The following is a 72,089-nucleotide window of genomic DNA, read 5'->3' on the forward strand; positions in this document are numbered from 1 at the left end:
TAGGTTTTTATAAACCTAAAATATATATACTTTTATTTTTTATCACGGGTTAATAAACATGAACTTACACTTTACTCATATATATATATATATAGGGGATGGTTCAAATGAAAACCACTTTTATTGTGAAAACTCGAAAACTAATTAAAAAAAGCCTAAAAAACACACAAATTTTTTTTTCAATTTTTTTTTATAAAAATCGCTGGTTTTTATATATAAAAAAACTGTTTTTCAAAAAAAAAAAAAAATTGTGTAGTGCACATGTGTAATAATACACATGTGTAGTATTACACATGTGCACTACACAAAAAAAAAAAATTTTATATAAAAAAACCTGCGAATTTTGGTTTGCAAAAAAAAAATAATAGTTTTCGAGTTTTCACAATAAAAAGTGGTTTTCATTTGAACCTTCCCCCATATATATATATATATATATATATATATATATATATATATATATATATATATATATATATATATATATATATATATATATATATATATATATATATATATATATATATATATATATATATATATATATATATATATATATATATATATAGGGTAATGCTCCATAGGAAACCTTAGATTTTTAGAAAACTTTGCAAACCCTATTGTGTGGTCTAGATTGCTCCACATCAACATATGATTTTAGAGCTTTGGAGGGTAGGATTGTCTTTTTACACATGTTGTATCATTTCATACACACACCCCAATACATGACTGTAAGTCATTTCATTCACCATCATAAGTTTTGTACTTCACCCCACCCTCTTACCAACTCCTTCATCTTTCTTTCCCTAAAAAACATCAAGAACACTTTTTTTTTTCAATTTTCTCAGATTTGAACAAACCATTTCTCAAAAACCTAGATGTAGATCTTATACTCATTCCTTTCTATTGAAGCCACCAAATCTGAGGATCGAAGCAACTATCGAAGCTCTTCAAGAAAAGAAAGTAAGGTGTTGCTCTCATCACATCTTTAATTCTGTTTTTAGAGAGAGAAAACTGATGTTTTGGGGAGAGAAACAACAATATTCATCTTGTTCATCTGGACACCAAGAACACACGCACAAATGTGTGTGAGAGAAACATGTTTAAAGATCTTACTTTTGTTATTTATGTAATTTGTTTAGATTTATACTTTTTATGATATTTGATAGATTTAAATTCAGAGCTTCGTTTGTTTATTTCAAAATTTTAAATCAAGACCAAGAAGAAATTTTTGTGTGCCCAATTTCTTTCTTCAAAAATCCGGTCTTCTTAGTTGTTTCAGATCTATATGTGTTTCAAACATATGGGTTTGAAGCAGATTTGATGTTAGATTCATTACTTTTGAGTTTTTTTTATGAGTTCTTTGATTTTCGGTGTTGTTATTTTCAATAAAATGTTTGTCTTTTTTTTCATCCTTACCAGGTGGTGATTCTACTAGATGGCATATCCTATTACTACAACCCGTAGCTACACATGTTACATTTTTTTACAACTACATATGTAACGACCCTTTGTTATATATGTTAATGACCAGCTTGTTGGAATAGGTTAATGGAGTTTATGTAAGAGATGAGTCAGCAAAGGTAGCATATAAACAGCAAAGACAGACCGTCAATGGAAGCTCCACCGCTTCTTAGTGATCTGTGTTTTCGTTTACTAGTAATATGTAATATGAGACTCTTATTATTTTGTCTAGGACATGTTGTTAAAAATGTCCTGGCCTTCCGAACTTCTGCCCTGAAGTCGACCTTAGCATATTTGTGTTGCTTTTGGGTCTATGCATCCATTTTTGTGTAACTTGCTTGTAGGCAATGTAGCTTTTTACAAGTTTACCAGTACATTACACATGTTATGTGTAACTTGTTGAAAATCTTAACACACGTTATAATAGAGCCTTGACACACGTTATATCAGTTATACCGTTATGGGTATAGTAAACGGCCCACCATTTTTCTTAGTGCTATGTATTTTCGTTTACTAGTAATATGTAATGTGAGAGTCTTATTGTTTTGTCTAGTACATGATGTTAAAACGGATGGACTTAACACATTCTGGAAGTCTTAACACACGTTAAAAAGGAGGCTTAACACACGTTATATCAGGTATACTATGATGTTATTAAGTTACTATTGGAGTTTATGCATCCATTCTGAAAGTCTTAACACACGTTATAATAGAGGCTTAACACACGTTATGCATGTCAGGCGCGTAACACATGTTACAGTATGTATATACAAATCATGGTGTTTTGGAAACCCCTAGCTTATACATGACACCATGTTGGGTTAAACCAAGATTATAACAGAGGCTTAACACATGTTATCCCAAGTATACGGTGTTACAATATTAACTAGTATGTTCCATATTAAGTTATTAACTTGTACACGTGTTACGATCAGTACATGCACATCATGGTGTTTTGCAAACCACTTTCATATACATGAATACAAGTCGGGTTATAATGGATGCTTACATGTTATCATATGTATACAAGTGGGTTACAACAAGATTACGATATTAACATGTTAGATCAGTATATACACATCATGGTGTTTTGTAAACCACTAGCTTATACATGAATACATGTCAGGTTACAAAAAGATTATAAGAGTGGCTTCACACATGTTATACATTCCAAAATGTGCAAAACAAATGACCCGTTTCATATTATATATTCCAAAATTACTGGTACATGTGTTACCATAAATGGCTCGTTTCATATTACACGTTACATACTAACTTGTACATTTATTACTTGTACAAGTTTTACGCTCAGTATCCACATTATCGGATATTTTAAACATCAACAAAAATAAAATAGATATTACTTGTTTTTTTTTAATTAACAAAAGGTTAACACACGTTATATATCAGTCTAACAGGGGCTTAACACATGTTATACATGAATACATGTCAGGTTACATCATGGTGTTCTGTTACAGCATGAACCACCAACACATGTTATAAATGAACGAAAACTTCTTTCCCAAAGGCTGTGACTTATTCAATGTCCCTGCATTAACGTCGCCTTCATCCATCTAGCTTGTCAATTCAATATCTTTTATGGATCTGTTTCTGTAAATCAACACACGTTATATATCATTCTAACATGTGCTTAACACATGTTATGGGTCTGTCTCTGTAAATCAAGTAACCCAACAAAAAAACAATTATTGTTAAGATCAAAAAGCCCCAAACAAGCAACCAAACCAACAAAAAAACCCGTTCAAAATCTCATCCTAAAGTTTTGGATTTATTTAAAATACATGAACATTAACCATTACTAGAACACGCATTAACTTCGCGTACATCCATCCAGCTTGTCAATTGAATATCTTTATGGGTTTGTTTCTGTAAATCAACACATGTTATATAACATTCTAACAGGGGGCTTAACACATGTTATGGGCCTGAGTCTGTGAATCAAGCAACCAAACAAAAAACACTTACTGTTCAGATCAAAAACCCAAACAAGCAACCCAAACCAACAAAAAAACAGCTACTGTTAAGATCAAAAGCCCCTAACAAGCAACCAAACCAACAAAAAAACACGTTCAAAATCTCATCCTAAAGTTTTTGATTTATTTAAAATACATGAACATTAACAATGGATACCCCATTAACCATTACTAAAACACTTTCAGCACACAAAAAGATATTAACAACCATTTCAACAAAAAATCAAGTGTGAAATGGTATTTCAAGAACACTTACCGGATCTATACCCATCCAATGAACACGAAGAAGAACTTCAAACCTTCTTCTCACACACACACTCGTGCGTGTGTCTTTGTGATAAAGATTGTTGTTTCTCTATCTAAAACATCAACTTTCTCTCTCTAAAAACATTCATCTTGTCATCGTTCTTCTCACACACGCACTCGTGCGTGTGTCTTTGTGATTTTTTCAGACCACATGATGCTGAAATTATCTTCAAATGAAGATCACCATTGAAGGATCACCATTGAAGACCATGAAGCTTTTCTCTTTCACATGATGAAGAAAGAGGAGAGAGATAATAGTGTATTGAAAAGATTTGACTAGAAGAAAGAGGAGAGAGATGATGATACTAGTACTACACAAGTGGGTTTTGTCATTTCCAATGCCAAAAAGTGTTTTTCTTCTACCGAAAATGCCCTTCCAGTTGTACTAATGTGTATTATAACATTTCTTTTAAATATAATTCTTACCAAAATTAAGAGAGCCCTTGATCAAGTGTGATGAAAGATAATCAATGGATGACATTGGGTTTCCATAGTTTTCTTAAAAAGATAGAGTTTTCTATAGAGCCCAGCCCTATATATATATATATATATATATATATATATATATATATAGGGGAAGGTTCATTGGGGAACACTAAAAAAGTGGGGAACAGCGGGGAACCGGCTCAAATGAACTCCGATTGGACTCATTCCAGCGGCAATGGAACCGGCTCGTCGAACCCTAACTAAGATCTCTTAACCCTAAACCCTAAATCTTAACTCCTAAACTCTAAACCCTAAAGCTAAAAAATAAGGCTATAACCTAAGCTAAACCGTAAAATCTAAATTATAAACCCTAAAAGCTAAACCCTAAAGGCTAAACCCTAAAGGCTAAACCTAAAGCTAAACCCTATAGCTAAACCCTAAAGCTAAACCCTAAACCCTAAAGCTAAACTCTAAACCCTAAAGCTATACCCTAAAGCTAAACCCTAAGGCTAAACCCTAAAGCTAAACCCTAAAAGCCAAACCCTAATATATTTAGGGTTTAGGGGTTATGATTTAGGGTTTAGGGTTAAGAGATCCTAGTTAGGTTTCGACGAGACGGTTCCAACACCGCTGGAATGAGTCCAATCGGAGTTCGTTTGAGTCGGTTCCCCACTGTTCCCCACTTTTTTAGTGTTTCCCAATGAACCTCACACACACACTATATATATATATATATATATATATATATATATATATATATATGGGAGCGCTAAAATGAAAACCATCTCCAGTTGTAAGAACCGCGAGAACCACTCTCCACCAATCAGATTATTCCAACAAAAAGGGTATTTAAGTAATTTACTTTATAAATCACTTTCAAATGTCAGTTGTCATCTGTCTCTTTATTATCTCACTATCTCTCTTCATTTATTCTTTGAAACTGTCTGATGAAGATGAATCTTCATCTTCAACATCTTCATCTTATGAAATCGTTTTCTTTTAGTTCAAGTCAAGTGGTCAACTAAGTTTGAAGAGTAGATAACCATTTTTCAACAGTAGATTACTACATGGCTTAATTAATATATGTGTGGGTGTGTTTTACAAGATAACAAGAATTCAAAATTGTGGTGTTATTGTATTTTTGGTTCAGTTAGTCCTGATCATATTAATGTTCATGTTTTTGTTTCAGGAGCGAGAAGTGAGAGAATGAGAGAGAGAGAGGAGTCAGAGAAGACGGTGGACGGCGGTAGCGCCGCCGCTCACTGTAACAATTCTAAATAAAACCAACACTCTCATAAATTTTCCGACACCCTAATATATTTTAAAAATATCCCGATATGTCCCAAAATACACCCCATATGCGAAAACGGGCCTCAAATATATTAAATAGTATTAAAAATAATTAAAAATTGAATTTTTGGGCTGAGGCGGGCAGCGTAAGCCCCACCCCAAGCCTGCCGCGAGCCGCGTCAACTTAAGGCCTGGCACGGCCCTGGGCCGCCACGTGGCCCAACACATGTCGAGCCTACTAGCTGATCCGGATGGGCTACGCTTTGACCTGGGGTCAACGCGGGCCACGTAGGCCCTGTGCTTGTGTTACGCGGGCCACGAGAGGACCAGAATCAGGCCCTATATAAGAAGGGCATCGGCTTTCAGTTTCCGTCGCCCAAATCTTTCAATTCACTCTCTAATTTCTGATAGTATTGTAACACCCCGAAAATATAAATCCTTATATTAAAGATTTTAAATGAATAAATAAACAAGAGTCAACTAACTAAGAGTTTTAACCTAGTTAATTACAAGTCCTTAAATAAGTCAAATAGGGCTAAAACACTAAAACTTAAGGTTTTACCAAAATTGAGGGTTTAAACTTGTCAAAAACTCAAATTATGTTACTAATAGTAACAAAACAAACCAAACATCCCAAAATTGGGAGTCTGGTCGATCAAAGAACAAGCAGGGGCGACATCCCCCATTCCTAAACCCTAACATCAAGCAAATCTCTAAATTGAAGCCTCAAATCAGCTCTAAATCAAGTCTTGAACACGAATTAGTGATCCCCTTGTAGTGAGGATCATAAAGGTATGTAAAATCTTGATATTTTGTTCATCTTGAATTCTAGGTTAAGTGTGAAAAACAAGAAATTCAACTTGATTGTTGATGCATGGCTGAAATTAGAAGGGTTATGAGGTTTAGGATCAAACCCTAGATGATTTTTGACATAACCTTGTATGATACTTGTAGGGTTACATAATCCCCATTGTAGGTGAGTAGTGAACTCCAAGAAACTTGATAAATGCAGAATTTAAAACTCTTGTTCTAGCACAATCTGAAATTTGGAAGTGATTTCTGAAATGTTAATGATAAGATATGTGCAAAGTCGTTTAATTAAAGTGAAATTCGATGAAAATTACAAGATATGAACTTGGTAATGATTGTAGGAAAATCTGACCCGTTAGGTGTTTGTTGAAATGCCTAAGTGAGGATTTAAATGTAAAATGTTGATAGAAACGCAGATTTGATAATGGTCCATAATGATATGATTGTGGTCATAAAAAGAGTTCTAAACATGTTGTAAACTGAAATTTCTAGGCAAAGAGTCCGGATCGTCAAGCGGACAAGTCGAAGGGAATCCACGGGGAAAGGGCGTGCTCTAAAGGTACGAAAATACCGTTTCGTTACGTAAAGGTTAATTATTGATTTTCTTTATGTCATAGTATAAAGCATGGTAAACAGGATAGACCCTTGTGTCACGAAAGAGACTTTGCGTCTTAAACAAGTGAACGGGTCAAAACAAGTGATAAGCATGAAATCTTGCATGTCCTGAATGGTGTGTAAATTCAGCACCCAAACGGGTCAAACAAGTTTTGGTAATAAGCACGAAGCAAGACATTATTACATAATGCATGATTTACATGACGTGTAAGCCGTGTAGCTAACACCATAAGCAAATTAAGAAACTTTGCTCTTATTATAGGAGTTAAAGTTTAGATATTTGATGCACGACAATAGCACAAACGACTAACTAAATGCCTTGTAATTTAGTTTGTAAGCTAATCCGTAGACATGCCCTCATGCGAATAGTTGAGTATTATCATAAGTAAAATACAAGTATGGAGAAATTAGCCCAGTCGCTTAACAATTTATGTGAGATTAAGCTGATTGACGCTCGGAAATAACCAGCAAAACTGCATTTGAAACAAGGGGGTTTTGTACAGGGCACACCGTAAATTACGGTGGTACCGTAATTTACGGGGGCCAGTATACTGTTACGGTGGGAACCTACTGATTTACGGTAGGTTCCAAATTGTCCAGAAGCCACCATAATTTACGGTGACACCGTAAATTACGGTGGAGCCCAGCTCGATGTGATTTCTATTTTAATCTCTCGAATAACGCGTTCGAATTTGATTGAATACGTGAAATTTTAGAATCATGATGCTAATGCTTGTTTAAAATATTTAGTTTTCAGGTACCAAGAAAAAGGATGATGATCAAGCAATCGAGTCGAACCGAACACATATATTATAACGCTTCCGCACTTGATCTTTTGTTTTGTACTATGTAAACACTCGTAGTTTTACCTTGAACATCGTTTGGTAGGTTAAACATGTGAATGTTGTAGCTAGTTGGTTTTTAAATCTTCAAAACATTTGGTAAACTCTGAAGTTTTGGCACGAAATGTATGGTTCTAACTTATAAACAATTAGTATTATAATCTGGGTGTTACAAGTTGGTAATCAGAGCCCAAGGTTGCCAATAAGTGTTCGGTTCAAGCTTGATCAAGCATCCGGTAAGAGTTAATCGTTTAAGTAGAAATTAGAGAATATAGAAATAAATCATGAACAAATATGCACGAAAAGGGTGTGTAAGCTCACTCAAATACAAGAAATGCATGAAACAAGAATGATTAAATCAAGTTATGAACTTGATGAAATCAAAACAAGTAAAGCATGTGTTACAAATGGAATGTTTAACAATATATGTAAACATTTCAGTACTAAAGATGGCGGGCGGAGGTGATGGTGAAGCGGTGCCAAGAGTCACCGAACAAATGAGAATAGTGATTGCCGAGGAGGTTGGAAAGGCGATCGAAAACAGTTTATCGAACTTCATTGATAAAATCCAAAATACGGTTTTATCAGTAGTAGAAGAGAGAATCAAGAAGCTAGAGGATAATTCGAATCTAACAAAGGAAAAATCTGGAGGACGAAAGCCTTGTTCGTACAAGGAATTCATGGCTTGTAAACCACCTATATATAATGGGGAGGTTGATCCAATTGTGTGTCAACGATGGATAGGTGATATCGAGGGAGTATTCGAGAGAACTCATTGCGATGAGAATGACTACGTAGCTTATGGCACGGGTCAATTAAGAGGTCAGGCAAAAGACTGGTGGGATAATAAAAAGAAGGAGATTGGAAGTGAAGCGGCTAAGACCATGACATGGGAGGAGTTTAAGACGCTGTTTCTTAAACACCATAGTCCCAAAGCGGTCATAAACAAGATCAAGGAAGAGTTCATGCAACTCAGACACAAAGGTGAATCCATAGACAAGATCACGGGGATGTTTATGGACAAGATGAAGTTCTGCGATGATCTGATAACGAATGAAGAGCAAAAGGTTTATTACTACCATAACATGTTAAGTGCAGAGTATAGGGAGTTCATCACCCCTTCAAAATACGAGACCCTTACCGAGATTGTCAATGCCGCTCGGGAAAGGGAAATCGAATTGAAAAAGAGTATAGAACGAGGTGAACGAAGGGCGCAAGACGTAAATCCAAGCCCTGCCAAGAAAGCAAGAACGAATGAAACAACGAAGAAATCAGATACAAAGGGTGGTACACCAAGTTGCAAGATTTGTGGCAAGAATCATAAGGGTGAATGTCGCTTCAAAGATAAGCCTTGTCCCATATGTCGAAAAACGGGACATATGGCTATATCATGCCCGGAGAAAGTGACTGTTTGTTACAACTGTTACCGAACGGGTCACAAGAGATCGGAATGCCCGGAACTGGTTGGAAAGAAAGAAGGGCAAGACTCGAAAGGTGAAGCCTCGAAAGCAAAAGCAAGATCTTTCCAATTGACCGCTGCTGAAGCAAAGGTCGAACCTGACGTGGTCTCAGGTATATTCACTGTAAATTCAATTCCCGCACGTGTGTTATTTGATACTGGTGCGAATAAATCCTTTGTTTCATATGGGTTTATTCAGCACCCTTCATTTGTTCTAACAAAATTACCTATGCCTTTAGAAGTAGAGATAGGTAATAACAAAAGCTTTATTGTTTGCGATGTATGTGAAAACTGCACAATGAACATTGATGACGAGGAATACGCAATAGACTTGATTCCGATGTCGATGGGAGAATTCCAAGTGATAGTCAGAATGGATTGGCTATCCCGTTACCACGCGAAAGTGGTTTGTTTCCGAAAGGAAATAAAACTGACGTCTCCTAGTGGAAAACAAGTTACAATATATGGTGAAAAAGGAGGTAACCCGGTGATATGCACAATGCTAGAAGCCCATAAACTCATGAAACATGGATGCAAGGCCTATATGGTATACGCGAGCGAAACGGAAAAAAAACCCCTCAAAATTGAGAATGTACCGGTGGTGCGAGATTATGAAGATGTGTTTCCGGAAGAACTACCGAGGGTACCACCAGAACGGGAGGTAGAGTTCGGAATCGAGTTGATTCCGGGCGCGAAACCCGTGGCCAAGGCACCATACCGACTTGCACCGTCGGAGTTACAAGAATTGATGTCTCAAATTCAGGAATTTCTTGACAAGGGGTTTATCCGACCGAGTGTGTCTCCGTGGGGCGCACCAGTCTTATTCGTGAAGAAGAAGGATGGCAGTATGCGCATGTGTATTGATTACCGAGAGTTAAACAAACTCACGGTGAAGAATCGACACCCACTTCCAAGAATTGATGATTTGTTTGACCAACTACAAGGAGCAAGTTGGTTCTCCAAAATTGATCTCCGACCTGGTTATCACCAATTGAAGGTCAAGGAGGAAGACGTCCCGAAAACGGCCTTTTGTACACGGTACGGGCATTATGAGTTCCTTGTAATGCCCTTTGGATTGACAAATGCACCCGCGGCTTTCATGGACCTCATGAACCGGGTTTGCAAACCCATGCTAGATAAGTCGGTAATCGTATTTATCGATGACATTTTGGTATATTCGAAGAATGAAGCTGAGCATGTGTGCCATTTGCGGGAAGTATTAGACACCCTCAGACGAGAAAAGCTATATGCAAAATTTTCTAAGTGCGCTTTCTGGCTAAGAGAGGTGCAATTTCATGGACATATCATTAGTACCGATGGAGTACTAGTGGATCCGTCCAAGGTGGAAGCGGTGTCAAAATGGAACCCTCCAAGAAACCCCTCAGAAATCCGAAGCTTTTTAGGGCTTGCGGGGTATTATCGGAAATTCATACAGGATTTCTCCAAAATTGCCTTGCCTTTGACCAAATTGACTCGCAAGGAGGAAAAGTTTGAATGGGGCGTTAAGCAAGAGGAAGCTTTCCAAACGCTCAAAGAAAGGTTGACCCACGCTCCGGTGTTGACATTACCGGAATGGACTGACGACATGGAAGTTTACTCGGATGCTTCCCATTTAGGGCTCGGGTGTGTTTTGATGCAACGAGGTAAGGTCATCGCCTACGCCTCGAGGCAACTGAAGGTTCACGAAAAGAAATACCCGGTTCACGACTTGGAATTGGCGGCGGTGGTGTTTGCCTTAAAGATATGGAGGCATTATTTCTACGGGGTAAAATTTACAATTTTTACCGACCATAAAAGCTTGAAATATTTCTTCGATCAGAAGGAATTAAACATGAGACAAAGGCGATGGTTGGAAACAGTCAAAGATTTCGATTGTGAAATACATTACCACCCTGGGAAGGCCAATGTAGTGGCCGATGCGCTGAGTCGCAGAGCAGATTATACCCCGATACGGGTACGATCAATGCAACTTGTTGTGACTTCAAGCTTACTAGAACGAATTCGAGAAGCACAGGATGAAGCTGTAAAGGCGGAAAACTGGAAAAAGGAAAGAACTATCGGCCAAGTTAAAGACCTTGAGATAGGCAGTCACGGCCTAAAGACTCTTTTTAATAGAATCTGGGTCCCTAACACATGTGGGGTTAAGAAGCTTCTACTTGATGAAGCTCATAAATCCCGTTATTCCATTCACCCGGGAGCGACCAAGATGTATAATGACTTGAAGCAAAACTATTGGTGGCCCGGAATGAAGCGGGACACCGTGAAATACGTGGAAAAGTGTTTGACTTGCCTACAAGTTAAGGCGGAACACCAAAAGCCATATGGTAAACTTCAACCGTTAGAAATCCCGGTTTGGAAATGGGAACAAATTACGATGGACCTATTGACCAAACTGCCTAAAACAAGCCGTGGTTTTGATGCCATATGGGTAGTCGTGGATAGGTTAACTAAAAGTGCTCACTTCATTACAATTCGTGAGACTTATACGTCTGAGAAAATGTCGGAAGTATACACCAATGAAATCATAGCAAGGCATGGGGTACCGATATCCATTGTGTCAGACAGAGATACTCGGTTTACTTCGAAATTCTGGCGTGAATTCCAAGAACAAATGGGAACTAAATTGTTCCTTAGCACTGCTTACCATCCACAAACGGATGGGCAGAGCGAAAGAACAATACAAACGTTGGGAGATATGCTGCGGGCTTGCATTATTGACTTTGGAGGTAGTTGGGATGTCCATTTACCCTTGGTCGAATTTTCATATAACAATAGCTATCACACGAGTATTAAAATGGCCCCGTATGAGCTATTATATGGTAGAAAATGTCGGACTCCGGTATGTTGGGTAGAAGTGGGTCCGCGGGGGCTAGCACCTGCCGATATCATCCGAACTACAAATGCGAAAATCGACATAGTTCGGGCACACTTAAAAGCGGCTCAAGACCGGCAAAAGGCATATGCAGATAAAAGAAATAGGCCAATTGAATTTCAGGTTGGCGATATGGTTATGCTGAAAGTTTCCCCATGGAAGGGTATTATTAGATTCAGAAAAAGGGAAAAACTAAGCCCAAGATTTATTGGGCCATTTAGAGTCACTGAACGGGTTGGTAAAGTAGCATATCGTCTTGAATTACCCGAAGAGTTGAGTGGGATACATAACACATTCCACGTGTCACATCTTCGAAAATGTTTGGCTGATGAGACCGCTCATATCCACTACGATGATATCGAGGTGGATAACAGCCTCAACTATGTGGTAAGACCTTTTGCGATTTTAGATCGTAAGGTGAAAACCCTAAGGAACAAAGAGATTAACCAAGTGAGGGTCAAATGGGAACACAAGAAAGGGGCGGATACCACATGGGAATCTGAAGAGGAGATGCAACGACTTTACCCTACTTTATTCGGTACGTGATTCGGTTTCGGGGACGAAACCCCTTTTAAGGGGGGTGGACTTGTAACACCCCGAAAATATAAATCCTTATATTAAAGATTTTAAATGAATAAATAAACAAGAGTCAACTAACTAAGAGTTTTAACCTAGTTAATTACAAGTCCTTAAATAAGTCAAATAGGGCTAAAACACTAAAACTTAAGGTTTTACCAAAATTGAGGGTTTAAACTTGTCAAAAACTCAAATTATGTTACTAATAGTAACAAAACAAACCAAACATCCCAAAATTGGGAGTCTGGTCGATCAAAGAACAAGCAGGGGCGACATCCCCCATTCCTAAACCCTAACATCAAGCAAATCTCTAAATTGAAGCCTCAAATCAGCTCTAAATCAAGTCTTGAACACGAATTAGTGATCCCCTTGTAGTGAGGATCATAAAGGTATGTAAAATCTTGATATTTTGTTCATCTTGAATTCTAGGTTAAGTGTGAAAAACAAGAAATTCAACTTGATTGTTGATGCATGGCTGAAATTAGAAGGGTTATGAGGTTTAGGATCAAACCCTAGATGATTTCTTGACATAACCTTGTATGATACTTGTAGGGTTACATAATCCCCATTGTAGGTGAGTAGTGAACTCCAAGAAACTTGATAAATGCAGAATTTAAAACTCTTGTTCTAGCACAATCTGAAATTTGGAAGTGATTTCTGAAATGTTAATGATAAGATATGTGCAAAGTCGTTTAATTAAAGTGAAATTCGATGAAAATTACAAGATATGAACTTGGTAATGATTGTAGGAAAATCTGACCCGTTAGGTGTTTGTTGAAATGCCTAAGTGAGGATTTAAATGTAAAATGTTGATAGAAACGCAGATTTGATAATGGTCCATAATGATATGATTGTGGTCATAAAAAGAGTTCTAAACATGTTGTAAACTGAAATTTCTAGGCAAAGAGTCCGGATCGTCAAGCGGACAAGTCGAAGGGAATCCACGGGGAAAGGGCGTGCTCTAAAGGTACGAAAATACCGTTTCGTTACGTAAAGGTTAATTATTGATTTTGTTTATGTCATAGTATAAAGCATGGTAAACAGGATAGACCCTTGTGTCACGAAAGAGACTTTGCGTCTTAAACAAGTGAGCGGGTCAAAACAAGTGATAAGCATGAAATCTTGCATGTCCTGAATGGTGTGTAAATTCAGCACCCAAACGGGTCAAACAAGTTTTGGTAATAAGCACGAAGCAAGACATTATTACATAATGCATGATTTACATGACGTGTAAGCCGTGTAGCTAACACCATAAGCAAATTAAGAAACTTTGCTCTTATTATAGGAGTTAAAGTTTAGATATTTGATGCACGACAATAGCACAAACGACAAACTAAATGCCTTGTAATTTAGTTTGTAAGCTAATCCGTAGACATGCCCTCATGAGAATAGTTGAGTATTATCATAAGTAAAATACAAGTATGGAGAAATTAGCCCAGTCGCTTAACAATTTATATGAGATTAAGCTGATTGACGCTCGGAAATAACCAGCAAAACTGCATTTGAAACAAGGGGGTTTTGTACAGGGCACACCGTAAATTACGGTGGTACCGTAATTTACGGTGGCCAGTATACTGTTACGGTGGGAACCTACTGATTTATGGTAGGTTCCAAATTGTCCAGAAGCCACCATAATTTACGGTGACACCATAAATTACGGTGGAGCCCAGCTCGATGTGATTTCTATTTTAATCTCTCGAATAACGTGTTCGAATTTGACTGAATACGTGAAATTTTAGAATCATAATGCTAATGCTTGTTTAAAATATTTAGTTTTCAGGTACCAAGAAAAAGGATGATGATCAAGCAATCGAGTCGAACCGAACACATATATTATAACGCTTCCGCACTTGATCTTTTGTTTTGTACTATGTAAACACTCGTAGTTTTACCTTGAACATCGTTTGGTAGGTTAAACATGTGAATGTTGTAGCTAGTTGGTTTTTAAATCTTCAAAACATTTGGTAAACTCTGAAGTTTTGGCACGAAATGTATGGTTCTAACTTATAAACAATTAGTATTATAATCTGGGTGTTACAAGTATAAGCTATACTCGGGTATTATACCCCCTAAATTGCGAGGTTCTGCTACGATGTAAGTATCATAACCCCTGGAGACGTATTAGATACTCTGCCCGATTGATCTAGGGTTTCGTAACGGCTGTCGTGGTTCTGCCCGACGTTGGAATGCCGTCTCGGGGAGGGTATTACTAATGTTAAAATGGGTTACTATACTAACACACGTGCATTTGTGTAATTTATAGATTATTCCCAGGAAATCCTTACTGAAAACCCTAAGACAGCAATGTGAGTTAATCCTCTTTTTGTAAACATATTTTGTGAACTGTTTTTACAAAACCTTAAATATCTTTCCATGCGAATAGCGGTTATTGAGTATTTGTAAGAATACAATTACAGTCGGTAAATTTGGGGTTTTGTATTCAAAATTTGTTACCACATGGTAAAGGAGTAACATGACCATAAGTCGGAACGACAGTACCGTGTGGTGGTAATTGATATGACTTGGAAAGAAATGTAATTGCGGATGCGCCCTCAATACTGTACAATGATTTGAATTAAACTTGATTAAACTGGGATTCACTCACCAGTATTTTCCACTGACAAAATGTTTTTAAAACGCGTTTCAGGTAACAAAATGTGAAAGCCAAATAGAAGCCAGCTGGACAGCACTGGAGGCTTGGAAAAGTAGCAATAAAATTACCTAAAAAGAAATAGATGTTTTTCTTAAATAAAATAGGGTGTATCCCTATGAATATATGTGTACTGAAAACTTGGGTTTTACCCATGTGTTTAATATTATGAAAATGTGGTATTTTACTCTGATAAAATATTTCCTAACTACGGTCCTGATGTAATTTCCGTTGCCAAATTAGACAATAACAGGATACCACCGAAACTGGCCCACGGCTCCCGCTCCCAAGGTGGGATCAGGGGCTGTGACACTCACGGCGGCGGCAGTAGAGACACAGGCGGCGGCGGTCTAGGTTGTTTCGACGAGTGTCAAGGTAACCCCCCCCCCTCTTGCTTCCTTTTACCGTACTGAAGTCGGATGATGATGAATCAAGATGACGATGCTGTTTTTTTATATTTGATTGATGATGATGGAGTCGGTGGTGGCCGACGATGGCAGCCGACGAAGCAACGGCACAGCGGCGCCGACAGTAAAGGTGGAGTCGGTGGTGGCTGACGATGACGGTAATAGTGGGGGTACGTCGGAGCTCCGATCCGGTCGGCGACGACAATACCAACCGATGTAGGTTCCGGTGACCCATGTAAATACACCAATCACCTTTAGAAGTGCTTAAGATGTTTTTGGATTTTTTTTTTTTTTTTGGTTTTATTGGTTACATGATATGTTGCTTAAGATGTTTTTGGATTTTTTTTTGTTGGTTACATGATATAGTAGGTCTTTGTTGTTTACATTGGATTTTGTTGGTTACATGATATGGTAGGTCTTTGTTGTTTACATTGGGTTTTGTAAAACGTAAAAATTTTAACGTAAAACGTAAAAATTTTAATGTAAAACGTAAAAAGTTTAACGTAAAACGTAAAATGTAAAAAGTTTAACGTAAAACGTAAAACGTAAAAAGTTTTACGTAAAACGTAAAACGTAAAAATTTTAACGTAAAATTTAAAACGTAAAAAGTTTTACGTAAAACGTAAAAAGTTTTACGTAAAACGTAAAAAGTTTTACGTAAAACGTAAAACTTAAAACGTAAAAAGTTTAAAAAGTTCAACGTAAAAAGTGTAAAAAACGGCGCATCAAAAAAACGTGTAAAAAACGGCGCATTAAAGTTACGGCGCTTGAAAAAAACGGCGTGTAAAAAACGGCTCGTTAAAATAACGACGCATGAAAAAGCTCGGCGTAAAAATGGCGCGTTAAAAAAACGATGATTGAAAACGTAAAAACGTAAAAAGTAAAAAGTATAAAAAAATCTTTTAAAAAAATCTGAATTTAAAAATGCTTTCAATAAAAAAAAATTATGTTTAAAAAATAAAAACTAATATAATAATACAAAAAACTAATAAAAAACAATAAAAACAAAAGGACAAAATAGAGTAATTTTACTAAATTACCCTTTTGGATTAAAATATTAAAAACATAATAAGACAAAAAGTATTTAATATTATTTTTAGTTACTTTTAATCTCATCCATTGATCTTGAAGATCTAATGGCTAGGAACTGGTTCTCGCGGTTCTTACAACTGGATATATATATATATATATATATATATATATATATATATATATATATATATATATATATATATATATATATATATATATATATATATATATATATATATATATATATATATATATATATATATATATATATAGGGGAGCGCTAAAATGAAAACCACCCCCAGTTGTAAGAACCATGAGAACCACTCTCAACCGATCAGAAAAAGGGGTATTTTAGTCATTTACCCCAAATGTCAAATCTTCCCCCCTCTCTTCAATTAAATTCACTGACTTTTTATAACCTCTCTCCTCTATCATCTCTTTCATCTATTATCATCTTCATCTCTCATCTCTCAATTCAATCTCTCAAATCCATGGTTCATCTTCTCCAAATAAACACAGAGAATGATCTCACACTTCATTTCTCAATTCCTTGTCTCCTCTCCCTCGTCTTCTGTCTGACAGCCACACCGGCCGACTGCCGGTGCCGGTATTCCGGTCACACCCCTTCTTTCGATAGATGAACGGACCACCACCACCATCGTCGGGTGGTGGTGGTGAGCGACGGCTGGTCCAAGAAATCGACGAGAGAGAGAGATACGCAGCGGCAGAGGCGAAGAGAGAGAGATGAACGGTTCTCCCACCACCACCATCGTCGGTTTAGATGAACGGCTGTCCTACCACCACCATCGTCGGTTCATCTTTCGATAGAAGAACGGACCACCACCACCATCGTCGGTCTAGCGGCGGAGCCGCCGCTCACAGCGGCAGCGGTTGGGGGATTTGGACGGTTGTTCCGTAACCAATATGTTCTTACACTTCATTTTATTCTAAAACATTTAATTTGATGTTCGATAGGTGGGTAAATTTGGGTTAGCATCGACAGCAAACTTGATTTGGAAGTTACCAGTAAACTTGATTTGGAAGATGCAAATTTGATTGTTGTGATGGATGGTGGTCAGTGTGTTGAAATGGGTACACATGGTGAACTGATTAGCGCACAGGGGTTGCATTCAGATGTGAAGAAGTGGTCAAACTTCCTGAAAGGTACATTACTAATCTTTTTCCTTTTGTGTGTGTATGTATGTTTGTGATGGTTATAAGAATTGTGATATTTTTCAGGTTACCAAGTAAGAATGACAATGCCAATGACTCAAAGTTTTCTGTTCGGTCATCAGCTGCTCAACGGTCAGATCTGGTGCGATTCTCGGTTTGGGTTCGGGAAATCTGAGCCAAACTCCGGTCAATTTCGCGATTCTCGGTCAGTTTTGGGTTTTTGGTTTGGGACGAAAGCAGTCAACAGACTCGGTTCGGGTCAGCAGCAGTCAAACAAGTCAAAGATGGTCAACTGAGGACTGGTACAGTTTAAACGTAGCGAGTTATTATTACGTTAGTTTAGATTTTATTTAGTTAATGCGCACCGAGCTCGAACCGATACTTTAGTGGCTTGTTACGTTTGGCATTTTGATAGAAATTTTATATATTATGTTTATATTGTAAAAAATTGTTGAGTTTTGAAAAGATAACGACAACTTGAGTTGTCGGCTTATTCCAAAAACAGAGAAAACTCTGTCCGTTTTACGTAAAAACGTAAAACGTAAAAAGTTTAACGGAAAACGTAAAACGTAAAACGTAAAAAGTTTAATGTAAAACGTTAAATGTAAAAACTTTAACGTAAAACGTAAAAATTTTAACGTAAAACGTAAAAAATTTTACGTAAAACGTAAAACGTAAAAAGTTTAACGTAAAACGTAAATTTTTTAACGTACGTAAACTTTTTAACGTAAAATGTAAACTTTTTATTGTAAAAACGTAAAGTTTTTAACGTAAGACGTAACTTTTTATTAACGTAAAACGTAAAAAGTTTAACGTAAAACATAAAAACGTAAAACGTAAAAACGTAAAACGTAAACTTTTTAACGTAAAACGTAAAAAGTTTAAAAAGTTTAACATAAAACGTAATTTTTTTTAAAGTAGAACGTAAACTTTTTAACGTAAAACGTTAAATTTTTAGTGTAAAAACGTAAAGTTTTTAACGTAAAACGTAACTTTTTTAACGTAAAACGTAAAATTTTTAACGTAAAACGTAAAACGAAAATTTTTTAACGTAAAACGTAAACCTTTTGACGCGTGAAAATACCGGGCATAAAAACGGCGCATTAAAAAACGACGCGTGAAAAAGACGGGCGGAAAAACGGCGGGTAAAAAACGACGCGTGAGTCAAAACTTTGTTTTTTTTCGAGATACACTTTTGTTTTGTTGTTGTTTTTTTATATTCTTTTCCCCCGTCGATGACGATAAAAATCTATCCGAGACACCTACCGGCTTTGCGATTTATGGGTGCGTTCGTCTTGCGTAAACAAGTTTTCGTGTAAAAAAGTTTTTGTGGAAAAAAAGTTCAACCGTAAACTTTTACGTAAAACGTAAAAAGTTTAACGTAAAACTTAAAAAAGTAAAACGTAAAAAGTTTAACGTAAAACTTAAAACGTAAAAAGTTTTACATAAAACGTAAAATTTAAAAACATAAAAAGTTTAACGTAAAACGTAAAATGTTTTACGTAAAACGCAAAACGGAAAAAAACGTTAACGAAAAAAACCGGGGTGTAAAACGTAAAAAACCGACGCGTAAAACGTAAAAAACCGGGGCGTAAAACGTAAAAAAACCGACGTGTAAAACGTAAAAAACTGGGGCGTAAAACGTAAAAAACTAGGGCATAAAACGTAAAAAACCGACGTGTAAAACGTAAAATAACATTAACGTAAAAATTGGCGCGTAAAATGTAAAAAACAAACGTTAACGTAAAAAAACCGGGGCGTAAGACGTAAAAAACCGACGCGTAAAACGTAAAAAACCGACGCGTAAAACGTAAAAAACCGGGGCGTAAAACGTAAAAAACCGACGTATAAAACGTAAAATAACGTTAACGTAAAAATTGGTGCGTAAAATGTAAAAAAAAATCGTTAACGAAAAAAACCGAGGCGTAAAAAAAACGGCGCGTTAAAAAACGGCGTTAAAAAACCGAGGCGTAAAAAACGGCGTTAAAAAACGGCGCCTTAAAAAACGGCGTTAAAAAACGGCGCGTTAAAAAATCGGTGCGTTAAAAACGGCACGTTAAAAACGCCGATTGAGAACGGCGCGTTAAGAACACCGATTGAGAACGACGCGTTAAAAAACGGCGCGTTAAAAACGGCGCGTTAAAAAACGGCGCGTTAGAAACGGCGTGTTATAAAAACGCCGATTGAGAAAAACGACGCCTTAAAAAAAACGGCGCGTAAAAAACGGCGCGTAACAAAACGGCGTTAAAAACGGCGCGTTAAAAACGGCGCGTTAAAAAACGGCGTTAAAAAACAGCGTTAAAACGGCACGTTACGCTTGAAAAACGGCGCGTAAAAAAACGGCGCGTTAAAAAACGGCGTTAAAAACGGCGCGTCAAAAAAACGTAAAAAGTTTAACATAAAACTTAAATTGTAAAAAGTATAAAAATCTTTTTAAAAAATCTGAATTTAAAAATGTTTTTAATAAAGAAATTATGTTTAAAAAATAAAAATAATAAAAGTAATTAATGAATAGAACAAAAAAGGTAATTTAAAATTAATATATATAAAAAGACAAAATAAAGTTATTTTACTTAAATACCCTTTTGTATTATAATATTAAAGACATAATAAGACAAAAAACTTTTAATATCAATATTAACTACTTTTAATCACATCCATTCATCTAGTTGATCTAAGGGCCATAAAGTGGTTCTCATGGTTTTTACAACTTCAGGTGGTTTTCATTTTAGCGATCCCCTATATATATATACATACATATATATATATATATATATATATATATATATATATATATATATATATATATATATATATATATATATATATAGGGAATGGATCATGAGAAAACTAGTTTAAATGAGAAAACCAAAATCGCTACTTTTTATATATGGAAAAAAATATTCAAAAAAAAATAATAAAAATTTTTTCTGGATGTACTGCACATGTGCACTAATACGGAAAGTCTAAACCACTTAACCCACCCCCCACCGACACCTCTCAAAAACCTAAACCCCCCACCCCCACCCCCCAAAAACCTAAATTCACCCTCCCACCAAAAGCCTAACCCCCCCACCCCCCCCCACCCCCCAAAAACCTAAACCCCCCTCCCCCACCCTCCCGAAAACCTAAAACTAAACCCTAAACATAAACCCGAAAAAAACCTAAACCCCCCACCCCCACCCCAAAAAACCTAAACCCCCCCCCCCCCACACACACACACACAAAAACCTAATCCTAATCCTAAACCTCCAAAAAAACTAACACTAAAAGCTAAATTAGACTCAAAAAGCTAATTTTAAGCATGTAATGCACATTGTAGTACATGTTATATTGCACATGTGCACTACTGTAATAATAGTATTGAAAACAAGACGACACCGTAAATCTTTTTTTATGTCATAAAAAATATGCTCGAATATACTTGAATGAAAGATAAGAAAATTTGTGATCTTATGGTGCCATTTTTGTTTTAAAATGATAATGTATGGAGAAATGGGAAATGTTTGAAAAGTTATATTTTTTGTTCCAATTTTACCCCTCCTTCATTAAAAGTCCTCCCTCCTTCATTAAAGTCTCCCCACTCCTTTTTAGTGGCTTTTAGTTAGTTTTCTAGTTTTCTCATATATATGTAGTTTTCTCATGATCTTCTCCCTATATATATATATATATATATATATAAGGTGGGGTTCTAGAGTGAACACCAGTGTATTTGCGAACTGTGTGAACAAATCCTGGCCATTGATTTGCACACATGTATGGCTAGGATTTCATCATCAAATCATGAAATAAACTAGTGTATTTCATCATCAAATTCTGGCCATTGATTTACACACGTGTATGGCCAGGATTAGTTCACTCAGTTCGCAAGATACACTAGTGTTCACTCTTGAACCTAATCCTCTATATATATATATATATATATATATATATATATATATATATATATATATATATATATATATATATATATATATATATATATATATATATATACATATATACATATATGGTCAGGATTTAGAGAAAACGGTGAAAAGCGTGAGAACGGAGAGAACAATTATGAATCGTCAGATCAAAACAATCTATGGACTAGATGGCGCGGTGGCGTTTTCGTAAATAACATAAACTTTTTAAAGTGGGCGCGCTTCCATAAGGGCAAAAAGGTAATTGTTCATCTACAAAACACATCAAAGCGTGACCGAAACATATATACTTCCCGGAGAAACCTCTCCAAAACAAACGTAAAACGCGAAAACCCTAGAAAACACGAAACAATAAATACTATGACGTCGAAAGATCAAACTAGATCCAGAGGCAAAAAACATAGTGAGTTAACTTCGATTTACATTGTGCTAGTTTATTCTGCTTTTGGCGTTCTAATTTTAACAATAAATTTGCAGTTTCTATGAGTGTGGAAGGGGAAAGGTCATCTGCTCCAAAACGCCAAAAACCCAATGAGCAACGAAAGAAGATAACAAGAGAACATAGTACAGATTGTTACTTTTCATGATGTTGTAAATACACTTTGATATTTTAATACCAAAACGCCAAAATTTGTATCGTTTGTTTAACAATGTTAAAATGTATGAGAGCGAAATTTTACGTATATAATTTGTGTTATTAAACGCCATGAATCATATGTGATTGTCTTATTGAAAAAACATATATCATTCGTGTGTTACTAAATGCCTAAACATGTATCGTTTGATAGCTTTGTTACTAAACGCCAAAACATGTATGATTTGTGTTATAAACACCATGTATCATCTGTTATTGTCTTATTCAACATCTATCATCTGTGATTGATTTATGAAACGCCATACATGTATCATTTATGTTATTAAACGCCGTAAAATAAAACGCCATGAACTCATTTTTTTATAGGCGAAGAGAGGTTGAGATTGAGAATAAATGTCCACACTGGCAAGGCCCAGAACGCCAATAAGAGGAAGGCATTAAGTCAGAATGTTGAGGTTGACGAAGAACCATATCATGAGTTCAGTGGGGCTAGGGTTTTGTCAAGAGTAAAACCTACAAACTTGACTGGTTGGTTTATGAATCTAAACCAAAATCAAAGACAGATAGTACAACAAATGGGGTTTGGTGCTACACTAAAGTTGAAAATAGACACCGTACCGACAATGCTTGGTACTGGTTGGTTGAAAATTACAATGAAAAGACAAACACCATAAACGTTGGCAACCATACCGTACATATGAATGAAGAATTGATAAACTCTTTAACAGGTATACCGAATGGAAGGGTGCTCGTGAACATGAAAAAAAGACCAACAACTAAAGACCAGGTGGTGGCTGAGTGGAAAGCACAGTTCGAAGGGTTTGACTGGGTTAACAGACCAAGTGTGAAGCTCTACTTTGAGGACATTTTGCCTGTGATGCATGGCTTCGGGAGAGACTTCTGCCTAAATTTCCTTGTAGCATTCTTCACTATAATGGGGCATGCAAGTGATAATGCAGTCGTCAACAAACAGTTCTTGCACAACCTTAAACCAAACGTTCAAATAAACCAAACGAACTGGTGTAGTTATATCATCCAATGCTTGCAACACGCCAAAACCGCATGGTCTCCAACAAAGCATTACACAGGGCCATTGATCATACTTGTGTAAGAATAAAATTTCCCTATATAACATATATCATCTGTGTGTCATTAAAACGCCTAAAATATCTGGCATTTGAATAATCTATTTTGTTACAGCTTGCCTTGGTGAACGATGCTTGCAATAGAAAAAATGGGACCGAAAAGAAGGATACCCAATTGAGTGGGTTACAACAGATACTCTTGACTTGTTTGAGGGTGCAATGGCAAAACGCCTTGTTGGCAATGAAGTAAAAAGGAAAACAGTTAAAAAGGCTAAGAAAGGCAAACCCAAAAAACAAGAAAAATGTAGGTTGTTGTTGATGATGAAGCTGATGGTGATGATGTTGAGAATGAAGATGAAGATGATGTTGACAATGTTGATGACCATGCTGATAAGGATGATGATGAGTTTGATGATGATGATGGTTTTGATCATGATGATCATTGTGATTATGCTGGGCTCTACCCTGATGCGCAAAACGCCATGCACATCAATGATGAGAATGAGAATGAGAATGAAGATACTGAGGATGAAGAGGCTTCGCTTCAAAGGATGGTGAATGAGGATAGAGAAAGCCGGGAAATGATGTTTGAAGTTTCTGCATCAGGGAACCATGCTCTTGTCAGAGGAGTAACACAGTATGACAACATTTTTGCTGATGAAGAAGAACAAAACAATGAAACTGAAGAGGTGTGTGTTCAAATAATAAATTTAATAAAAACCACAAAACGCCATGATTAATAAAATCCTTTTTTTTTAATTTAACAGAAAATGGCTGATGAATTGGACGGGGCATACAAAGAATTAGAAGAGTGTTACAATAAAATGAGTACATTGTTAAAACAGTCAAAAACTGAATACCCAAACAGCCTCCTGGTACACATTAAATACTCACAATGTCTGACATTGTTGGAGAACATCTCAAAATTTGTTGATGAAAACGCCAAGGAAGTGCCAGCTGAAAGAGAACAAGGTAAAAATGAACGTGAGGTTGAAAATGAGGTTGTACTAGGAGGTGAAAATGAAGAAGAAGGGGAGAAGGAGATGGCTGGAATAGAAAACGCCATTGAAGTAGAAACAGTTGATGAAAACGCCAATGAAGTTGAAAATGAAGGAGAAGGAGAAGGATGAGGTGAAAATGAAGGAGAATGGGAGAAAGATATGGCTGGAATAGAAAACGCCATTGAAGTGGAAACAGTTGATGAAAACGCCAATGAAGTTGAAAATGAAGGAGAAGGAGAAGGAAAAGGGGAAGGAGAAGGAAAAGGAGAAGAGGAAACGGAAGGGGAAGGAGAATGGGATGGAGAAGGAGAAGGGGAAGGAGAAGGGGATACGTGAGTAGAAAAAGAAAGGGATATGGCCGAAGAACAAAACGCCGAACCCTCAACTGCTACAACAGCCCCCATATATGATGATGATGATGATGATGAGGATACTATATTATCAGATGAAGATATAAACGAAAACGATATTGAGAGATGGAATTGTGATTTCAAGACACTTGAATATCACATTTCCAGATACAATGGGGAAAAATAATTAAAAAGAATATTGCTAAGGTTTTGGAGCTGCCTGGACAAGATCTAAAACAAATGATTGATGTAAAAGAAGGTCTAGATAATTCAAAGATGGTGGATGAAGCAATTAAAGCAATAAAAAACATCTGCAACCTGCTAAAGAGACCCCAAAAATGCCTGTATTTGATAAGACACCAAACATCCCCCCAACAGAAACACAATACAGTCAGGCATTCATCACTAAACTAGAAAAAACTGAAGGGGAGATGGTAAACAAAAGTGTTGAACAACAAGGTGAAGTGTTTGATAAAACGCCATATAAGGAGCCACCATCTACAGCTGGGAAAAACCTCTTGGAAACTTTTAAAGAGGAAGAGACACCCAATAAACCTCAAGATGAAAACGCCAACAACACATCACCACCAAAAACGCCAAACAGGTCAGATGTGTAGGAGAAGGGTGATGGGGACAAAACTCCAGACATCATAAAGATGATGCAAGAAAATACAATTTTAAACCCTGAAGAGATGCCTGGTGATGAAAAAGCTGATAAAGATGATGAAAAAGATGAAAATATAAACAAAAAGACAGTGGGTGAAAAGGAGAAGAGAGATAAGAAATTGAGCAGGGCATGTTTGTCACCTTATGTAAGGAGGCAAGTGGTTATACATGGACAAAGGACGAACCATGAAAATAACGTTGCCACATACATCTTCACTAGATGCGGCGAATACGAGTATGTACCATTCTCTCAAAGTAGAACGCCAAACTTTCCATTTATCACGTTTACTTGAATATGCATGTAAAAACGCTCGAAACGCCATGTATTATAATAGAATGAGTTTGTATAACTAAAACACCAAATGATGTTTTTTTAGGACTGAGGTGTTCAAGATGGGAGAAAAGTTTCTCATGAGGGTGCTTTGTGAGAGCATGAAACCAGGATTTCATGCACACGTCACAATTATTCTATGTTGGGCACATATCCTGAACTATGAAGAGAGATACAAGGCTCCAGAATCACCCTCAAGGTTATTTTGCACAGAATTAATGCTGGTAACTCTTTTGCTATATTTAACTGATGAAATTATATTAGGACATTGTTTTGTTTTTTAAAATGTGGTACTCAATATTACAGAATACTCCGGCATACGACGAAAAAACGAAAGTAAATTTACGATACAAAGAATTCAATAGAAACATGGAAACTGTTATGAAAAATGCTCGTTTCAAAGGAGACCAGAAAGATAAAACCATCAAAGATTATGAACTGGTATTCGTGCCAATTATATGGGCAAGACATTTCTATGTTGTCTGCTTGAACATAAAACACGAAAGAGTTGATGTATTAGATAACAACGGTAACCGGGATGACCTCAGCATCGAAAAAAAGTATGCTGGATGGGTGGAAAAGTTGGTAAGTATCTTAAAAACTTTGTATATAGGAACTATGTTGACAAACACCAAACTAATATATGCAAAAAAATGTGAAACTGCAGCACGGTGCTTTTGCAAACTACTTGCGTCTTAAAAAACACCCAAAGCATAAGATCATGAAGTCGGCGGACATTGTCAGACAAAAGATGGGTTGGAGGACAACGTCTAGCATGGTCGACTGTGGGGTTTTCACAATGAGGCATATGGAAACATACATGGGGGATATAGCTGGTTGGAGAAGTGGTTTGGTAAAAGAAGATGCCCCAAATCAACTACAGCAGAGACAGCTAAATGAACTGAGGGCGAAATACATTGTAAAAATCCTGCTTCATAGCGAAAATGAAATCAGAACACGTTTGACAAAATCTGTAACAAAAGTCTTTGCTTTAGGGGGGGGGGATACGTGAAATGTATGAAACAACAGATAAGAGAATAGCACAAAGGATGGTAGATTATGTAGATTAGCTTAAACACCATGGATTGTATAATTTTAATGTTAACTAATGTGTTTTGCTTTTTAGATTATTGCATCTACATGTTTCGTTGTGTGATTTTCGATAATATTTATGCAAATCAATGAAAACGCCATGATTAGAATAATTAACAAATAGTAACCATTTAAACATAAACAACATTAAAAAAAGGGTTAAAAACTAAATTAAAACAAGTAAAAAACACAAAAACGCCATATCTGTTGAATATCAATAGAACGCCATTCAAACATAAACGCTATTCGTAAAAAAATACTTTTTAAAAAAATGCCATGTAAAACTAGCATAACGATGAAAACGCCATTTCTGTTTAATTTTTTTTTGCAACGGAATCATAACGCCATTATTTAGCGGGAAGTAAACAATGACAATCGTACCCCCACACGTAATTTAGAGTGCTATATCACATGGCCGACCAGGATCCGTTCTCACCGTTCTCACACTTTTCACCGTTTTCTCCTGATCCTGTACCTATATATATATATATATATATATGTATATATATATATATATAGGGGAAGGCTATAGAGAAAACTCACTTGTGTTTTGTAAATTCAAACGAAACATTTGTAAAAAAACCCATGTAAACTCAAGAAACCTTTCTAAAAAATAGGAAATGTAATATACATATATTTGAACATTTTTAAAAAAGAAACACAAGAAAACACCGAGTAGTTTTTTTTAAATGTTACAAATTTCATGTTACATAATATATATGTCCAAAAAAATGTAACGTTGAAAAAAATACTAAACAATGACAATCGTACCCCCACACGTAATTTAGAGTGCTATATCACATGGCCGACCAGGATCCGTTCTCACCGTTCTCACACTTTTCACCGTTTTCTCCTGATCCTGTACCTATATAGATATATATATATACATATATACATATATATATATATATATATATATAGGGGAAGGCTATAGAGAAAACTCACTTGTGTTTTGTAAATTCAAACGAAACATTTGTAAAAAAACCCATGTAAACTCAAGAAACCTTTCTAAAAAATAGGAAATGTAATATACATATATTTGAACATTTTTAAAAAAGAAACACAAGAAAACACCGAGTAGTTTTTTTTAAATGTTACAAATTTCATGTTACATAATATATATGTCCAAAAAAATGTAACATACAAATTTTCAACATTTTTTAAAAAAATACTAGTAAGCGTTTTTTTTTTTTCATAAATAGGTTCGTGTACATTTATATTACATTCCCTGTTTTTTTTTTAGAAAAAAAAAATAAAAATGTTACATAGGGTTTATTTGGGTTTTCTCAACTCACAAGGGTTTTCGATTTATCTTTCCCCTATATATATATATATATATATATATATATATATATATATATATATAGGATAAAGATCCGTTAGGAACCACCCTTTATTGCGAGAATCACGAGAACCAATGTGAACACATGGCAAAATTGTAATTAAGTGGCATCTAATAAAAAACACGCTCTCTTGTTCTGTATTTCCAGCCCTGTTCAAGATCGTCTCTTACAATCTAGGGTTTCATTCGAGAGATTGTATACATTGACGACGGCGATCTACGACGGCGACTTATCTCTCCAATTTCACGACGGAGATTGTATACATTGAGGATCGTCTCTTACATTCTAGGGTTTCATTCGAGAGATCGTCTCTTACACGCGATCCTGTTCTGTATTTCTAGCCACTGCTCACGTTCATACTGCAATAATATCGATTACAATACGAATTTTGGAGCAAAAATTTCAATTATACGACGAATTTTGGAATATCAGATGGTGAAATCGATATGACGAACGGTTTATGGTGTGTTGCTATCGATATGACGAAGACGAACTACAGATGTAATCGGGACGAATACGAACTGCTGAGAACTGTTGATGCCTGTGAACTGAGAATTGTTGATGCAATTCGAGTGTCAGACATGATTTTTGTATAAATACACCATCATGCACATGTGCAACGGAAGGCGAATATGTGAATGTTAAACAAAAAGGTTAGAAGCTATTGATTATTTAGTATTCTTTTTATTATTTTTTTAGTAATTAAATCTGAGTTTATGCACAAATGAATCATTGTATTAATTTTTTTTGTTATTAATGTAATTGGGATGAAGACGAACTACTGAGAACTGGTGATGCCTGAGAATTGAGAATTGTTGATGCAATTCGAGTGTCGGACGTGATTTTTTGTATAAATACATTATCTTGCACATGTGCAGCACTTTACCATTACCCTGTAAATGCACCATCCTACATGTGTGCAACACTTTACCATTACCATATACTTATACGAAGTGTTGTGTATTGAATATTCATACGGATCTACTCATGTTCATTCGTATTTACAATCTGATTGGTTATATACGAATATGCAAGTTACATATTCACACGAATCCAGGTTTTCATTTACAGATCTACATTTTGTTTGTTGCATTGAATCAGTTTGTGACAGATCTACATCGGTTCGCAAGTGAATGTGTTACTATGCTGTCTGTTTGCACAATCACTGACCAAGATCAAGTACATTGTTACATAAGCACGAACCCAAATCTGTTAGAATCAGTTCATTTGCATTTTAGTTCATTCGCAGAAACAAAACTTTCATCTGCTGGAATCAATTCAGTCCATTCGATGGAATCAGTTTATTCACAGAAATTGGTTTATTCACTGTTCAAGTACATCCGCCGCATAGATTACACCATCCGCAGTATATTTGTCCAGTCGCTGAATCTTCCATCTACATAAGTTAAATCAATCTGCAGATTTTAACTATATATGCAGAATTAACAGATCGAATTTAACGGGTCTGGATTAAATTGTTTATCCGTTGCATTAACGTTCATTCGCAGTATTGCTCGTCTGCTTATTAGGAATAAGTACATCCGTAGATTAGACTTCATCGGCTCAGATTTAAGTTCATTTGCTCAAAGTTAGGATTTTGTTTAAGCTGGTTCATTCACTGAAAAACAAGTATATTCGCTGCTGATTCATTCACTGACAATCTGTCCATTCACAAAACTGTCCATTTGCTTAAACCTGATGTCCATCCACTGAAATATTATGCATCCGCTGAAAATTTGCTCATGCACATGTGCACATGTGCAGCACTTTACCATTACCCTATAACTATACCATATTGCACGTGTGCATCACTTTACCATTACCCTATAAATACACCATCATGCACATGTGCAACACTTTACCATTACCATATAGCCATTACCAATAATCTACATCCTGCACATGTCAACACGTTACCATTACCCTATCATCATCAACAATAATTTGTTCACAATATCAGTACATAATCATGCACATGTGCATCACGTCACCATTACCCTATAATCATCACCAATAATATGTTTATCATTTATACAACATTCTTACACATAACATTTACCTTATTAAATATCATTTTTTTACCATTTCATTATTCACTTTTTGACATTCTTTTTATATTCAGGAACATTCAGGAACATTCATACACAATGAAGCTGCTACCATTGCTACTAGAATTCTGGACAGATGAAACAGATTCTTGTTCCGATGATGCTAATGATATTGATGAAGATGATGATGATAATGATACTGATGAAGATACTTACGATGACTATGAAGACCCTACATACATAAATGTACATGAACAACCCCTTATACGTTCATCCAGACGTCATAATGCAACCAAACATCCTAAATTTGATTAAGTTCGTCGTCAAATATCGATCATTTTGTTTTTATTGTTTGTTTTACATTTAGTCTGAACTGTTTACAATCAAGTTGAAACACTCGTCTACGTTGAACTTGTTTACATTTAATTTGAAACGACTGCGTTCAATTTGATTATGTTGAATTATTGTTTACATTTAATTTAACCTTTTTACATTCAATTTGACCTACATGTTTACGTTGAACTACTCGATTAAACATCATTTAAACTATGTATTCTGATATTATGATTACAAATTTCTGATGTTTATGATTGAATGGATGATGTTGTTTTCTCACTCAATTATTAAACAAAATCGTATGTACTTTAATTCCTGAACACCTAACATGTATTATTATTCTAAATAATGCAATTGTGCATATGACATACCACTTTAACATAACCTATACCAGTTCATTTCCATATACATTATCATCTGTGGATATATTACTAACATGCATACCAATTTCAAATTATGCACATGTGCATACAAAAACCTCTCTAACATACCAAATGTATAAACATATTACACATATGTATACATTTTCAAATTATGCACATGTGCATTTAATAACCTTCATAAAATACCAAACAACCTATTACATCGTCATCAACATTACCATCCATGGATATACTACCAATGTGTATACCAATTTCAAATTATGCACATGTGCATCCAAAAACCTTCATACCATACCAAACACGTAAATAAATTACCAATATGTATACATTTTCAAATTATGCACATGTGCATTCAATAACCCTCATACGATACCAAACAACACAGTACATCATCAACTGACCAATATAACTAAACCATCAACCACCATCTAAAATTAACCAAAACTATGCATATGTGCATACATCATCTTTCAAAATACAAACTTGTTTGTATCACAATACCACTCAATATCACCGTCAATGCCACTAAAACAAAAACAAGAAATATTGTTTCCACCAACCACCTACCTACAACACTCCTAGTGATTACTCAAATACTCCTTTTTTATCTTCTTCCCATTTGTTCAACCTCCTCCAATACTCCTCCTGCTTTGTTGATTCTTCCTCTAACCTTTTTCCTAGATTCTTCATCCGTCAGCCCGTGTATGGTATCCTTTGCCAAATTTATAACACGTGTCAACAAAAAAAAAACATAAACACATGTTATATAATTTTCATACATAATTTTGCACATGTGCAGATTCAACTTTATATTAACACAACTTTACAACACATACCATCAACGCTGTTGTCCACCATATCGTCATTATTCTCATGTCTCCTCTTTAATGTTGATTTTTCAACCTTCTTTTTCTTGACCACATACATTTCACTATCATCTTTGCCCAATGTTTCATTATTCTTCCGCTTACTTGTCCTCTTTTGTATATATTTTCCTGTATCTACATCTGCATATTTACTTGCCTTCCTTGTATGTCTTTTCCTATATCTACATTTGCATATGGTATAAAATATTTGTTTAAATGAATGGCAACATCATTTAACATAAAAACTAAAAAATAATGAACATGTGCATCTCCACCCAATCGCATCAAATACACATGTGCATAATCTATACATTACACCAAAATACAACTAAATACCTTATTCAATGTTACTGCATCAACAGTAACCGAACCAAACACTCAAACACATTGTATTAACATAACTTCTAATAAGACAATAAAACACACAAAGTAACCGAACCTGACCAGCCATTGCTCAGCTTCATACATACCTTTCCTATGAGCCAAATCATCCCAACCTGTACCTTCGTACCTAATAACAATAACACAAATAAAACTCCTAAACTTAACTTCCACAATGAATAACTTTCAACTTAGGCAGTGTTCGTTCTCACGCAATTGAATGTATTCTGAACGGAATGCTGGAATAAACTCCCAACTGCATCATCGAATATTAATCAACATTTTTACCTCTTTGTTTAACCGTTGCGTAATCATCTTCCATTGCATCCGTCCATTTTTTGACCCTTCATCCCTTGATTTCAAAATGTAAGTTACTTTCTTTGAATTTTTTCCGTTATCGATCTACGATAATAAACAAAACAAAAAAAAAACATAGGATTAACAAACATACAATCTGAATGAATATGTGCATTAACATTAACTTTATCATTACTATATACACTATGCACATGTACATCAACATAAATTACATTGTTAACATATTCTGGCAAGCTATGGACATGTGCATAACTATGCACATGTACAACAACATGAATGACCTTATTAACATATTCTGGCAAATTATGCACATGTGCCTAACTGCACGTTTGCATCCATATGATTGACCTAGTTGAAATAATCTGGCAAAATATGCATTTGTGTATAACTATGCACATGATTGAGCTTATCAACAGGTTTGCTTCGATAAAAATAATATACAAAACAAAAGTTATTTTTTTTATTTTTTACCTCTTTGTTTAACTGTCGCGTGATCATCTTCCATTGCATGTCGCATAAGCATCTTCCATTGCATCCGACATTTTTTTGACCCTTCATCCATTGACTTCAAAACAAAAGTTAATTTCTTCGATTTTTTCCTATTGCTGATATACAATAAATACAAAAAAAAATAATAAAATAATAAAAAATTAAGATCAATAAACATAAATTATCAACAAATATGTGCATTAACGTTAACTTTATCATCACCATATACACTATGTACATGTGCATACACATAAACGACCTTGTTAACAACATATACATCAACTTTATCATCACTACATTAACTATGCACATGTGCATCAACATAAACGACCTTGTTAACAATCTATGCATCAGCTTTATCATCACCATATTAATTATGCACATGTGCATAACTATGTGCACATGTGCATTAACATGACTGACAGTATCAACAGGTAATGTTTGATTCAATAGAATAACCTAACCATTATGAACTCAAATTCTGTATTACCACCAAATATAATTAAAATTATTCAGTAACAAAATCTACATACAAAAAAAAGCACACATACCTACCACATTACAAGTCGGTGTATCACAACAATTACCCCGAATCCCTAAAACATCATATACGTCAAACCATTTTCGCTAACGCATGTATGAAACTACGATTTAATCGTCATATTAACATATAAAGGATCTGAATCGACAATTAATCATCATGTTAACATATGAAAGTGCAAAAACAAATTGTATAAACTTACAAATTCACAGAACTGTGTAGCATCATGTTATGATGAATCCATTTGATGTTTGTTCTTCAGTTTCTCCTTATTTGTGCCAGTTTCTCCTTATTTGTGCCGAAATCTTCAATGATTCTGTTATTATTGCCTTAATTTCGGATATATCATGAATATATGATGGATGATTCTTTTCTTATAGCCCTAATTTGAATATACGATGGATACATGATGAATTATACGATCGATACGACGAATTTTGGGGGATTTGGAGTGTGAATTATAAGATCGATATGACGAATTTTGGGGGATTTGGAGTGTGACGTGAATTGAGATGATGAATTGTGTAGAAACTGATGGATCTGGACATGAAGTGAATAAAAAAGAGGATTTAATTGTTGTTTGAAGTCCATAAAAAGGAGGAGTGGCAGCTGTTTTGAATTTTATTATGTATTTACAAAATTACCCTCTGTTCACATTGGTTCACGCAGTTCTCGTAATAAGGGTGGTTCTCGCATGAACCCCACCCTATATATATATATATATATATATATATATATATATATATATATGATTGTATGGACTGATACACACAATATTCATAGGATGGTAATCCGAGTTTCAGATTTTTGTTTCAAAATAGATATACTTGTTTTGTTATATAAATTCATAGGCTTTGTTTTGTACAAACAAATTGTTTTACATCTTTTAAAACCTAGGCATTTATTAACTTGTATGTGTCTCAAATAACTTAAATAGTTACCTTCGATTTTCGATAGTTATCTTTAACTTGGTTGTTGGGTGTTTAGTATATTTATGTTGTTTATATTCTAGGGTAACATTTATCTTTCGGAGTTTTCCCCCAAATTCGTACGGTTAATCCAAGGATCAAATAAATGCAAAAACTGTGAGTGGATCTTTCATTTCCCTTTTTTAATACATGTTTTTTGGGGTGTATCATGTGTCACATTACAATTATTACATTTTCATGATTTAATACATGCAAATACCAACTTGTGAAGTTTATGTGTTATGTGTTAATTGTTTGTTCATCATTTGGTGCATTACATTCATGAGACAGTTACATGTGGATCCATTGGCTTGTCCGTTTCCCCATTACCATGAGCGGAATCCAACGTTGCGAACACACGAGATCAGCTCCGTTTGATTGAGCTCGAATCTTGAAATATAAACTAGCACACCATAATACCGTGCCCATTCACATACAGTTGAATTGATTATTGGTTGAGATTGCACATCGTAATCCAGTGCAACATACATACATTCATTTGAGTCAATACAATATTTGCTGATTGTTTGCTTGAGGTTTGATACATTTACATACAACACATTCAATTACATCTGGTTACATGCACATTTTCTATATACAAAAATAAACTGATTCTTTTTAACAAAAACAATACGATTCACTCACCAATCTTTGTTGACCCAAAAATTGCTTTTTACACATGATACAGGTGAACAAGAATGAAGAGGAGATCAATATAGGCTTGGGACTTAGTAACAAGAAATGGACGTATAGTCAATTATCTACTTTGTATAACGTCTTTATGTATTTGTTTCATTTGGGTTATTTGTTATGTGAAACTTTTAACATTGAATTAATGAATATTTAACCATTTAATAGAAAGTCACAAGCTTTAGATCAACCAATCATGCTTCGGTCACCTATTCCGCTGCGGGTTGGGGTGTGACAATTTAACCATTGGATCATGCTTGAGTATTTTACTATCCAAAAGCCATACCTAAGTCAATTATATGGGGTTGGGGTGGATGATGGTGAAGTAGATAGAATGGCTAGGGTTATATACTCTATTCACGGTACACAAGTAGACAGAAAGATGATTCCGTTTAAGCATTCGGTCCCCGGTATATGGAAGGATATAGGCAATATGGATGAATAATGGCCGCGGAGGGTTTTTGCATTCAAAAGAAGCTTCAAGTCGAAGTTAAGGATGGCAAATGCACTCTTTTTTGGAAGGATATCTGGGCTGCCCAGACTCCCTTAAAAGACGCTTTTCTGGATCTTTTTTGGATTGCAAAGAATAAAAACGGTATGGTGGCAGATCATACTATTTCGAGGGACCGGGTATTGTTTGGGGTTGGGTATGGTCCAAAAATCTTTCAACTGAGTTGAAATGGGCCAGTTTTTGAAGCTTGATGAGTCGCTTAATCAGACTAACCTCAGCCTTAGTAAAGATAAGTGGTACTAACCAAATAATGAAGGCCATGATTTCTAGGTTAAATGTATCAGAAAAGAAATTATGTCTGCGAATTTTGACACGAATGAGAATGTAAACTTTATTCCATTGGGCAACTCTTAAAGCAAACTTCCTTGCGTGGAGAGCTATTCAGAATAGGGTGGCATCGAAAGACAGGTTAGCGGCCAGAGGAGTGATTCTGCCCAACATGCACTGTGATTGCTATAGCATTGAAGATGAAGATGCTGCCCATATTTTGCAAATTGCCTTTTTCCTCGCTGCATTTGGTGGCAAGTGTTTAGGTGGATCAAAGTCCCAATGCCCTCGAATTTAAACTCGTTGGGGGATATTTTGGATGCTCTCCATAATAACCCAGGATCGAGAAGATAGAGGAAGATAGTTCATACCGTTACGCTCGCTACAGTTTGGAGAATCTGGATCGCTCGAAACAAAAAAGTGTTCGATGGCAAATTCAATCCGGTTCAGAATTTAGTGGACGGTGTCAAAGAGGATGCGTTTGTGTGGTTATGTCAAAGTGCTAAAATTACATCCCTTGCGTGGGATAAATGGCTTGAGTTTGATGTTGTCGATGTATTATAATTGCTCTTTGTTTTTCCTTGTATTCGAATTTTTTCTCCAGCTCCTTGCAAGGGCGTCGGTACTTGTAAACGGGTCGCCAACCCAAGAATTTGTATGTTATAGGGGGTTGAGGCAAGGTGACCCCTTGTCTGCCTTCCTATTTATTATTGCAATGGGATCACTAACGGGGGTAATGAAGAAAGCGTGTGCCCTTGGCCTTTATGAAGGGGTTCGTTTTGTTAATCATGGTTCGGCTTTATCCCACTTTTTGTATGCAGATGATGTTATTTTTGTAGGGAACTGGGTGACCTCTAGTGTGCATAACCTAAGAAGAATATTAAGATGTTTCTTCTTAGCCTCAGGGCTTCGGGTGAATCTTGCAAAGAGTAGTGTGTTTAGGGTCAATGTGAGTGAAAATCAAATACTAAACATGGCGAACATGTTGGGGTGTAGGGTGGGGTCATTCCCCTTCAAACACTTGGGGCTCCAGGTGGGAGCGAACATGAACCTAGTGAAGCATTGGAAGCCGGTAGTCGATGTATTTAAGAAAAGATTGGCTATTTGGAAGGCGAATACGTTGTCCTTTGGTGGTAGATTGACGTTAGTCAAATCGGTGCTTAATGCCCTTCCCACTTACTATTTTTCTTTAAATAGAGCTCCCAAACAAGTAATTGATCAACTTGAAAAATTACGGAGGGAGTTTTTACGGGGTGTGACACCCGAAAGGGGAAAAATGAACTGGGTTGCATGGCATAGTGTCATGACCCCAAAAGAGCTAGGTGGGGCAGGGATTGGTTCGCTAAAGGATGCGAATTTGGCTTGGCCAAATGGTGGTGGAGGTTTAAGACGGACCCCGAGAATTTGTGGCGAAAGGTTATTTGGAGCATTCATCATAGTGCAAGGGCGTGGAATCTGGTGCCTGGAAAGATGTCCATAGCTGGCCCTTGGAAGCAAGTTATCAAGGTGTCAAAGATATGGAAACTTATGGGATAAATCTGAGCAATTGTTTCCGGGCCATCCCGGGAGCTGGGGACTCGATTGCTTTCCGGAAGGAAAAGTGGTTGGGAGAGGAGACTTTAATCAATAGGTTCCCAGTTCTGTTCGTGCTAGAAAGGTCGAAAAATGTCATGATGGCGGATCGGGTAAAGGTTTTGAATGGAACGGTGGAGTTGAACTTTAGCTGGACGCGACAACCGTCCATGCTGGAAGAAGTTGCGGTCCTTCAGGAATTGACCCAGGAGTTGTTTGCTGCTACTGTGGGTCATGGTACTGACCGTTGGAGATCGGAACTCGACACCTCGGGTATGTTTTCAGCTAAAAGCCTCAAAAACATATTACAACTCACAAGATTCTCGGATTTGGGGAACGATTTTGTGTGTAATAACTAGATACCAGCCAAGGTAAACTTCTTAGCTTGGAGATTATCATTGAACGGTGTGTCGACGCTTGTTGCGTTAGCCCGTAGGAACGTTTATACGGGTCAAGTTTGCTGCAGATTATGCGATCAACATGATAAAGATGCGAACCACTTGTTTGTCAGCTGTGAAATGGCACAATTTGTATGGGATTTTGTATCTCATTGGTGCAAGATTTCTAGTATATATGCATTTGGTGTAAAGGACCTGTTAGGTTGGCACAAGCATATTCATGGCTGCACAAAATGGAGGAAACTTGTCTCATGTTGGTGGCTCTTTGGGTTATGTGAAGAAGTAGGAATGATTTGGTTTTCAATGGTAAATAGATAAACCTTGATCGGATATCGAGCGAAATAAAGCAAATGGGTTTTTATGGATCGGAAGACGCTCAGGATTGAAAGAAATAACTTGGGAGGAGTGGTGTAATTTTGATGTCTCAAGTAAATGTGTTTAGTTCAAGCGAATGTCTGTTTGGTCGTGTTGTAACTTTTGGCGTGGGCTAATGCGTTGTTAGTCCTTTGATTAATAAAAACATTTGTTGACCATTCAAAAAAAAGCCATACCTAAGTCAAATCTCAATAAAAAAAATATCATGTTTGCTTGTTGACCTTAGTAAAAGATCGGTTCCCAAGCCTTCCCCATATCCCACCATCCTTTATTATTTATTTCAATCACCATACTCTACCAAGTCTAATTTTCAACCTACACCATCTAAGACTTAACTATTTTCTTTCAAACTCTCAAAACATTATCTCCATCTCTCCGCTCTCTCTCTCTCTTTATTTCTCACCCAAGTCACCACCATTTTCTAGCTCTAGAGTTAAGTTCAAGTCTTGCAATCCCCTAGTCATACCACCTTTATTCTAGTTTGGTATGAACTTCTAAACTCTTACCATTTTATTTCTCTGTCAAAATAATATATAGTTTAATTGGATGAAATGTTTTCACCCAACAGATAATAAAACTAATTTTTCTTATATAATCTAAAACTGTTGGAAATTTAGTGAAAATGAGTTTTTTACTAAATATTTGGACATCAATAATATTTATATATGTGTTGTATAAATAATTATTTATGGGTTTGTGTTCAAACAATGTCCAAATAGAGCTAAGATGAAGAAGATATCGAAGTTTGAAGTTGTATGTTTGGAACAAACAAAGATGAGGAACATGGATTGAGATTTGTCACCTTGTCCCACATTGGTGGAATGACAAAACTTAAAGTGGTATATAAGGAGAAGCACTCCTTGAAGACAAACACTAGTGAGGACCCAAAAGGGTGCATCGCACCCGCACACATGCGCGCGTGACATGGGCTATAGGCCTAATGTGGTGCACTTTGAACTTCGCACACCACCTTTGTATTTTTGCCCATGAGCGCGTGGTCAGATACATGGCGGGTCCGCTTATGGCGCACCCTTGGGTGGCTTAGGCGGATGCCATGACATGTCGATGCGGCGCGAGCTCCTTAGGCGCATGGCGCACGTCATTGGCTAGGGCGAAGAGTGCAGGTTGTGCACGAGTATGGATGGCGCATGACCAGGTGGCGTCATGATAAGCGCAATGGCATCCGTGTGGCGCGCGACTCCATATGGCATGGCGTGAGATCCGTGAAGTGTGGCGCGCGCGCAGGTTTGCATCGGAAACAAAACAGCTGGTTGGACTTGGTCAAACTAGTTGTTTCAACTCGTTTAATTCTAGTCATTAAGAGAAATGACAGTTTTGATTGAACCACTAAAGTCCATTTATGTAGATATTTAAACCCCTTTATTACAAGGTTAATGATCTTGATTAATTGTCTAATTCATGACAATAATAATTGAGGTTTAATGACTTCTTTATGTGTGTGAGTATAAGAAGAGGATGATGCTTCATTCTAGAGACGATCGAAAAAGAAGGAAAACATACATAAAAGATATCTTTTTGTTCCATGAAAATTTAGAGAGGAGCACTCTCTAAATTGTTCTTTTCTCAACTTCATAATTTTCCTAATTGTATAAACACCATTATACCCGGTGCTATCTCGGGCATCAGAGTCATCTCCGGCAGTACACATACTGTTCCGGTTGTTGTACCCTGGGAGACAGAACCGTCTGAGAGGAGGCGCGGAATCTATTTTAAGGGAAGCGTGTTGAACACCTGCCTCAACCAAAAACTGTCAACAATTTTGCTTGTCTTGCAGCTGAGTTTCGATCTCGTAGATGCGGTTGAAGTTTTCAAAGACATTGGCTTTGAAACAAGATTGGTATAATTCAATTGTATTTTTACATTTGTTTATTTTCTTTATGTAACCGGTATTGTACTAGTATTTCCCACAAATAACGAGGTCTCGTTATTATTTATTTTATTAATATTTTTAATAAAAAGTGAACCTAATTCCTACAATCTTAAAACAGATTTTCGTGAAGATTGTTGCTACAATCTTAAATCCCTTCTCTACGAGGATTTAGGTTCACGAAAGTTAAAATATTTAATAGGATTTTGTTACAATCTTGTAAATATTTTTGGGGAAATATATATGTAGTACAATCGAGTCGGATTAATTTTATGATTGGAGTACAATCTTTTAATCCGAATACCGTGTTACAAAAACGAACGTTTTGATTCAAGTTTTGGAGTTTCATGGCTTGTGTTCGTGTTTAGATAAACCGAACCACATACAAAATAATATGTATTTCAATAGGTTTTTGAAATACTATAATTTTCTAACGAGCGTATTAGAAAAATTTATTTTGTAACCCCTTAGAAAAGTGTTTGTAACGTTTAATATATTTTTAATAAGCTTTTAGTAACCATAATTGATATTAATGTTGGTTTTAAAAGTCTTGAAATATATTTATTTTCTAATAAGCATATTAGAAAGTAATTATTTTTTAAACAAGTTTAATATTTTCTAACGAGCGTGTTAGAAACATTGTTGGTGGAAGTACAACAAGATTAAACTTTTTATATCTCTAACGAGCGTGTTAGAATTTTATAGAATAATAAGTTTAATATCATCTTTTATATCTAATGAGCGTGTTAGATACGATGATTGTATAGAACTAACTTATTATAAAACGATTAGATTTTCTAACGAGCGTGCTAGAAAATATACTTTTAGATTTTCTAACAAGCGTGTTAGAAAATATTATTATTTTAAATAATTACCGACGAGCGTGTTGGAGACAATTATTTTGGATAATAAACCTTGTAACGGTTTCGTCTAAACTATTAAATTTCTAACGAGCGAGTTAGAAACGGATTTTTCCACATACGTTTAAACGATTTTTATTTGTTTTTTTTCTAATGAGCGTATTAGAAATGGTTTATATTTTTTTATAAACTTCGAAATAAATTTTGTAATGGATTATTTCTAACGAGCGTGTTAGAAACGATTTAAAGAGTTTGATAGTTGTTTATTTTCTAACGAGCGAGTTAAAAACGATTTAACGACTTTGTCAATTGTTTATTTCTAACAAGCAGGTTAGAAAACGTTTATTTTATATAAACCAAAAACGGCTTATGGCAATAAATAATCGTTTAATTTTCTAATGGGCGTATTAGAATTAGTTTATCTTATAACCAACTATTTTAACGATTTCCAATCGTTAATTTCTAACGAGCGGGTTAGAACCGGGTTAACTATGATAAACTATTTAACATGATTTGTAATCGGTTTATATATTTTCTAACGAGCGTGTTAGAAAAGATTTGTGTTCATTTCTAACGAGCGTGTTAGAAAATGTTCATTTAAACCAAAAGTGAATAATTGTATTCGTTTTATTTCTAACGAGCGCTTTAGAACCGGTTTACTTTATAAAAACCGAATATTTTGAATGTTTGTTCAATATTTAAATTCTAATTAGCATATTAGAATTGGTGATGGAGAGTGTGAAACATGGATGCTAAAGTGTTTATCTTACGCGATTTAATCCGTTTTATGTGATTATATGCTTGGAATATGTTACTGCGAGTGTTTGTATTCTTTGCAGGTAAAACGCCTAATTCGATGAAGTTAGAATGCGTGATGATGAAGCCGCACATGCAAGGCACTTTTGTTTTTGTGAGGATTAAATATTATTCATCCATGACTAATATTAGTTGTGCAAGACGGTTTAAAAGATAAATTTGTAGCGGATTTTATTATAGCTTTTAGAACTATGCTTCAAGATGTTTTTAAAAGTGGTAAAGAAAGATATCAAGATTATAAAAAACTTTGTAAAGAAGTTAACCAAAAATTAATTGGTCCTAATTGGGATATCCCAACTCGTTGGAATTCAACTTGTCATATGTTTGAAATGGCTTTAAAACAAATGGGCACTTTAAAAGCATTTCATACTACTTTAAGTGATGACTACCAAGTCGACCCTTTTCCCGACACGGCTTGGAATAACATTCAAACACTAAGTGAATTTTTACAAGTTTTCAAAAAATCAACAACTTTAATTTCCGGTGTTTATTATCCCACTAGTTCTCGAGTTATTTCCGAATTATATTTGATAACAACTAATTTTAAAAAGTTTGAAAACTCAAGTGACATGTTGAGGAACATGTTGACACCAATGATCAATAAATTTAAAAAATATTTTTTGGACTTACCACCCGTATTTTTATGTGCCGCCGCTTTAAACCCAATTTTAAACGTAGCGGGTGTTAACGCGTTAGTTGATGAAATTTACGACAAGTTGGATATGCACGAGGTTGATCCAATATTAAAAGGCAAAACTAAAAAACTTTTCGATGAATCTTTGAATAAACTTTATGATCATTATTTAAAAAAATATGGGGATAAAAATCATACAATTTTTAATGGAGCTTCATCATCGGCCTCTAAAGATCAAACAATTGCCGACCCCATCATAACCATGTTGAACGTCGTTAGAGACGAAACGGCGAAACAACAAAGGGGTAACGAACCATCTAGTGAACTCGGCCGATATAAACTAAGGGATGATGCACTTACTATGACGGCCGAGGAGTATAATAATTTTGACATTTTGGCATGGTGGAAGTCTAAAGAATCGGAATTCCCGATTTTAGCCACCATGGCTCGTGATTTACTAACGGTCCAAGCTTCCACGGTAGCTTCGGAAAGTGTTTTTTCTCTTAGTGGTAGGGTATTGTCGATTAGAAGAACAAGATTAACCCCGGAGTCGCTAGAGATGGCAATTTGCCTAAAAGACCATTTGGACGGCGTTGATCGTGTTCAACATAAGTCGAGTCTCGAAGACGAGGTGGAGTTGGAGCACAAGATTATTGAAGAAGAGGATGAAGAGGAAGACGAGGTAGAGACCAATGATTCCGAAGACGATTGTAACGAAGTGCCCGCACCAAAGCGTAGCGGTAGTGAAAGTGTCGCACCGTCCTCAAGCAAACGACCAAAAAAATAAATTATTGTAACCGGTTCTGTTATGACCGTTGTAACCGGTTCTGTTAAACGATTTTGATAACCGATTATGATTACCGAAAGAACCGACTTTTTGTACTACTTAAACGATTATATATGAGATTTTTTTTTCCCACAAACAAGATATTATTTCACAAACATATTGTTACATAACACTTAAAACATAACACCTAAAACAAACATAACACTTCAAACATCACACATAAAACATAAGACATCAAACATAACTAAACAAACGCATCCACCAAACTACATATTAGAAGAACCCGATCCTTCGCCCTTTTCTTCCTTTTTTGCCTTTGTGACCGGGCAATGTTTGTCGGTATGCTTCTTGAGGGTGGAGTTTGCCGCCGCCTTCATGAACTTACCACAATTCTTGCAACGAGCCATCTCATGGTTATCCGACATCAAACACAAATCGAAGTTTTTCCAAATAGCCGGGTTACGCTTGGTTTCTAATATCAAAACCACTTGTTCTTCCGATGCCATAGTTCTTCCGGGTTTGATTGTGTTGAGAAAGAAGAGTGATGGAAGATGAAAATTGGAAATGTGGTAAGAGTTTGATGAAATAATCGATTTTTATAATTCAAAACCGGTTATAACGGTCAAAATTTAAAAAAAAAACAGCTTTTCAGTCGTAACCGGTTTCAACAGTAACGGTCAGCGACTTTTTCTGAATTTACGCAGAGGAACCGGTTCTGGTCAGTACCCGTAACCGGTTCTGCACAGTACCCGGACCCGGTTCAATAGTACCCGAACCCGGTTCTACCGGTTCTAAAAAAAATAACGTGTACCCGGGTTATACCCGGACCCGGTTCCACTAACCACCCGGTTCCAATCACTTGTACCCATACCCGGTTCCGGGTTGGACCCGGTTCCGGGTTATATAAAAACCCGAAAATGCCCATCTCTACTTGGGGACTTATTGAAAGTGGCGGCTGGCATTTTTGAGTTGGAGGAAAAGAAAAACAACATTAACATCAATTAGAAGAACAACATCACATCATCATAAAGGTTGGCAGCTATATTCACGTGAGGATTTGGACATCCGATTTTGTGGCATCCAACATTAATAATTTTGGGCTCCTGGACTTCATCATATTCACGAAAGATTGGGCAGCCATTTATAATTACTTTTGGGCTCCCAACTCACGGCCCAACATCATCAAATATTGGAGCATTAAACAACAGATCATCATTATCGATTTGGGGGGAGGGGGTTCGCAGAGTGAAACGCATGGAGGGGGAGTAGGTAGCCGGCTCTCAACTTCATCACTCAACACCATCGACCATATCAAGCTTTTGAAGATTTGTCACACATCATGAGCGGCTAGCCTCGTCGCATTCACCCCGGTGTAAGTAGTTGTATTTTCTAGGGTTTATGCATTTGTTCTTTGATTCGACTTTGTGACAACTTGTATTGATTTTTGAAACCATTGACAATAGTTTACATTTGTTTCGTATTCGTAAATTGTCGAACGATGTTAAAAGTTATGACTTTGCGAAATGGTTATGTGTAGTTATGCGTTGTCGTGGTTAGGATTTACTTGTGTTGATTACAAAGTGCATTCTTGTCCGTTCTTCGGGACGTTGATAGTTATTGGCACCTAAGTCACGGTACACTAAATCCGCTAATCGTATGCAATTGAGTTGAATTAAAACATGTAGGAACCCTAGGACTTGCAATCACCGAAACCGGGTGTGATCCGTATTCTTAATTCCTGTTTTCAATTAAGTAGTTTAGTTTACAAGTTTAATTAATAAATCATTGTTTTCGATAACATCAATTTGTCGGTTCATTCCGATTTATTTTAAAAACTAAACAAATAAATAAAAATAGCAATCTTCATAATCATCTTGTACATTATTTGTAAATAGTCTAACTAATCGAACGGGTCGTGCAATACTGACCACATGCTCTTCGTGGATTCGATACCCGACTTACCCTAGCTACCTAGGTTTAATTGGGTTTTTGACTGATCGGGACGACACGGTCACGTCAATTGGTTATCATACAAACCACTCTTTTTAACGATTGATAATCGTTATTATCTAACAGCGGTTAGAAATGGTTTGAATATGATAAACCATTTATTAAAACGATGTGAATTCGTTTTATTTTCAAACGACCGAGTCTGAAATTGTTTTATTTATTAAACTATTATAAGATTTATTGTCTTGATTTGTAATCAAAACATAAATATATAGTTTAATATTAAAACACTTGCAAAAATGAGAAATGTTTTGGACGAATAAAACATGTCTTTGCGAAGTATAAGTGATTCGATACTTCCACGAGAAGTATAACGTCTTGAACCATATAATAGTCTTGGAGAGACTATTTAATGAAAAACAACTCGATGTTGTTATAGACATAATAAGTTGCTTAACTACTTGCGAGTAGTTAATTGTAAACAACTTTATACTTTGGACAACTAGTGATTATTCAAGTTTTTGAGTTCCAAGATGAGGGAGTACCTCAAAACATGACACCAAATGAAATAATTGCGTTTATTTCGGTAAAAAGTGTTGAAGATAATAACACTTTGGCGTTTGATGTTTAGATATCATTGGTGTATCCGTTATTTTGGACTACTAGTAAGTTGTCAAAATGATACACATTTTGATACAAAGTGTAAAAAGTAATTTACACAAACACAATGAGCGGGTTGTGATCATGACTTATGTAATAAGTCACAAATCAAACATCAAATGCATAACAACGTCGTGAGAAACGTGTTGTATAGTTTGAGATGGAATACATGAAAACGAGATATGTCATCTAATGTTGAGAGCATCAACATGGAAATGCACATGTAAGTTTTCAAAGAATATAACATATGAAAGAAATACATGTTATTATTGCAAATGTTTTAATAAATTTAGAAAATTTATTAATGGAAATTTACAATAGTGATGGACTTGTAGATGCTTCTACCACCATCAATGTTGTTTAAACTATGTGGAGGCTTGGTCCTCAATTTGGGAGAGTATCCCAATACATGGTATTAATGAAACAACAATGTAAATGTATATATCACTATAGGCATACGTGAATGCTTTGGTTGAGAGTCAATCTAATTGACTATATCTCAAGACTCAAGTGATTTTATACAAAGAATTTCATCAAAGTGACTTGGATTAAGACTTATGTTTAAGTCTTTAGGAAGTCAATGATGAAGCCTTGGAGATAAAAAGCAAACGAGTTATGATCCTAATGGATGGAGTTAACTATGGTTTTGAGGTCTTCCTAAAACCGATGGTTTTGGAATGGTGAAATAAAAATTTCTTAATTGTGTCTAAACTAATAAACGAATGTTCGGAAGAGATAGTGCGTTATCTCTTAAGGCTGTGAAGAATCAGAATAATGCATCTTCTGTTCACATGCTAGAGTATTGTGGTCTAAAGCATGCTAGACTAATACTTGTTAATTTATATGCTCGACGGAGATTAAGTTAACTTTAAACATTCAAAATATGTGATGACACAAGAATGAATTTTTTGCTAAACAAAACTACAAATATAACTTCATTAAAATGCAAGCAATGTGGGGGGAGGAACCATTTAAGAAACAAACCCTTTAGGGTATGAAGAAATGGTAGTTGAGAAGTTATTCTCAAACTCGAAATGAAAGGGAGAACCTTTCATCACCCCATTTGGATGTTATCCAATTACACTTAAATGTGGGGGTGACTTGCATTTGAATGTGGAAATGGGAGTTGAGAAGTTTTCTCAAACTCGAAATGAAAGGGAGAACCTTTCATCGCCCCACTTGGATGCTATCCAATTACACTTAAATGTGGGGGTGACTTGCATATATTGCAAACGCATGACCAAGTGGAATACACAATGGTTATATGGAGTCAATAGAGTAGATTGGACTCGAATGCCAATTGGTTAGATTCAAAATCCAGTAAGATGTCAGTCATGACACACCAAAGGCATGGTGAAAACGTGTCTAGCCATGAATTGAGTTTCATGTCATTCTAAAGACAAAGTACATAATTGGATCCAGGTTGAGATCACGAGTTATAAGTCTTATGAATCGACTAAAAGGCAATAGTGACTAGCAAGTCAAGAACATGTTAGAACAACTGATCTAAACTGAAAATTATTGTTGTTGACTTAGCGAAGTCAACAAAGAATTTTGGATCCAACAACCAGTGGGTTGATAAGAGATCAAGTTGTGGAATGAGACTAAAGCCCATGGAAAAGGGACATGAGGGAAACCTAACCTAGTTGACTGGAGATCCCAAGATCTAGGTTCAATAGGACAACTTAATCATGAACCGAAGGGTAGTCACTGTGGGGGCATAGCTAATATATATGTTTATATATAAGCTAGTGTATATGTTCATATATCCCCCTAAAACTATAAAAGGGTGTTTAAATACGTCCTAGTTTATTCCTATAATATTCAGTGACATTGTTGTGAGGCTAAGCATAATATATGGCTAATTGATTTGTGGAAATCATAGAAAGCCATAATGCTTTTAATGATTCAAAGGAATCACCTATGTGAGAGAGAAGTAGGGTCGCTTCGAATGGCATTGTGGGGTGCGCAATCCTAGAGCTCTCGCAGAACCAGGCAAGTGTTCCAGGACCTTAATAGGACACGATAGTGAGGGGATGGCCCGGCCAGGGAAAGTATTGTGTGAATGTATATTGTCGCTTACACAAATGGGGAGTTGTTTAAGGACATCACGTCTACAAAACCCTAGTAGGCTAAGTATGCTTCACAAAGGAAGGTTCAAAGGCAAAACCTACCTATCCTGCAATACTCGGCTGTCGAGGTTTCATCGGGGAATTTTGTGTGTTTATCGATCTCCATTCATGTGGGGGATTGTTGGAAATTTAGTGAAAATGAGTTTTTTACTAAATATTTGGACATCAATAATATTTATATATGTGTTGTATAAATAATTATTTATGGATTTGTGTTCAAACAATGTCCAAATAAAGCTAAGATGAATGAGATATCGAAGCTTGAAGTTGTATGTTTGGAACAAACAAAGATGAGGAACATGGATTGAGATTTGTCACCTTGTCCCACATAGGTGGAATGACAAAACTTAAAGTGGTATATAATGAGGAGCACTCCTTGAAGGCAAACACTAGTGGGGACCCAAAAGGGTGCATCGCACCCGCACACATGCGCGTGTGACATGGGCTATAGGCCTAATGTGGTGCACTTTGAACTTCGCACACCGCCTTTGTATTTTTGCCCATGAGCGCGTGGTCAGATACATGGCGGGTCCGCTTATGGCGCACCCTTGGGTGGCGTAGGCAGATGCCATGACATGTCGATGCGGCGCGAGCTCCTTAGGCGCATGGTGCACGTCATTGGCTGGGGCGAAGAGTGCAAGTGGTGCACGAGTATGGATGGCGCATAACCAGGTGGCGTCCTGGTAAGCGCAATGGCATCCATGTGGCGCGCGACTCCATATGGCATGGCGTGAGATCCGTGAAGTGTGGCGCGCGGACTGGCGGATCAGTTCTGGCGCGCGCAGGTTTGCATCGGAAACAAAACAGCTGGTTGGACTTGATCAAACTAGCTGTTTCAACTCGTTTAATTCTAGTCATTAAGAGAAATGACAATTTTGACCGAACCACTAAAGTCCATTTATGTAGATATTTGAACTCCTTTATTACAAGATTAATGATATTGATTAATTGTCTAATTCATGACAATAATAATTGAGGTTTAATGACTTCTTTATGTGTGTGAGTATAAGAAGAGGATGATGCTTCATTCTATAGACGATCGAAAAAGAAAGAAAACGTACATAAAAGATATCTTTTTGTTCCATGAAAATTTAGAGAGGAACACTCTCTAAATTGTTCTTTTCTCAACTTCATAATTTTCCTAATTGTATAAACACCATTATACCCGGTGCTATCTCGGGCATCAGAGTCATCTCCGGCAGTACACATACTATTCCGGTTGTTGTACCCTGGGAGACAGAACCGTCTCAGAGGAGGCGCGGAATTTGTTTTAAGGGAAGCGTGTTGAACACGTGCCTCAACCAAAAACTGTCAACAATTTTGCTTGTCTTGCAGCTGAGTTTCGATCTCGTAGATGCGGTTGAAGTTTTTAAAGGCAATGGCTTTGAAACAAGATTGGTATAATTCAATTGTATTTTTACATTTGTTTATTTTGTTTATGTAACTGGTATTGTACTAGTATTTCCCACAAATAAAAAGGTCTCGTTATTATTTATTTTATTAATATTTTTAATAAAAAGTGAACCTAATTCCTAAAAAACTAATCTTTTACTACCACACATACACGATATATCGTGTATGTGTGTGATTGTATAAATATACATCTATATTTGTTGATTAAAATTTTGTGACATGGGTTAGAGTAGGTTGACCAACATATTAATTCTAGTATTAATATACTCTTCAATACACATAAGAACCAGCCATTGGAAAGCTAGATCTTGTATATTGCATTTTTTATATATGGGACTATATAAAATATTACAACACTTGCACAAAAGTCTTTTTACCTGACGTTTATATGAAGCTAGTTTTGAAAACAAGAATATGGACTTGGTGGATTCTTGTACATACTAATAATTATAAATAGTATTCTTCGACATTTAAACTAATATACAAACTTACATATTTATAGAACAGAATCTATGTATGTTCTAGTGTGTCTAAAGTTCATATATAAAGGGATGAAACTTGGGTTTATCTTAGAAATATATATTTCTTGTGTTATTTTGGTAGATCTACTAGCTATTTGTGTGTAGGAATGTTTATGGACTTTAACCTAGTGAAATTATATATTTACTGAAAAACATATATTTTTAACAGAAGTATATGAATTTTACTTACAAATGTTCCTAAAACTATACCAGTAAAATTGTTGGTGGAAAATGGTTTTACTAAAAATGTATAAATTTATGAGGTTCTTTTTGACAAGCTAGTAAAACTTGTATATTTTGGATATAATATATATAGAAACGGGATCAGGAAAAACGCTCAAAAGTGCGAGAACAGTGAGAACGCATCCTGACCCAACACGTGGCGCGGGACATGATCAGGGTCCGAGGGGTTTTTTTGTCTTTTCAATCTTCTTTTATTTTCACAACGCGGTATAATATTTTCTGGCGTATAAGTTTTTTTTGGCGTTAATTGTATTTATTGAACTTTTTGGCATTGAATTAATCGTTTTTGTGTCACATAGATAATTTTTTGGCGTTATAGTGTTTTTTGGTCGATTTTTTTGGCGTTTTGTGGCGTTTTGTATAATAATTCACTACGAGTCATTAATATTTTCATAAGATTACAATAAGACCAAATATTTTTTTTTGGCGTTCAATGAATTTTTTGGCGTTTAATACATTTTACAAGGTGCTTTGCCAGCACCCGTTCTAACAGTTTTTATACTACTAGCGTTTTGGTGTTTGTAATTTTTTGCGTTTTATATAATAATGTATTTTATTTATAGAGAATTAGATAACAAAACAACATATAAATTGATATCAAAACAATATAAAATGAAAATAAAAAAAAAATAAAAAATGGTAATCTAATTTCTCTTCCGAATCTTCACTGTTATCAGCCTCTTTCTTCTTGAATTTGTTTTGGCGTTTTGAACCTTTTTTGAATATCTTAGCTAGATGCCAATTTTCCTACATAAACCCCGTCTTTTTCAGACGAGGCTGCTTAGTGGCATCCTGTTTTTTGGTGTGATATTCTTGTTTGGTGGCATGTCATTGAAGATCAACTCTTGCTTGATGCTATTTATAATAATGGAGTCCAAAATAGCATTTTACACTTGTGTTGATCCCTTTATTCCATGCCGATATTCATCAAGAACAAAGCTCACATGATGGCATATCACTGTCATCAGTCTCTTTTTCTTGAATATTTGTCCATCTTATTCAGCAAAATATTATTGAGATAACCCCCTCAAAAGAAGAATCCATTTCAGTGAATGCTTTGCCATATGTGGTTATTTTAACCAACATTTTTTGGCGTTTTAAAGTGAGTGGTTTCTAGAGGATATGGCGTTTGTTTTTCTAGGTCTGATCAATTCAATGTGTATAGACCCCTCCCTTATAGGAGTTTTTTGGCGCGTAGTTTAGGCGAGATTTTTTTATTGTAATAAATGATAGTAATAAAGTAACTGTCTTTTCAGTTACTATTTTTGTATTTACTGTTTTGATCAGCTTTATCAGTTTATAGGCGATAGACGTCCCATCTTCTAAGTTTGGCGTTTTTTAAATGGCGTTATGCAGACCAAGATGACAAAATACAATAACGGCGTTATTTCTGGCGTTTGTAAGCAATAACCTTTTTAGTGTTTTTTGGTGTTTTGCAAATAAACAGAGACTTGTATCATTTAATTATCTTTAAAAAAAAGAAGATTACACAGAAGAAAAAAAAAGAAAAAAAATTAAAACCCTTCATCAGAAGGTACTTTATCTGAAAAGTATCCATCACTTGCGTCATCTTCTTCCTCGGAGTCTTTATCTGGATCTTCATCCATGTCATCACCTTCACCTTCATCAGCTTCTTGTTCCTGAAGATTCTGAAGCCTCCACTTGAACATGTCTTGCGTTAACTCCAATTTTGAGTCCATTTATGTGTTCGTACAAGTGGCGTTATGCAATTCTTCCATGAAACCAAGACCCTGCTTTATCATGATGTTTTTAAGCCAGTAGACTTCCTGCTCTCCGCTGTCGTATGTAACAGTCACCATATCTGTTTCATCATCAAAATGCCATGATGTCATGACAAGGTCCGGCTTCACATCTGCTTTGATTGGTCCAAATTTCCTGGTTAATGCTTTCATAAGCATATGTGTTTCATGGCATTCGTTGTCTAGAGCGATGCCAAGGGATAAGATACCCCTATGTACCTTTTCTTCCATCTTCAAAACAGCCCTGACCGTCTTAACATACACCCTCCTTCTATTGTCAAAACGGAGGACGAATCGCCTGATTGCCAGAGTGTATCTCCACGAAACGATTGTTGCCATTTTTGGCGTTTTGGTTAAGTTGGCGTTTTTGGTTAAAGATGTTTTTGCAGAAATGGATAGAGTTAACTGATTATGGAAGCTATGTTTTACCTTGTTTATATAATGATGTTTTTGGCGCGTAATTTAGGAGGGAATTTCTTCTAATAAATGTTAATAACTGAAATTCAGTTATTGTGTTGTTTCATCTTCCTGTAATATCCAACGCGTTTTATCACTAATTTTTGGCGTTTCGTTTTTAATGGCGTTTTATTTTTTTTTGAATGGCGTGTTATCATTTGACGGCGTTTTGAATATGAGCGGTAAAAGACCCTTTTACCCTTAATGAAGTGCGTCCCACATAATTCTCACACTTTTCACCTTTTTCTCTAGATCCTGACCCTATATATATATATAGAGGCCGGTTAACGTACAATACCTCTTATCATACATTATGTACGCGATGCCCTCAGCCGTACGATCTTCAATCGATCAAACGCGAGCGAAACTAATTTAAATGATTAAATTAATCATTTTAATATATCCAAATCATACCAGGAAGGTTAAACGTCATTGCGAGGTCATAAATCTCTGTAATTGACCGATGATAGTTCAAAATCAAACCCTAAATCAAATTCAAAAACCTGAAAATCTTCTTCCCCAACCTCCCTTCGTTCCTTTTAGTGCGATATCGATAATAAGAACTACTAATTTGGGAGTTGTAAGGGTCAAACGGAAGAAGACTGACAATGATCGACCAACAATCGAAGAAGATGAACAGTAACACACACACAGATTTTTCACATGCGATATTCAATTTTCCACATGCGATTCTACACACCCCATGCCATTTTTCACCTTACCCCATGCTAGCCATTTTTTCACATGCGATATTCAATTTTCCACATGCGATTCTACACACCCCATGCCATTTTTCACATTACCCCATGCCATTTTTCACATGCGATATTCAATTTTCCACATGCGATTCTACACACCCCATGCTATTTTTCACATTACCCCATGCCATTTTTTCACATGCGATATTCAATCTTCCACATGCGATTCTACACACCCCATGCCATTTTTCACATTACCCCATGGCATTTTTCCACATGCGATATTCAAATCTTCCACATGCGATTTTGTCCATCTACACATTCATGCCATTTTTCACACTACCCCATGCTAACCATTTTTTCACATGCGATATGTATTGAATTCGCATCAGATCTGCACCTGATCGAACGGCTGGGATGATCGCGTACGTATCGTACGATAAGCGCATTTGTATTTTACTCTTTACCTATATATATATATATATATATATATATATATATATATATATATATATATGGGTTCAGGAGAAAACGACAGAAAGTGTGAGAACGGTGAGAACGCATCCTGGCCCAACACGTGGCGCGGGATATGGTCAGGGTCCGAGGGGTTTTTTTGTCTTTTTAGTATTCTTCTCCTTTCCCGATTTTCGCGTTTGACATGCTGCTTTATTTTTTGCGTGCAAGATAATTTTGGCGTTATCTAGAATCATTATTTACTTGGCGTTTTACTGTTTTTCTCAAATTTCTTCTCGTTGAATTAATTCTTTTTGTGTCACATAGTTAATTTTTTGGCGTTATGGCTTTTTCCATGTCATTTTTTAGCGTTTTGGGTCTTTTTGTTAATAATTGATTACCATAGATTAATATTTTATAAAATTACAATAATACGAAATCAAAATAAACTAATAGTCTTCCGTGGGTGGGATTACATCAGAGATGTAACCATCTCTTTGTTCATCACTTTCTTTAGATTCATCATCATCAAATTTTAGATTTGCGTATAACGCCATTAGCTCGTCTCTTCTTTGCTGCAGCCTATTCTTGAATATCACTGCATCCTTGGATTTTGGATCGTTTGAAGGTGCTAAATCACAGAGTTGTTCAATGATAGATAGCAACCCTGTCTTCAACATTTCTTCCATTAGCAATGAATATTGCACCCCGTTTTTATAAGTCACTTCAAGCGTTCCTTCTTCCTCATGCATCACCCAACTGCTAAGTTTTGGTATAGGAGTATCGTCAATATCATCATCATCTTCTGCCGGAAATTTTCTGTTCAGTCTTTTTATTACAGTTCGGTTTCTTTCATAATCGTTGGCCATTGGAACCCCAAGGGCCAGGATATCCCTCTGAACCCCTTCATTCATTCCAAGCATTGCTTTGATTATCCTTACCTTTACCCTTCTCCTATTAGAGAACTTTATGATGAATCGTTTCTATTTCCTTTCAAACCTTCATGCAATAACCTTAGCCATTTTTAAAGTTTTTGGCGTTTTGGACAATATGTGGCGTTTTAGTCAATGTTTTTGGCGTGTTTGAGCTTGTGTTCTGTGACAACCCGAACTTTGGTGTAAGGTGATTTCGATTACTCATTAGTTCTCATTCACGTTCTTTGTTGTAGTGAACCTGTTAAACGCTCGTAACTTTTATAAACGTGTTTAACATATAACGTATTTGTAGTATGCCTGTGCGTGTAGTGGGTTTTTCTTTTGGGTCAATGGTTGGGTTAGGGCCGCATATTAAGGTAGCACACACACACATGTTAGTTCTCTAATTTATCTCGGCCCACACTTAGGTCCGGCCCACACCACTTGAGCTCACCCTTCATGGATTTCGTATATCATTAGTTAGGGGCACGTAATTCTGTTTTGTTTTGGAGTAATCACAATAAACCCTAGTATTCTTTCTCCTCTCCTTTGGAACCAACGGTGATCACCATCATACGAAGCCTTACCTTCTTCAACTTCTTCACTCTACATCGCTAGGTCAGTGTCTATCGTGTCTCGGTGGTATCTTTTGCTTATTTGGTTAAGTTTTGGCTATGTTCCTACTTGATGCTGGGTATATGATACTTCTTGTTTTAGAGTGATTATGAATAAAAGTGTTGATCATGTATTAATTACACCATTGATGATATGTGTCGGAATACATAATACAACCAGAATGGTATGAATATAGGGGTGCGATAGTTAGCTATGAACGGGCATGATTAGATAGTGGACCCGACGTGAATAAATGCATGTTGTTAATCACTGTTAGTAGTAACGGATGATTAGCGTTGTTCGTTAAATGATTCACTGGAATGCATGATTATGATTTAGTGCATATCCAAGTCGGTTTGTTATGTTGAATGAATTATGATGTGCTTGGTGATGTAGGTTCATGGAAATTAAATGAGAAATTTGATTTGATTAATTTAATCTGCATGTTGATGAGTTCTCAAGATAAAAGAAAGGATAATTAAATGGATTGAGTCTTGAGTAATGTTTGATAATATATGATTCCTCGATGAACTGTTATCTTATTTTGGGAACTTTCATGTTGATTGATCCAAAAAGAATAGGGTGTTGAGCATGATTGATGTTCCAATAAATCTGGGAAATAATTGATATGGATGTGTAGCTGTAAGCCACGATTTAAGGGATAGGTTAAGTGATAAATTGCACATCATTAATGCACGTGTAGAGTCGCACATTTATGTTATTTGAATTACACAAATATGATAAATCACACATCTTTGGCTGGGCCGCGCAACAAAGTGAATTACTTGTAATGATTGGGCTGGGCATTATGCTGCATGACAACTGGGCCGCACCCTCGGCCTTAGGGGGGAACGAACTGGGCTTGGGTACCTTAATGAGCGGCATATGTTACTGTTGGGTTTGGATGAATGTGTGAGTAGTATATGTGTAGGTTTATTATGTTAGACTGTTATTTGTAATGTTTGAATAATAAAAGTTATGTATTGCTAAGTGAAAATGGATACTGAAAATAATTATATTTGTGTATTAAAGAAATTCATTAGTATAACGATAATAGGCCACATCCTTGAAGGGGCCGAGTAGTGTTAAGAACTACATCAGGACTGGGCTTGTTTAAGTTATTGGGTGTCAACGAATGAACCGTGCATGATTTATGTATGTAAATTAATGCGACGAATTGTCCTATGAACTAAGTATACACTAGAGACTATTTGATTGACTGATTATGGCTTGAACTTTACGGGTGTACTACATGTATCTGGACTGTGTGATAAGTGAATACATGACTTGTTGTACGTGAAACATGTGATTTATGTGCATAAGACTGATTGTTATCGGTAACCCTTTTAGGGCGTGGTTGTTCAACTGGTAATTAAGTAGAGAATCTTACCGAGCAAATCAAAGGTGAGTTCATCTTTCTTGAGCATGCGTCCCGGTGGTTGGGGACAGTCAGTGGGTATTCCTGGGAGGGACAAGTCTTTTGGGTAAAAACGGGAATGTTGGATAATATACTCTTCCTATCACCTTTCAAGTCCCTCCGTGTTGTTTGGTTACCAGGATGGTAACATGGTATTAGTTAGTAGCGCTACTTAGGTTTGGCAACCTCACCCCGTATCTGGGAGAACGGGTGTTGAACTAATGACCTAGTCATGACCAATGCTTTGATAGGAGCATTGGAGAAAGGGCAAAATAATCAGAAGCCGTCTTGTATTGGGGTATTATCAACATTGTTTTCATCATTACTTCTGGAATTAACTTCAATGGATTAACTACATACTTGGTAAACAACGTTTTCGTAAAACTATGAACTCACCAGCGTTGTCTGATACACTTGTTGCATGCTCGCAGGTTGTTAGGCTATATGGATTTGGAACTTGCTGTCTGAAGTAGCTGGAGTGGTCATGGGTCGTGTTGATTGGATTCACTTATTGGAATATTGGTTTTCATACAATTGTTTTGAGCATATTTAACGTATGGTTTTGATAACGCTTCCGCTGAACACATTGGTTTTCGTATAAACTCATATTGGAATTTTATCATTTAATAGAGAGTTTTATTTTGAAACTTGTGAGTTCAATGTAATTAGTGGCTCATTGTCAGTTCGTCACACGCCTAACAGGGACACTCCCTAGGTGGTAGTTTGGGGGTGTGACAGTTTGGTATCAGAGCCATTGGTTATAGTGAACTTGGTTTTAAAACGTTTTCATAAAACCAGACTATAACCGAACAGTACCGAAATCGACCATGACACTCAGTTCCAGACTGCAAGGTTCGTTTCTCATTCATTACTGCATAGTATATCTAGCGTACACTTATGTATAACATTACACGTGACTGCACACTTGGCACAACAGTATGAGCCCTTATATTACCAACCCCTGTTATTTGAACTGTTAGTGTGACGCAACCCTTTGACTATTGTGATTCTTGATCCTGTAAAACCTTTTGTTGCTATTTGAATGTGGGGAACCTTTTAGCGCAAATTAAGAGGCACCGAGATAAGCATGCAAATCGCCTTATTATTATGGGTGCACACATAATAATAACGCGGGGTGCATGCAAATCCCAGTGAGGCTTAACGAGCGTGAGAAGGGTTCTGCCCTATTGTGTGTAAACTTGGTAGTTTGTCGATTTCAATGTGATAGTCGACTTTTACCTCATTTCGACCCATAAGATTGTTCCCTTCTCTTATATAGAACCATGAGGGACAACGGAGGACGGGGGTATAAGTTAATCAACTCCCGGATAAACATGATGACATAAACAATAATCTTACTCCTTGTATCGCTAGAATTGCTATTGCATAACAGTTTTCCTCTCTAAGCTAGTCTATCCCCTAGCCCTTGTCTTGACCGACGCTTACCGTTTAAGGTGACAGTTAGTTACTGTTCTTGTTATAGATAAACCTATTATTCCATTATCATGGTCACACTACATTCTCGATTGTCTACGCATAAACTCCTATAACATTGTGCTCTAGTTTAAAAATAACCTGATAAACTCTTCTTTTGATACGTAGTGATCACTTCTTGTACTCTGAGGATGGTTGTGTATTATTTTATGACCATATCATTTCGAAAATATTTTCGTGTCCTTGTAATGAAACCTTTTGGTGACGTACTTGATGTTCCTAATGCACACGCCTTAGTTCAACCCTTCAAAGTTGGCTTCATACATGTTCGACCAATTACACACTCAATTTCGTACATAGATTTTAGTGAACCATTCTTATTCGCATACGGCAGGCTTGACGACTGCGGAGAACGCTCCGATTAAACCGGATCACTATGAATTCGACCAACCGTTACTCTTCAACATAATTCTTCTTGCGCCAACACCCTCAAAGTAACGCTCCCATCGACCAGTACATCACTTTATTTCCATTTATACTTCTTGTTTGCGACCAGCTACATCCTCATCATCGGATTTGCTACTTTAATCATGATTCTAAAACAATTAGATGGAACAGATTGATGATAACCGCGTTTTGGTATATTCTTCGCGTCTTATCTTGTTCTGCTAAAATGAATACCATAGTTCTTGCATAACCCTGTTATACGCTAATCCTCGCTTGGCTAAATCACTCTCTACGAACGTCACTCGAGGAATGAGTCATACTTAAGATCATCAAGTGCAAGAACATAAAAATAAAATTATTACTTACGTAAGGTATGCCAAGGTCAAAATTCCCTCTTGTGTGAAAGCACCATACTCATGTATAGCTTCATCGACCTCTTTGTTCCATGCTTATCTCTCTTTGACCGAAGGCTGGTCATCTACTACAACCAACTGCGACCAAAATATCACGATCAATATCAACTGAAAATCTCTTTTCCCTCTGAACGAACGAGTCAAGATGATACCAGTCTGAAATAGGGATTAATGCCTAACTTGAGTTTTCATTCAATCGATTGATTGAATTGCTTGAATCACCTGTTCCAAGAAATTATATTTTCTTTCTCGAATTCTTACATACGATGGTATCACCTTTGATCCTCGATAGGGGTGACTGCCCCAGTTCTGATCGCCGGTAGCGATACCATATATAAACATATATCTCTTACACTCACTTTATCACATTCACATACTTTGCTTCGAGTAAATCTTGGTGGTGCACCCAACACACGTGATTTTAAGGTTGAGCATTTTAGCCTGTAACAAACTACCTTAACACATTTCCAGTTCGGTTTATTTCGTCGACCCTCCGTTTATGATGTACGACATTCGCCTCAACTCTGGTAAGCTCTAGATATACATTAGATACACTTGCTTCGTGAAGTGTTGGTTACTTAATATACAACATCCATGATAACTAAACACTGCCTTTTTGCAAGTCCCCAAATTCGAAGGCGTATAGCTCACCCAAGTTATATTTAGTGCAACAACCCCCCCCCCCCGGTCGCACATGTTAAATGCATCAGGCAATGCCATACAGATGTATGACACACTTGTATTTCAACTTTTGTGAGCATCTCTTGAGCTTAGCATAACTTGTCACAACAATCTTCAAGCTCCTATTGACTCAACTTGTGTTTCTACTTAAGAGCAAGACATTTTTAGTTTAACACAATTAACACAAACTCTATTACCTCAAACACTCATTCATGCATAACACTCACATAACGGTAATTCGGGGAATTACGGAATTACACATGGGTTGTACTCGAACGTTGATGAACAATTAGAACACTATTCCTGAACAAATAAAGAAATATAACTTATGTGAATTTATATGTTATCTGACTTTATATGCTATATGACTTGTATATTATTTAGTGAACTTTCGTGAAACTGTATTTAACTACGTGTTTAGTGAATTATCGACAAACTCATAATTGGAGCCTAGAGTATAATATAGCCTAAATTTCGAGGACGAAATTTCTGTAACATGGGGAGGATGTGACACCCGAGCAAAATCCGCAATAATTCTAATTTCCTCACTTCACTCCTCAGTTCTTACTTGTCAAATTTCGGGACGAAATTTCTTTCAAGTTGGGGATGATGTGACAACCCGAACTTTGGTGTAAGGTGATTTCGATTACTCATTAGTTCTCATTCACGTTCTTTGTTGTAGTGAACCTGTTAAACGCTCGTAACTTTTATAAACGTGTTTAACATATAACGTATTTGTAGTATGCCTGTGCGTGTAGTGGGTTTTTCTTTTGGGTCAATGGTTGGGTTAGGGCCGCATATTAAGGTAGCACACACACACATGTTAGTTCTCTAATTTATCTCGGCCCACACTTAGGTCCGGCCCACACCACTTGAGCTCACCCTTCATGGATTTCGTATATCATTAGTTAGGGGCACGTAATTCTGTTTTGTTTTGGAGTAATCACAATAAACCCTAGTATTCTTTCTCCTCTCCTTTGGAACCAACGGTGATCACCATCATACAAAGCCTTACCTTCTTCAACTTCTTCACTCTACATCGCTAGGTCAGTGTCTATCGTGTCTCGGTGGTATCTTTTGCTTATTTGGTTAAGTTTTGGCTATGTTCCTACTTGATGCTGGGTATATGATACTTCTTGTTTTAGAGTGATTATGAATAAAAGTGTTGATCATGTATTAATTACACCATTGATGATATGTGTCGGAATACATAATACAACCAGAATGGTATGAATATAGGGGTGCGATAGTTAGCTATGAACGGGCATGATTAGATAGTGGACCCGACGTGAATAAATGCATGTTGTTAATCACTGTTAGTAGTAACGGATGATTAGCGTTGTTCGTTAAATGATTCACTGGAATGCATGATTATGATTTAGTGCATATCCAAGTCGGTTTGTTATGTTGAATGAATTATGATGTGCTTGGTGATGTAGGTTCATGGAAATTAAATGAGAAATTTGATTTGATTAATTTAATCTGCATGTTGATGAGTTCTCAAGATAAAAGAAAGGATAATTAAATGGATTGAGTCTTGAGTAATGTTTGATAATATATGATTCCTCGATGAACTGTTATCTTATTTTGGGAACTTTCATGTTGATTGATCCAAAAAGAATAGGGTGTTGAGCATGATTGATGTTCCAATAAATCTGGGAAATAATTGATATGGATGTGTAGCTGTAAGCCACGATTTAAGGGATAGGTTAAGTGATAAATTGCACATCATTAATGCACGTGTAGAGTCGCACATTTATGTTATTTGAATTACACAAATATGATAAATCACACATCTTTGGCTGGGCCGCGCAACAAAGTGAATTACTTGTAATGATTGGGCTGGGCATTATGCTGCATGACAACTGGGCCGCACCCTCGGCCTTAGGGGGGAACGAACTGGGCTTGGGTACCTTAATGAGCGGCATATGTTACTGTTGGGTTTGGATGAATGTGTGAGTAGTATATGTGTAGGTTTATTATGTTAGACTGTTATTTGTAATGTTTGAATAATAAAAGTTATGTATTGCTAAGTGAAAATGGATACTGAAAATAATTATATTTGTGTATTAAAGAAATTCATTAGTATAACGATAATAGGCCACATCCTTGAAGGGGCCGAGTAGTGTTAAGAACTACATCAGGACTGGGCTTGTTTAAGTTATTGGGTGTCAACGAATGAACCGTGCATGATTTATGTATGTAAATTAATGCGACGAATTGTCCTATGAACTAAGTATACACTAGAGACTATTTGATTGACTGATTATGGCTTGAACTTTACGGGTGTACTACATGTATCTGGACTGTGTGATAAGTGAATACATGACTTGTTGTACGTGAAACATGTGATTTATGTGCATAAGACTGATTGTTATCGGTAACCCTTTTAGGGCGTGGTTGTTCAACTGGTAATTAAGTAGAGAATCTTACCGAGCAAATCAAAGGTGAGTTCATCTTTCTTGAGCATGCGTCCCGGTGGTTGGGGACAGTCAGTGGGTATTCCTGGGAGGGACAAGTCTTTTGGGTAAAAACGGGAATGTTGGATAATATACTCTTCCTATCACCTTTCAAGTCCCTCCGTGTTGTTTGGTTACCAGGATGGTAACATGGTATTAGTTAGTAGCGCTACTTAGGTTTGGCAACCTCACCCCGTATCTGGGAGAACGGGTGTTGAACTAATGACCTAGTCATGACCAATGCTTTGATAGGAGCATTGGAGAAAGGGCAAAATAATCAGAAGCCGTCTTGTATTGGGGTATTATCAACATTGTTTTCATCATTACTTCTAGAATTAACTTCAATGGATTAACTACATACTTGGTAAACAACGTTTTCGTAAAACTATGAACTCACCAGCGTTGTCTGATACACTTGTTGCATGCTCGCAGGTTGTTAGGCTATATGGATTTGGAACTTGCTGTCTGAAGTAGCTGGAGTGGTCATGGGTCGTGTTGATTGGATTCACTTATTGGAATATTGGTTTTCATACAATTGTTTTGAGCATATTTAACGTATGGTTTTGATAACGCTTCCGCTGAACACATTGGTTTTCGTATAAACTCATATTGGAATTTTATCATTTAATAGAGAGTTTTATTTTGAAACTTGTGAGTTCAATATAATTAGTGGCTCATTGTCAGTTCGTCACACGCCTAACAGGGACACTCCCTAGGTGGTAGTTTGGGGGTGTGACATGTTCTCATGGTCTTCTTCTATATTGACTTTCTTTTTTCTCCCGCGCATGACAGGTAATTATGGCGTTTTGAAAAAGATAAATAAATTTAATTCCCCAAGTATTTTGCTTTCAATATAATAAATGTTAGTAATTATGTTTTCCGTCGTTTCATTTTACTGTTTTTGTAGTTACCGTGTTTTGTTTTCAGACTCAACGGTTTTTATGGTGTAACATGTCTAATCTTGCCGGCTGTAATTATGGCGTTTTGTTTTCCAATGGCGTTTAGATAACGATTGGACTTTTTTGTTTTATATTCTTTGCACATTGTTTCATGCTTTTTTTTATAATAGTAGTTGTTCAAAGTAATTTTATTATAGTTTGGTAGTTTTTTGGGGGCGTTTTTATGGCATGATGGCGTTTTTCAAGCATTTGCTCAGTTTGGCGTTTTATTATATTTTTCATTATAGTATTAATGTGATTTTGTTGTTTATTAACTGAAATTACAAAACAAACAAGAGATAAAGAAAATAAAAAAAACAAAATAGAAGCAATTTATGATCTAAATCTAAATCTTCAGTGTCATCAGTCCCCTTTTTCTTTTGAAACTACAAGAACTGTCACAAATAGATGGCGTTTTGGGTTTGGCGTGGTTTATTTTCTTTGTTCATGTGTTGAAGTGTCTTTGTGGATGTTGGAGATATAGATCAACCCTTTGTGTGTGGATGTTATCTGCCCGTCATCTTCATTATAATCATCGAGGCCAAAGTAGCATTTACACTGGTATAGGTCTCTTCTAATCATCCAAACCTTCTTCAAGAACAAAGATGATAGAATGACATATGGGTGTCATCAGTCCCTCTTTTTTGAATTTTGTCCATCTCATGTAGCAAAATCTTACTACACTCACGTAACAAATCATTCAGCGAAACTTCATACAGAACATTATTGAGTATCAAAGAAAAGATGTTTGCCATCGTTGTATTTTTTGGCATTTTACATTGAGTTGTATTTTTATTAGGAACCACTGTGTTTTTTGTGTGGTTTTTTTTTGTGATAAACGGAAGGTGGTGAGACGTTTCTATTTATAGATTTTTTTTTGCACGAGTTTAGGCGGGATATTATTTTTATAACAAAAAATGTAATTAACATTTATCCGGATGTAAGGTTTGGCGTTATATATTATGGAGTTTCATATTTTGTGGCGTTTTTGTAGCCAGAGAGCTTAAATAAGAACACAGAAAAAAGTACGCAGTGATAAAATTTGCATTTTGTATTTATTTGGCATTTTATTTTTCAATGGCGTTTTATGTGAGAAATGATGTTTTACCTTTTTTACCCTTAAGGAAGCGCGTCCACGTAATAAAATTGATGTTATTTACGAAAATGTCACCGCGCCAATCTTGTCCATAGATTGTTTTGATCGGACGATCCATAAGCGTTCTCACCGTTCTCACACTTTCTACCGTTTTCTCTAAATCCTGACCCTATATACATACATACATACATACATACATACATACATACATACATACATACATACATACATACATACATACATACATACATACATACATACATACATACATACATACATACATACATACATACATACATACATACATACATACATACATACATACATACATACATACATACATACATACATACATACATACATACATACATACATACATACATACATACATACATACATACATACATATATATATATATAATGAGGATCATTACAGAACACTAATTATTACGAGAACAACTCTAAATCACTAAATTTTGAGATTCAAGGTTCATATTTTTTAAATTTTTTGTTTCTTATATTTATATGTGTATTATACATGCATAAAAAACCATATATTTTTTTACCTACACATCGCCTACAAATGTGTAGGTTATATAAAAATTGAAAATTTTCCATATTTTATTTTAAATTATAGTGTAAGAAACAATAAATCTTACATTTATAACATTTTCATTTACTTTTTAGATTTTTAGGATTGTAAAAATGAGTGATTCATTTGGAAGTTGTTTGTTGACATAGATGGTATAGAATGTAAACTAACTAATTAAGTAAATCAAGTGAGGTAGGTGGATTCCTAGTTGTAGGACCAAGGTTCCATTGTTCACACCATTTATCATAACACAAATCTCACAACATTGCAAGCTAGGGACTTGGTTTGGTTCCTATCCCTATGAAGATTACTTCTTTTAAGCATGAAGAAAGAGGCATACGAACCTCATACTTTCTGGAATAAACCTTAACTCAAGCCCCTCAACATGAAGATTTAGTTGGGAACTTGGTTTGGTACACAGTATCCCAAGAAAACAAAGTAGAAAGAATAAGTATGACAAAACTCAGAAGTTAATCATAACTTTGGACCTCAAAATGGTGATGTGCCAACTTGATTTACCATGGTAAACTTGTGGTAACACTCCTAGAGGTTATCCAAGTTGGATGGAAGAAAGAAACAAGAAGAAAAATGGGAAGAAGGTCCATAATTCATTGTTTTGGACTTGATGTTTTCTGCCCGAAAATGGAGATTTCTTGAGAAGTTGGGAGGATTAGATAGTGATTTGAGAGAGTGTAAAGTGTTTAGGAGATGTGGAGGAGGGATATTTATAATGTGGTATTAGGGTTTAGTGTTTAATGAAGTTAGTTGTGAGTTAGAGTGGTTGGAAGGTGAGTTTTAATGCAATATTTGCGAGCTGTCACAGCTGCTGCCCATTAGACACCCGTCTTACGGTCCGTAAGACCTTTAAAAAAAGCAAATTTTCAATAGTGTCAATTTTGGTCCCTAAAGTTGGGTTGTGTGTCATTTTATAATTACATAACTAGGCATGTTTTATATATTTTAATGTGTATACAAGCATGTTATGAGTATGATACCAAACATAGTATGAACATGAAGTATGTCTCGGTTTTGTATGAAAATACGCATATTTGTGATTGCTTGCGTATCATGTAAGCATGAATAAACAAGTGTGATATAAAATGTATTTCCATTGTGATGAAAGTCTAAGGATTACAAGGATTGAAATTGAATACGAATACAAGGTTTATAAAAATAGAAAGTAAAAAAAAACACGGAACATTACATAATGAGATGGTGCTATTGAGGTTATGTCCTATACTATTTCCTGATCCTTAATGACACATCGCACATAATCATCCCCTATCCATACCTAAACCTTGTTTTACTTAACCCGGATCCCTAATCCACTTTTTTACATTATTTAAAACATTTAATGTATATTAAGTGTGTGTGTATATATATATATATATTGGGTTAAAAGTTTTTCTTTAATAATAAAAAACTATATAGTTAAAATAAAAATATACATCTACTATAACTAAAACAGAGCAAAATGCCAAAATCGTTCCTGAGGTTTGGACAGATTTGTCTGTCACATCCAAAAAAGGTTTTTTTTTTTTTTTTTAAGCATTTGGACACTTGATGTTTGGATTTTGTTGTAATTCCATCAAATTCGTTAACACAATTCATTTTTTCTGTTAAGGTGAAAGGCATTTTTGTCCTTTTAACTAAGTTATAACGAATTATAGATTGGTACAAGCTGTTAATGAATATAATAAATAAAAATGTTATTTAAAACAAATACACACATATATATATATATATATATGTATGTATATGCAAGGTTACCTCCAAATCACCACTTACCACCTCGAAATCGTCGGTGAACCTAAGAAACACCACCCTAGGGTTCCAACGATTTTCACTGTGGTACTCGGTAATTAAAATGGTGGCAGGTTGAATGGTCGTTGTTGGTGGGCTGCAGTAGCACCTACAACTCCATGGCACCATCTTTCAGATCTACACCTTATGTACAACCACCAAAACCATCGCCTTGCCACAAACGTCGTCTGTCTCCACCATCCCCATCACCTTTAAATCTAACGGTTGTAAAACAGAGATGAGGAAGGAAGGATGAAGGTGGTCGACAGTGGCCAGTTTGCAGATTTAAGTTTCTTATGGTTCACCGATGATTTGGGAATGGCCGGTTTGCATATAATGGTAGTGGTGGCTTGGTGGTGGTGGTGGTAGTGATGGCTTGGTGGTGGTGGGTTGATGGTTGCAGGTTGTGGTTGATAATGGTGGGTGGTTGTTGATGGATGATGGGGCTTTTGCGGTTGGTGATCATGTGGTGGCCTCTAGTGGTGATTACGGTGGTTGATAATATCGATGGTGTTTGGGTGATCAGGTTGGAGGTGGTTGTGTAACGGTGGGGTGGTTTTATTTATATATATATAGGGGGTTCATTTGAGAAAACAATTAAATTGAGAAGAAAAAGAACAAAGAGTACATTTGTAAAATAATAAATAGTTTTTTCTCTCATCTCATTTATTATTATCTTTGACTAATTAATTAGTCATAAAGATTATCATCCTCCACACCAAAATTTTTGCCCACACACAACAAAATTTATCCTACACGTTTTCAAATTTATCCTACACATATTGAAATTTATCCTACACATCCCGCAATTCATCCTACACACCTCGTAATCTATCCTACACTTTAAATTAAATTTTTTTTTGAAAAAAAATATATTTTTTTAAAAATAAGTTACAAATATAATGTATAGCTATTAAAAAGGAAGATTATCAATTAATGATCTATCTAAGTTTGCCAATATACCGTTACACTAATATTAAATACAAAAGTAAAACGAAGAATTCTTATTTGTTGAAATTTCTTCTTTGTTATTATTACAAAAAAAATTCTTCTCATCTGAACGCTCCACGATATATATATATATATATATATATATATATATATATATATATATATATATATATATATATATATATATATAGGATTAGGTTCAAGAGTGAACACTAGTGTAGCTTGCGAACTGAGTGAACTAATCCTGGCCATACACGTGTGTAGATCAATGGTTAAGATTTGATGTTGAAATACACTAGTGTATTTTACGATTTGATGATGAGATCCTGGCCATACACGTGTGTAGATCAATGGCTAGGATTTGTTCACTCAGTTCGCAAATACACTAGTGTTCACTCTAGAACCCCACCCTATATATATATATATATATATATATATATATATATATATAGCTATTAAAATGAAGATTAGTTCGCTCAGTTCGTAAATACACTAGTGTTCACTCTTGAACCTAATCATATATATACATACATACATACATATATATATATATATATATATATATATATATATATATATATATATATATATATATATATATATATATATATATATATATATATATATATATACAGGGATGGGTTAAAAAGAGAACCATTACAAGTTATGAGAACCATGAGAACTTTTTGATCCCGTGCGAGTTGGGCTAAATTTTTTTTGCACAAACATAGATGAAAACATTATAAACACATCTGTAAAAAAAATTATGATATCCTATGAAACCGTATATATCGGGTAATTCAATACCCAGTATCTCGTCTTCATAGACTTGGCCATTATATAGATTGTTGTCCGGTTCTATTAACGGAGCGTTGTTCGGTTCGACCACCGAAGCGTTGTGCAATTCAATCACCGGAATATTTTCCTTTTCGACCATTGGTGCATTGTTTGATTCAACCTCTCTAGAATGTTTTCAGGTACATCTTGTGGAGGCCATTTCGGAATCGATAAAATATTTCGACTTCCGTTATTCGGGTAGTCTGTGGGCCATCTTTAAGTTGGCATAAAATGTATTTTGATGTAAAAGTTATGGAGTATATGGGTTGTTTATATAAGGAAAAAAATATTTAAAGTAATTTTTTTAACCTCAACGGTAATATTCTTGGTAAAAAGAATTAAAATAAAAATAGAATCGGGAAAGATGGGAGCTTGGCCATGGCTGCTCGAAAAATGCATGGAGAAAAAGGGGGTGGTACGGTGTTCCTCGCTCTCCGAGCCCTCCACATCAGCCCTCTCGAGAAACCCGAAAAAATCATAACACCCAACCTCATAAATTTTTATTTTTTTTGGACAATGACTTTTTTGTGTTAGGCCACCACACTCCCCAAATTGGAGAGCCACGTTGCCCTACTCTGGCCCATGTTGGCTACAGAGTTTGGCTTGGGCGTTCCCCCGGGAAACCATACCGTCGGCTGCCACTTGACAATCGTTGTGCCACCACAAGAGCAGAACTCTCTCGTGTAACACACGGTGGGATGAAAACCCAGGTGGGCTCGAGATTCGAACTTATAACCTCGCACAAGGTCTAGCTCAAATGCTCCTGCAGCATTCATGGACATGATGAATCGGATTTGTAAACCATACTTGGATAAATTCGTAATTGTCTTCATCGACGATATACTTATTTATTCCAAAAGCCAGGAAGAACATTGTGAGCACCTGCATGCACTCTTAACTTTGTTAAGAAAGGAAAAGCTTTACGCCAAATTCTCGAAGTGTGAATTTTGGCTGCAAGAAGTGCAATTTTTAGGACATATGGTAAATCACGAAGGTATTCACGTAGATCCTTCTAAAATAGAAGCAATTACCAAATGGAAGGTTCCGCAAACAGCTATGGAAATTAGAAGCTTTCTAGGCTTAGCTGGATACTACAGACGCTTTATTAAGGATTTTTCTAAGATAGTTGTACCCTTGACTAAGCTAACCTGTAAAGCAGTTAAGTTTGAATGGGGACCTAGACAAGAAGAAGCTTTTAAGATTCTAAAGCAAAGGTTGACAAATGCTCCAATTTTAGCCTTGCCAGAAGGAACTGAAGATTTTGAAGTATATTGTGATGCTTCAAAATTAGGATTAGGATGTGTACTAATGCTACGCAAGAAGGTAATTGCATATGCCTCCAGGCAATTGAAGAAGCATGAAGAAAATTATACAACTCATGACTTAGAATTAGGAGCTATAATTTTTGCCCTTAAGATCTGGAGACATTATCTGTATTGAAGTAAGTTTACTGTTTATACAGATCATAAAAGTTTAAGGTACATATTTAGGCAAAAAGAATTGAACATGAGGCAAAGAAGATGGATGGAAATCCTGAGTGACTACGATTGTGATATCTAATATCACGAAGGAAAAGCAAACATAGTCGCTGATGCTCTAAGTCGTAAGTATCATGAAAAGCAAAAGCAAGTCCGTGCTCTTAGATTAAATCTGCAATTTGATTTAATGGAACAATTAAAGAAAGTTCAAGAAACAGCAACCGAAGACGATGCTAAAGGAATGAAAGGACGAATAAAAGAGTTAGAGCAAGGAAATGATGGAATTTGGAGATTCCACAAGAAAAGAAATTGGGTACCTAAGCAAGGAGAATTAAGAAATAAGATTCTAGAGGAAGCCCATAAATCTAGATATACCATGCACCCAGGTAACAATAAGATGTACCAAGATTTAAGGAATAATTTCTGGTGGATAGGTATGAAAAAGGACATAGCTAAATACGTGTCTAAGTGTCTTACTTGTTCACAAGTAAAAGCAGAACATCAGAAACCTTCGGGACTACTACAACAATTAGAAATGCCTGTATGGAAATGGGAACTCATAACAATGGATTTTGTTACTAAGTTACCTAAAACCAGAAAAGGTAATGATGCGATTTGGGTAATTGAAGATCGATTAACCAAATCAGCTCATTTTCTACCCATGAAAGAAACCTTTAGCATGGAAAGGTTAGCCAAGTTGTACGTAGACGAAGTAGTATCTTTACATGGAGTCCCACTCTCCATTGTATCGGATAGGGATAATCGTTTCACTTCCCATTTCTGGACTAGTTTCCAGGAAGCAATGGGAACCCGACTAAATTTAAGTACTGCATATCATCCACAAACAGACGGACAAAGTGAAAGGACGATACAAACCCTGGAAGACATGCTCCGAGCATGTGTAATTGATTTTGGTGGTAACTGGGATAACCACTTACCCTTAATTGAATTCTCCTATAACAATAGTTATCATTCAAGCATTGAAGCTGCCCCATTCGAAGCACTGTACGGACGTGAATGTAGAACTCCAGTTTGTTGGGCAGAAATAGGAGAAAGTCAATTATCATGTCCTGAAATTGTACAAGAAACTACCGACAAGATAACTCAAATCAAAGAAAGACTGAAGACGGCTCGAGATCACCAGAAAAGCTATGCAAACAATCACCGCAAGCCACTAGAGTTTCAAGTCGGAGACAAAGTACTTTTAAAAGTTTCTCCTTGGAAAGGAGTTGTACGATTCGGTAAGAAAGGAAAGCTAAGTCCAAGTTACGTAGGACCATTTCCAGTAATTCAACGAATAGGACCAGTTGCTTATCGTTTACAACTACCAGAAGAACTAGCTGGAGTACATGATGTGTTTCATGTATCCAATCTCAAGAAATGTCTATCGGACGAATCCCTGGTAGTACCTCTTCAAGATATAGAGGTAAACGAAAAGTTGAAATTTATGGAGAAACCACTGCAAATAGAAGATAGAAAGATCAAGTTTCTTAAGCACAAACGACTAGTACTAGTCAATGTCAAGTGGGATTCAAAACGAGGACCAGAATACACTTGGGAGCTGGAATCAGAAATGAAGCGAAAATATCCTCATCTATTCCAGTAAATCTCGCAGGACGAGATTTTTATTAAGGTGGGGAGGATGTAACAACTCTCACTAAAATCAATACTTATTATGTTAATTGTTTAATAGGGAAACCCTAATTGAGAAACTCAAGTAATTCTGCATTAACCCTAAAATTTTCAGAACAATCAAAATCAGGATCAGGGCTCTTAAAACTCATGGGGGTTAAACCCTAATTAATAATTATCCTTAGAAAACGCTGTCTAAATTGAATTTTCATCGTACGTAGACTCACCAGGGCTATGCAAGTGACCAGGCTACCCTAGGCTAGGGGGAGTGCCCCGCGACTCGCGACAGGGGTAGGGGAACCCTTCGCGACACGCGGGAGGCGCCAATTTCGGGTATAAATACAAGGGTTTGGGACTTGAACTGTTCAATTGTTTCGACGATAAAATTTGAAATATACGCTGAGTTATATACTGTTTACTTCAAAACACACATGAATCACGAAACGTTGCCGCGATAAACAGGGTAATAACTCGATCGCTATTACGATTCAACGTCCGATCGATTGAAACTATCCAACGAATGTTTAAGTGCTGATCAACTTGGGTTTATACTTTGTTATTCGTCGTTAATTCGATGGATGTTTAAGTATCGCACTTTGGCATTTGTTGTGAGGATTTTAATCTCGTGAATTGTCGTAAATGCTGTATTAGTTACTAACCTAGTTG

General features: G+C 36.1%; 1 protein-coding gene and 1 long non-coding RNA gene across 2 annotated transcripts; both read left to right on the plus strand.

Moving 5' to 3' along the window:
• Positions 1-613: 613 nt before the first annotated feature.
• On the plus strand, positions 614-1,835 carry LOC110935158. Its single transcript, XR_002588912.1, has 2 exons — positions 614-960; positions 1,420-1,835. It is a non-coding gene; the product is annotated as an uncharacterized LOC110935158 (long non-coding RNA).
• Positions 1,836-23,738: 21,903 nt separating this feature from the next.
• LOC110934033 (transcription elongation factor SPT5-like) lies at positions 23,739-24,649 on the plus strand. The gene is made up of 3 exons (XM_022177227.1): positions 23,739-23,823; positions 23,874-24,208; positions 24,287-24,649. The coding sequence occupies exons 1-3, from the start codon at positions 23,739-23,741 to the stop codon at positions 24,647-24,649; spliced, it is 783 nt and encodes a 260-aa protein (XP_022032919.1).
• Positions 24,650-72,089: the final 47,440 nt, after the last annotated feature.

This window comes from Helianthus annuus, chromosome 4 (assembly GCF_002127325.2).
Source record: "Helianthus annuus cultivar XRQ/B chromosome 4, HanXRQr2.0-SUNRISE, whole genome shotgun sequence".
NCBI classification, from domain to species: Eukaryota; Viridiplantae; Streptophyta; class Magnoliopsida; order Asterales; family Asteraceae; genus Helianthus; species Helianthus annuus.

Excerpts from the sequence above, each read along its gene's own strand:
- LOC110934033 (XM_022177227.1), top strand. The coding sequence starts at position 23,739 with ATGGCAAAACGCCTTGTTGGCAATGAAGTAAAAAGGAAAACAGTTAAA. Across the intron at positions 23,824-23,873 it reads ACCCAAAAAACAAGAAAAAT|ATGAAGATGATGTTGACAAT; the intron begins GTAGGTTGTTGT and ends TTGAGAATGAAG. Across the intron at positions 24,209-24,286 it reads AAAACAATGAAACTGAAGAG|AAAATGGCTGATGAATTGGA; the intron begins GTGTGTGTTCAA and ends TTAATTTAACAG.